A 69,149-nucleotide genomic window follows, 5' to 3' on the forward strand; every position below is an offset into this window, starting at 1 on the left:
AGCGCGGTTTCCGTCAACCAAAGGTGCCATTTGATCTGCACACTGCTGCCCTGTCTCCAATACCAAAGTCCTATCATGGGGCCTTGGTAGATCCAAATTGGAGGGCAGCTATGTCTGAGGAGTTCTCTGCTCTACTGGATAATAACACTTGGGACTTGGTTCCTCGTCCTTCTGGCACCAATATCGTGACTGAAAAATGGGTTTATCGTCACAAGCTTCGTCCAGATGGTTCACTCGAGCGATACAAGGCCCGTTGGGTTCTTCGTGGCTTCACACAACGTCCTAGGATTGATTTTGATGAGACCTTCAACCCGGTGGTTAAACCCACCACTATTCGCACGTTCATCAGCTCGATGTGAAGAATGAGTTCTTGCATGGCACTCTTGATGAGACCGTTTATTGTGTGCAGCCTGCTAGTTTGGTTGACAGTTCTCGCCCCGACCACGTATGTCGCCTGAACAAGTCTCTTTATGGTTTGAAGCAAGCCCCTCGTGCCTGTTACAGTCGCTTTGCCACTCATATTTTCTCTCTCGGTTTCGTGAGTGCCAAGTCCGACACATCACTATTCATATATCGGCGTGGCAGTGATACAGTCTACTTGCTCCTCTATGTTGATGATATTGTTCTGACAGCTTCCTCAGTGTCTCTTCTTCAGCGGGTTATTGCAGCACTACAGCATGAGTTTTCTATGAAGGATCTTGGTCCTCTGCACCATTTTTTAGGCCTCACCGTTACTCGTCAGGACGGTGGATTTCATCTTTCTCAGCGCCAGTATATTCTTGAGGTTCTTGAGCGCGCCGGTATGGCCAATTGCAAACCGTGCTCCACCCCTGTTGACACATGCAACAAGGTTTCTGGCACCGAGGGGAATCCCGTTGCTGATCCGACTCTGTCGGAGGATGAACTCATGTCGCAGGGATCCCGAGAGACCCCTTTTTAAAGATTCGGCCGGGGGGATGATCCTGAACGAGCTTGTCGAGGAAATAAATGGGAACGGAAATAAATGCAGCGGCTGGTGGTGGGGGATGATCGACCTAGTGCAAAAAAGATGGATGCACCGGGGTTTAGACAGGTTCGGGCCGCACGGGGGCGTAACACCATACTCCTGTGTGAGCGCTATATCTTTCCTTGAAGGGAATTCTTCAAGGATGTATCTGGTTACAAGGGTGTGCTGTCTACAGAGAGCTTGAGGCTCCCGTGTTCTAGCTCTGCTCGAGCTTGTCTGCGATGTTCTTGTTCTATCGTGTTCGTCGCGCTTCTTCTATGTCTCCTGTTTATGCTGTCTTGTCTGACCTGGACTGGCTTCTAATCTTGAATCATCGACTGGGGCTCTCTTTTTATGTGTTCTCCATCCTTTCCTTTTATAGGCGCGCCGACCTCGACTTATCCTGAATGGGAAAGAGGGGGCGTGAATGCCAAGGTGCCACGGAGAAAGGTACCATCATTCCGTTTTGGCGAAGTGACAGGGGCGGTGGAATAATGCGGCGTGCATCCGACCACCCGCCACTGTGGATGTCCTCCGGCGCCATTAAGAGGGCCCACCGGGCAGCCATAGAGGTGCCTGGTGCGCCCACCCTGTCTTGTTCTTCTGCCGGGGCAGGGTGGCAGGCGGAGCGCTTCGATTCTGGCAACGTTATCCCGAGGCACCCGGATGAAACGGGACGGGACCCGTGCATTTAATGGACCCACACCCCCCTGCCAAAGCATGGCAGGGTCTGACACTAGGGCGTGGGCATCTGAGAATGTCAGGATGTCAGGATGTCAGGCCGCGCGTGACTATTGAATGCGGTATTGGACCTTTGACTGGCTGACACCCCGCTGATGGGACCCTTCGGGTCGTCAGGCGATCTTGCGTGAACCTTCGGGGAACCAGACGCTCGGGGGCTGCCACGTGCAGCCCCGAGCACTTCGGTGAGACCTTCGGGGAACCGAGTCCTCGGGGGCTGCCACGTGCAGCCCCGAGCACCCTCTCCCGAGCACTCCGGTGAGACCTTCGGGGAACCGAGTCCTCGGGGGCTGCCACGTGCAGCCCCGGGCACTCTCTCCCGAGCACTTCGGTGAGACATTCGGGGAACCGAGTCCTCGGGGGCTGCCACGTGTAGCCCCGAGCACTCTCTCACAAGCACTTGGGTGAGACCTTCGGGGAACCGAGTCCTCGGGGGCTGCCACGTGCAGCCCCGAGCACTCTCTCCCGAGCACTTGGGTGAGACCTTCGGGGAACCGAGTCCTCGGGGGCTGCCACGTGCAGCCCCGAGCACTCTCTCCCGAGCACTTGGGTGAGACCTTCGGGGAACCGAGTCCTCGGGGGCTGCCACGTGCAGCCCCGAGCACTATCTCCTGAGCACTTTCTTCCCGGTCCTGGGACCCTGCGGGTCATCGGGGAACTGGGGTGCTCGGGAACCAGAGGTTGCGGCCCCGAGCGCCTTCTCCCGGAACTTTAGTTTCTTCTCATCCTGCAGGGTGGACCTCACGGGATGGTGACACGTGGCGGACGGCCGGCCTGGTCTCGGGACTCAGGGACCCCTGGTTCCTGATACACCGACAGACTCACTATCGCGGGCTGGCTGGTGCCTTACAGTACCTCACCTTCACTCGCCCAGATATTTCTTATGCTGTCCAACAGGTGTGTCTTCACATGCATGACCCCCGGGAGCCACACTATGCTCTCATCAAGCGCATTCTTCGCTATTTGCACGGCACATTGGATCATGGCTTGCAGCTTCGTCGCACAGATGTCTCCAATCTGGTTGCTTACTCTGATGCAGATTGGGTTGGTTGTCCTGACACTCGCCGCTCTACTTCTGGGTATGCAGTTTTTCTTGGTAATAATCTCGTCTCCTGGTCTTCGAAGCGCCAGCCTACTGTCTCTCATTCCAGTGCTGAGGCTGAGTATCGTGCGGTTGCTAATGCTGTTGCCGAGATGACTTGGTTACGCCAGCTTCTTCAGGAGTTGCATATTCCTCTCCAGCGCGCCACTATTGTTTTCTGCGACAATATCAGTGCTGTCTATTTCTCTACGAACCCGGTGCAGCATCAGCATACCAAACACATCGAGATTGATCTTCACTTTGTCCGAGAACGAGTAGCGGCTGGTGCGGTTCGAGTGTTGCATGTTCCTACCTCCTCCCAGTATGCTGACATCTTCACCAAGGGACTGCCGTTGTCGATATTCACTGAGTTCAGGTCCAGTCTGAACGTTCTCCCTTGTGGCTAATCACGCTCCGACTGCGGGGGGGGGGGGGGGGTGTTAGACTACTATTATTAGATGGATAGTTATCCTTGCTTTTAGCCATGCATGCTACTATTTCCGTGTACGTGCATGCTAATGTTTGGATAGTCCTGATCGGTTGGTCTCCTTCCTATTTTGCCGAACGCTGTTTCCATGAGTCGGTTTAGATACGGAAGGGAGGCTTGCCCTTATATGTACACGGTCAATCCTCCGATCAATATAACAACGATTATTATCGTTTATCACTCCGCGTTCCCTGCTGGCCTCCGAGCTGCAGCTACGCACCTCCGCGTCCACTACTGAGGGGAGCACTAACTGTCTCTCTAAGCCTTGCTATCAACTTCATCTCTTATCTCCACCACAAGAACTCCAGATGGTCCTACCTTTATCGAGTCGCGTCGCGTCCACCGCTGAGGCGGTCACATATTACCCATTCGGTCTCTTTGTAGATTCCATCTCTGCCCTCCGCCGTAAGACTGGACTATTTTACCACCGTTAAGCCTCACCACGTGTACCGCTAAAGAGTCACGAGCTGCTCCTCTTAGTCTCACCGTTGACTCCATCTTCGACATCCACCGTGAGACTCTGGACGGTCCCATCTCCATCGAGTCTCATCGCATTTACCAATAAGGGGGTCGTAGACTGTTTCGCTCAGCCTCGCCGTCGACTCTATCTCTAGCCTCCGTCACGAGAACTCTGGATGGTCCTTCCTCCATCAAGGTCGTCGTGTCCACCACTGAGGGGGTTGTGGACTGTCCCCTCAGTCTCATCATCGACTCTATCTTCAGCCTCTGTCATGAGACTCTAAACGATCTTACCTCTGTCGAGCCTCGTTGCGTCCACCGCTGAGGGGGTCGTGGATTATCCCCCTCAGTCTCACTGTCGACTTCATCTTCGGCCTCCGTCATGAGACTCCGGATGATCCTACCTCTGTCGAGCCTCACCTCATGTACCACTGAGAGGGTGGCAGACTACCCCTTCAGCCTCGTCGTCGACTATATCTCTAACCTCTGTCGCGAGACTCTGGATGCCCTACCTCTGTCGAGCCTCACCGTGTTGACTGCTAAGGGGGCCGCGGACTGCCCCTCTAAACCTTGTCGTGGACTCCATCTCTGGTCTCCGCCATGAGAACTCCGGACAATCCTATATTTGTTGAGCCTCACCGCATCCACCATCGAGAGGGTCACGGACTACCCTCTCAGCCTCGCCGTCGACTCCATCTTCAGCCTTCGTCGAGCCTTGACGCATGTACCACTGTAGGGGTGGCAAACTGCTCCCCTCAACCTCGCCATCGACTCCATCTTCGGCCTCCGCCGCGAGACTCCAGATGGTCTTACCTCCGTGGAGCCTCACCGTTTTCATCGCTAAGGGGGTCACAGACCGCCCCCTTAGCCTCATCGTCGACTCCATCTCTGACCTCCGCCACGATACTCTGGATGGTCTTACCTTCGTCGAGCCTCGTCGCATACACTGCTGAAGGGGTCGCAGACTACCCTCCTCAGCCTTGCCGTCAACTCGATCTGCAGCCTCCGTTGCGAGACTCCAAATGGTTCTGCCTCCATCGAGCCTCGTCATGGTTAGCGCTGAGAGGATCAAGGACGATCACCCTTAGCCTTGTCGTCTACTTCGCCTCTAGCCACCGTCTTAGCTTCTTGCAAACGATGTCCGCACTACAACAATAGGGAACTATTCAGGATGGTCTGACTTCAAAAGGACTAGAGCTAGTTTTATGTACATCCGCTCGCTATTTGAGACTTTAAAATTGGCGGATGGGGGTGCTATTGGGGAACACTCCAGTTTGAAGGTATTTAGACGATATACCATAGTATTACTATAGTGATTATATTATATTAGCCTTCACGTCATATATAAAGGAATGAAATAACTAAAATACATCTTTGTATATATGATTGTAACATAGTATCTTAGAAGCTAGAAGATAATTTCACTAGCCCCTCTTTTCCTATAAATAAGCCATCAAAGTTCTGGGTAGGGACTCATGGATTTTTTTCCACCATAACACAGACTTATCTCCACTCTCTCACGCTCCTTTTGGTTTACAGTTCATCTCTAATTTGAGCCTCTTCATTAGAAGGGAGCTCTCGTATTCTGTCTGATACAAGTTTTCATACCCAACAAGAGGACAAAGCTTTCCATGGTACGAGCGCGCTTTAGCTTAGCGCGCATGGTGTGGACGGCACTGGTGTCTGGTGCCGAGACGTCAACCTCGCGGCGTAGCCAACTAGCCATTTCCCTCGCGCCTGCCTAGACGACGTCCGTCGGAACGCGGCTTGCTGCCTGCTGCAGTTGAAACTTCAAACCTGGCAGTCCAGCTTGGCTTCTTCTTACTGCCCCTCGGGCTGCCAGAAAGTCCTAGCATTTTCCCTGTTGGATCCCTTGTGGACATGGACGCCAAAGCTCCAATCTTTGACGTCCAATTTTGCCCGAATTGCATGCATTAGAATGCAAATTTCTAATGCAACCATTTAAGCCGCTCTAACCCCCCTGAGCTGAGCTGGGCTGTCGAGCATCCTCCATCTTCCTCCTCCCGCGTCAACTCCCCAGTCAAACACTCAGATCTCCCTCCCAAACCTTTCCCCTCGCCGCGACCACTACTACAACCACACCATGCCGTCGCTCGCCGCCGCCTGGCCGTACCGGTCGCCGCGCTGCTGTTCCTCTTCACGGCGTCCGCCTCGGCCGCCAACTTCACCTGCGCTGCGAGGGCCGCCTGCCAGTCCGCCATCGGCTACGCGGTCCCCAACGCCACCACCTACGCCGAGCTCGTCTCCCGATTCAACACAACCACGCTCCGCGACCTCCTCGGCGCCAACGGGAAGTGCGCTCCTGTTAAACTTATACTACATATGCTTCAATTAACACATGCAAATCGTATTATGGCGCTTACAATCTTACGATTCCAAGTTTAGTTGAGGATGAAGCCTTTTACTCTTTTAGTAGGCTAGTGCCGAATTAAAATGCAGTTATGATTAGGAGGAGCCAAACTGATGAATTAGTTCTATAAGATGACTCTTTGAGTGGAAAGCAGAAATATGAGTTATTTTGCTTTCATAAATTTGTCCTAGGTATATTGTTTGGCACGCTTCCTAGATTTCATGGGTTCCTAGATTTCAGTCTATGGGTGTGAACATATGTGAACGCGTAAAAATAAGCTTGATTTCTTAGGAGATGAAGAACGGTGGTCGTCGGCGGGGGCTGGGAGCTTCTTTCGCCGTCGAGCTTAGAAGACCTCGTGAGGAAGGGAGGGCGGCTTAGCGGAGGAGGTGGATGCAGGGGCATCGCCAGCTATGGACGGTGGAGGATCACTGGATGGGCCGATGCCAGGGCGGGGGAGCTCCAAAACGGAGAGGTGGCCTAGCGGAGGAGGCGAGCGGTGGGCGAGGATCTGGCGACGGGGACACCGTCGAAGACGGAAGGAGGCAATGGAGCGTGTCGCGGAGAGATTGAAGATGACGTTTTGGCCATCCGATCGAGATCCTACTGCTAATATAGATCGACCGAAAAAAAAACGCTTGATTTGAGGCGACCGAAAAATAGCATCGCCCATTCTTTGGATTATAATAGTATATTGTTTGGACTTGGTGAGTATTAAAACTAAAGGTTCTTGCGTAGAGATTTCCACCGAAAAAAAAAAATCGTTAACCAACTTGAGGTTCTTGCTGCACATGCTTCAGCTGTTCAGACTTCAGAGACTAGAGACTGAGACCTCATGATCAGTCCTCCACTGTGAACGGCATGAAGCATTTAGACAAGTCGCTATTGGTTCATCCTTCGTGCCAGCACACGTCCCCGGTTTGAATATTCAAAAAACCACACCATAGAAAAAATTCGTTCAAAAATTAAGTTTTCTAAGTTGTTATATGTAGCTATCACCAGACGAACTGTCTGACTTTGTGGTCTGAAACCATGAATATTCTAGCAGTACAGAAAGCTAACTCTGACTGTTCACAAGTCATTACACATATATTTGTATTCATCCTTTTGACTTTGTTCGTTACGCTCCATGATAACGCTATGCATTTGAAATGAATTCCGTGACCTGGTCCTAACTGCTTGTGGAATTTCGGTACACTTAGTTTGCCATTCATCGATCAGCAGCACCTCAGCTGATCACAATCTGCTCGTCCCAAATGGCACTTACGCATTCACCGCACAAGACTGCATCCATTGCAGCTGCAGTACAAGCTACCAGTAAGCTCCCCTGCTTCCATCTCTCCTTTGTTATTCTTCCATCAATGACCACGACGCTTTACGTTTCTTTTCCATGCGACTGCCAGGCTAAACTGCACTGCGGTTCAAGGCAACGGGTGCCCGACAGTGCCGCCGTGCTACGGAGGACTGAAGCTTGGGCAGACGAACGGAACAGGTTGCGGGTCCGCGATGTGCGCGTACAGCGGTTATTCCAACATCACGCCACTCAGCATACAGACCACTCTTGTAGCTAACCAGACAGTGTGCCAGAGTATGTATAACTGCAAATCTGCAACCATGAACATTTTCTGAGCATATTGGGTACAGGAATGTGATAGATTTCTAATGGCTGATCTTGCAGGGGGAGGAGCTGCGAGGTCGGAGTTTGCCGGGTCCATGTGGCGGATGTCTGTTCTCTCCTTCCACATGGTGTTGATCCTGATCTGCTCTTCCTTTGATGTTAGAGGTTAGAGCTCAAGATGGTATGTGATGTGCGATGTGATTGCTGTTGTAACTTTGCCTGTCTGTTACGTCTGGTTTGTCCCAATTTTGTTGGCATTTGGTAGAGCTGTTTGAATAAAGCAAAGATAAGTTTGCATCTGGAAGTGGATACTTACTAGATTGGATGATCCAATAATGGATCTCACGAGTAATCAACTCTGGGAAAATCATTACATAATAGAAGTTTTACATTTCAGAAACATACTGCACCATGCTGATTGTTAAAATATAACCGGATGCCTGTCTATCTTGATAACACCATGCTTATAGAGCCTTTCATCAGCAGAAGTTGCAGACTTGGCCTAGCCAAACCATCAGCAGAGTCTCAGAATCACCTTTTATTTCTGGATGATTTCATTTAAGCGCTTTGCATCTGCTGCTCCATTGTGCATCACAGGAGTTTCAAGATATATAGATATTACCGATGTTACGGTGAACGATGGTGATATCATGTATGCAACCAAAGGGACGTTATATTGGGGATGTGTGGAATATGTGTATAAGAGTCTTTTATAAATAGTCTTAGATTTAAATTAGGTGGATAGAGATAGAGTTGTAGTCAAACTCTTATTTCTAAGTCTATAAATATTGAACACTACTATTTAACCCTAACAACGATAATATATGAATATGAAGAGGAGCGCTTGTAGTGGTACCCGAGTATGTCGGTCTAGGCCAACTACAGCTTGCTTCTGCCTAGCTTACTCAGGCTTCCCATGGCCCTGGCCTTCTCCCTTAGCAGATACTTCTGTGTCTTACCCGTCGCAGTCTTGGGTAGGTCGGCGAACACCACCGTTCTCGGCGCCATGTAACGCGGCAGCCGTGCTCTGCAGAACTCGGTGATGTCATCCGCGGTAGCTCTTGCTCCGTCCTTCAGCGTGACGAACGCGCACGGCGTCTCTCCCCAGTGATCGTCCGGCCTCGCGACCACCGCGGCGTCGAGCACCGCGGGGTGCCCAAACAGCACCGACTCCACCTCGATCGAGCTGATGTTCTCACCGCCAGATATAATGATGTCCTTGGACCGGTCCTTGAGCTGGAGGTACCCGTTCGGGTGCCGCACGCCGAGGTCACCCGTGCGCAGCCACCCGCCGCGCAGGGTCTCCTCCGTGGCGGCCGCGTCTTTGTAGTACCCGCTCATGACCGTGTTCCCGCGGAGCATGACCTCGCCGACGGTGCGCCCGTCGGAGGGCAAGGTCTCCATTGTCACGGGGTTTTTGATGACCATGTCCTGAAGCATGAGGTTGGGAACGCCCTGCAGCGTCCTGATCCGGGAGCGCTCGGCGAGCGGCAACGCGTCCCACTCGGGCTTCCACGCGCAGAGCGTCGCTGGCCCGCACGTCTCGGTGAGGCCGTACCCGTGCACGACGTCGAAACCGAGCTCCTCCATCTTGGCCAGGACCTGCGGAGGCGGCGGCGCGCCGCCCGTCGATATGCGGACCCTCCTCGGCAGCGGCTTCCGCTCCGACGCCGGCGCGTTCACGATCATGTTGAGCACCGTGGGCGCGCCGCCCATGTTGGTCACCCCGTGGCGCGCGATCTGCTCGAAGATGACCTTGGGCGCCACGCTCCCGATGCAGACGCTCGTGCCGCCCTGCGCCGCGGTGCCCCACACCTTGCACCACCCGTTGCAGTGGAACATGGGCACGGTCCAGAGGTAAACCGGCATGGTCGCCATGTCGTTGACGAGCACCGTGGCCAGCGTGTTCAGGTACGCGCTGCGGTGGCTATAGATGACGCCCTTCGGCCTCGACGTTGTCCCCGACGTGTAATTCAGCGATATGGGGTCACGCTCGTCGATCGGCCACCTGATGTCGAAGCCGCGCGGCGCATTCCGCAGAAGACCTTCGTACTCCATGACGCTGCCGTGGTTGTTGTCGTCGTCGGAGATTGTGATGAGGAGAGGAAGGTTCTCTTTGCCGTCGGCGAGGAGCCTCAGGGCGTCGTGGGCGACGGCGAGGAACTGCGACTCGACGAGGAAAACCTTGGCGTCCGAGTGTTTCAGCAGAACTGACACCATGGCCGCGTCGTGCCGGGTGTTCAGCGTGCAGAGAACACCGCCGGTCATCGGCACGCTGAAATGAAGCTCGTACATCGCCGGTATGTTCGAGGCGATGACCGCGACCTGATCGGCAGAGCACAGAGTAGTAGCTCAGCCGTTCATCTTCTTGGGGGTTGGGTTTGACGACGCAGAAAAAAGAAAACGAAACAGCTTGTCAAGCTCCAGTCATTTACCACGTCTCGGCGGCCGACGCCGCGGTGCGCGAGCGCGGACGCCCCGGCGAGGCACCGTTCTCGCGTCTCGCGCCACGAGTAACGCTTGTCGCCGCAGACGACGGCCGTGCGGCCACCGTACACGAGAGCGGCGCGCTCCAAGAAGCTGAGCGGCGTGAGCGGCACGTAGTTCGCAGCGCACCACTTGGATCCTTCCATGGCAGCGTGTATGCCAAATGGGATGGCTCTCGCTAGTCCCAGGTTAGCTTCTTCGACTAAGTACAAATGCGATCCAATTATCCGAAGTGTTTGTGGATAACAAAACAAACAAACGAAATGTTATCTTATATTAGTGGGAAAAATGTAAAAACCCTTCTAAAAGTCATTTGGATTTTGACTTTTTTCCTAAAAATTGTTTTGTTGAAAAAACCCTTAAAATTTGTCTTTGTTGCAAACCCTCCCCCAAATGCAAAAAAAAAAAAAAAAAAAAAATTTCTAAAAAAATAGAGACAATTCTAAGAACTTATGTTAACTTAAAAAAAAATAATATCCTTTGCATCATATTTCATGGAGAGGAAGTTAGAAAAAAAAAAGAAAAACGTGCGGCTCATTTATTAACTCATGTCATTTTAACTTTGTCGTGTATACCATTATTTTTTCTACAAAAATTATTGTTTAAGTAAACTAATAAAAATAGTTTCACTAATTTTGGGGGTGATATAGATTAGTTATGAATTAATCTATCTGCAACACATTTACTCAATCTTGCACGTTAATAACTATTTCAAGATTTCATGTATTTTTAGAAGATAGAGGATAATGTAAGAAGACTAAAAAATTGGTTTCATGATTTTTAGATTAGTAAATAATTAACTATGCATTTAACTCGAATTAATAAATGAGTTGTACGTTTTTTTTTTCAAACTTCCTCTCTATGAAATATGATGCAAAAGATATTATTTTTGAAAAAAAAATTCACGAAAGGTCTTAGAATTGTCTATAGTTTTTTTTAGAATTTTTTGTGATTTATTTAACATTTTTTTAATTTTTGGAGATGTTTTTGCAACAAAGCCGAATCTTTGGGGTTTTTTTTTGCAACAAAACAATTTTTAGGGGGAGTCAAAATCCAAGTGACTTTGGGGGGGGGAGGGGGGGTTGCATATTTTTCTGTACTAGTACTCCCTTTGATAATAAATACATGTCGAAAGGATTAGGTTAAACTTTCAAAACTTTAACTAACAACTAGCAAGGTGGCGGAGGTAGCTGGAGCAAGGTCAAGGTTGGAGAGGTGCTCACTGATGTAAGCAAAGACAAGATAGGCGTCGTGGGCTGCGGCCACATGCAGGTGGTCGCAGATGTTACAGCAAAGCTTCCGCTCGAGCATATCCGCTTCCTCGGAAGCCGCCAAGAGCCATTCAACATGACCAGTCACGTTGTCTCTAGGAGTAGAACGGATCTGAAGGCCTACAGCCTGGAGCAGCGAATCGAACGAAGTAAACATCCGGCTTAGGTGGTCATAGAAATACGCTTGCCACTGGTTATCCTCCCTCGTCATTCGCTCCAAGCCTCTCTGCGCCACAAGCGCTCCTCCTGACAAGCTGATCAATGAAACATATTGCAAATCGCTCAAGGGTGAGCTAGTCGAGTCTCACTTGGCTAGCCTAAGACCACACGCGACTAAGTGGTGCGTGGTGAGCTAGTCGAGTCTCACTTGGCTATCCTAAGACCACACACGACTAAGTGGTGGTAGGGCCATCGCACTTCAAAGATCGCTCTGCAGGATCTCTCGCTCGACCGTGAACCTAAGTTCACACTTAGCCACCGCTTCCTGAATGCGCTGGTCAATGGAGTCATCGACAGGCATGGTCGGGTTCTCGGAGTGAGAAGGGGGGGCGGTCATTTCAGGGACTCTACAACCACAGTGGCCACACAAGCTCATCAGAGAAATAAAAAACATCATTCAGGTACGATACAAGACTAAGTTACAGTTCAGGGTTTACTCTTTTTTTATGGTCTCCACCTGGAAAAGAGACTCTATGTAATCTATCGACCCTTGGCACTCTGCCTCCAGCCTCTCTGGGGCTACAGGACTGTTGGTCACAACTCCCTCCCTAACGAGTTTGAGGTTGAAGATGGGGTTGCGACAATGGTAGCACTGAAGAATGTATGCCGTTGCGGTTTTCACCACCTTCACCACGTCCATCGACCATTTCACGGACAGGATGCCTGGGAGCTGGGAAAACTTCTTTGTTAGGACGTGGATGGCATAGGCCCATCCTAGTGCAGTTCTTTCGTCCTTTAGGTCGATGACGTCCAGCTCGATGCTCCTTAGAGGCCTCTGAATCGCCTTAAAGGCTTCCTCAAGAACGCTGTTGAAGCTTGCATTCTCCTACTAAAGCAAGAGCCTTGCCTCCTTTTCTTTGACCACCAACCTTTCTAGTTTGGCGCACCTACTATTTGCCGCCTCCTTCTTGGTGATCAGTTTGCGGATAGAGGAGGGGAGACTGGCAACCAGGAGAAGCAGGTCGGGGGTTGGAACGGGCTTCACAACTGGCTCTGCAGGTCCAGGAGTCACAACCACTGCTCCCGGCGTTGTAGCTACTGTTGGCTGGGGGGCTGGAGCGCCTTGCTGAGGTGCTAGGGGAGTTATGACCAGGGCCATTGGTGGGCTAGAGGACCTGCAACAACAATAAATCGAGGAGTTAAGAAAGAGCTCGATGTATCTGCACTTAGCCGAAGAATTTATCGCGTCAGCATAGGGGTGAGCACAAGTCTTGTCCTCGTAAAGCCCCTGGGCTGGCTGTCAGGGCTGCTATCGCACCATCGGTGGTCGGTATCCCATGGGCGCGTTTGGATATTTCACGGAAGCAGAGTCCTCCGCAGGTCTCTTCCCCCTTTGCATGGACGCATGGCCAGTAGCATCTTGATCACCCCCGATCTGGTCGGGATGAGGCTGGTCGGAATGAGTCTGATCGTAGCGAGGCTGGTCGAAGCAAGGCTAGTCAGAACGAGGCTGGTTGACCCTTTACTAACCAGCGCTGCTCGTAGAACCTCCACCTGTGGTCAATACCCAGCTTTGAGCAGTCTGGTCACCGCCACGACTAGCTGGGTTGGTACCGTGACCAGATTGGCGGTCGATCGGGGCAATACTGGGCGACGGAGAGGGCATGCAGGTGCCAAGACATCGACTATCAGGCGCAAGATATCAACCTCAGAAAGACCCTGTAGCGACGCAAACTATGAAACCCTAATCCAGGAGAAGGCATGTAGGTAGAAAATTTGAGAAAATACCAAACATACCAGTTTGATTCGAGCCCTCTCCGACAAAGGGAGATCACACAACGGAGGAGCACCGCATGGAGGGCCATCTTTCCTTAGGGCGGCCGCCATTAGAATTTGACCCACGACTCGATGGCCTCATCAGGAAGATCTGGATAGTAGGGATACTTAAGATGTTGCACGATTAAGAACAAGTGCAAAGGAAACGATGTGATATTACTTGCGGAGCTATCTTGGGAGACGTCCCAGTGTACTTGTATGCTGGATGTGCTCTCCTCCATAAGAGGCACAACCGTCGCTTGATAAAGTCGTGGGCAATGTCTGATCCTGATAGCGTGACGTCCGCAAACATCTTGACCCGTGTAGCGAGGGTCAGTAGCTCCGGTGTTGTCGTGGGAGCGCTCCCCTAGTTCTTGTTGACTTGCACTGGTGTGCTTGGCATGTGGAGGTTATCCAAGGAATCTTTTGTCGTGAGGTAGAACCAGTCTTCCCTCCAGCCTGACTGTAACGCCCGTTTTTCCCCTCCATCTCCTCTCTCTACCACGCCGGCCCCACTCGTCATTGCCCTCCTCCCGCCTCTGTGCAATCGCCGCTGAGCAGCTGTCGAGCACGATCTTCGCGCCGCGCCCACATTGCCCGCTCCCTCTCCCCTCTATTTAGGCCGCAGACCCTTCGGTTCTGCACCCCATCCGCTGCCTCTTGCCCTCGCCGTTGCCTTCTTCTTCTTCACCTCTGACAGCCGAGCACCATCGCAGCCGTTTGCCGTTGCCGAGCGCGCGCCTCGCCCCATCTCTACCGAAGCCAAGTCCACTTGCGGTTTCCTCAATTCTGCGAGGTGCCAAGACGCCTCCTCTAGAACAAATCTGACCACCGCAATCCCACCACCATCACCCGCAGTGCGCCGCCGCCTGCCATCCTCGCCGGCAGGCACACCTCCGTTCGGCACTGCCAGGGGCGAGCCCATCCACGGCGCCAGGAGCCTATCTGCGCCACCACCTCGGACCTCCAGGCAATGAATCGCCGACGAAGCCGAAGGCCATCGCCGGCCGTCGCATGCTCCCCGTGCTCCCGGTTGGTATACGCCAAATTGCAGAAAACCCCCTCCTATCCTCTCTTTTTATTCCAATCTTTATTTCATGTCTAAGATGTTTTCAATCTAGCCCCTGTAGTCTAGGTATAATTCTGTTTCCAGCACATTCAATTCAAATACAAGTTATCTGTTAAAATCTTGTTCAGTAAACACAAATTCGTCTTGTGTCCAATTCAACGAATTTCATCCAAACTCTAATGCCACTTTGTAAATTCATTCGGCAAGTTTCCAACAAATCATCTTTGTTCATGTTCGATAATTATTTGATCACGTAGTGCTATATAATTCTAGATATTATTTTAATACCTGGATGCATATCAAATGACTTCGACATGTAGAGCTCACATGTCATTGTGCACATGGTATGAATTCAAATATTAAAATAATATTGATAAAATTGTATAGGATCTTACATACCAAATCCATTCAGATACTTTTTTTTGGTAAAACCCTAGATCCCGACACACCACCACCATATCATCGTCGCATGCACCAAGTCCTTCATTCTCTTCCCTGCCGATGTCATGCCATCGCCATAGTTAGGGTTTTCCTTGGGCAATAATGCCATAAAATCATCGAGGATATTGAAAGGACAATAATGTCACCGAGAGGGGGGGGGGGGTGAATAGGCGTTGTTACAAAAATTCGTCCCCTTTTACCGTTAGCCTAAACTTGCAGTAAAATATAAATTAACGGATTTTTCACAAGTGAAAACCTAAATATGCTAGGCTCAACTAGTGCACAATCTCCCTAAATAAATGTGAAAGTTACAATCCTAGGGTGACAAGAATTACTCAATATTAGCAAAAAAATATGCGAGAAAGCACTAATTAAAAAATGCTGAAAACACTATTCAGTAGTCTGAAAATACTGTTCACCGGATACTCCGAGTCAACACAGAGTCTCCGGGTTGTACAGTTCTGGAACCTCTGGGTAAATCCGGATTCTCCGGGATCTGTATAGAATTGAGCTCGAAACTAAATTTAAAGTACGCCTAAAGAGTTTTTGGTGAAACCAAGTGATGTCGTGTGTTCTAAGTGATGATTTCGAGTAGATCAACAGATAACCTACAATTAAATACACACAAACAAGTAGATCGAGCAAAATGCACAAATATTAAGCAAAACTCAAATGAAGGGGAACAAGTGAGGAGACACAAGATTTGTTTCCCGAAGTTCACATTCACCACCGCGAATCCTACGTCTCTGTTAAGAAAGATCCAAAGAGCCGGGTCTCTTTCAACCACTTTCCTCTCCAAGCTCGGTCACACTTGAGCTTAGCTTCCACTCTTGATTTCTTCCCTTGCAGAGGTGAAATCGAAGCCTTCACAAACTTTCTCGCGGCTCACCACAAGCACGGGAGTTCGCCGGGCAACACCTAACCAGCTAGGAGCTCAAAGCTCCAAGAGTAACAAATGCAATTGAACTTCTTGCCGATGAACTCAAGTGCTCAAGATTGGATTTAGCTCACTTGCACTCAATCTTCTAATCTCACAACCCAACTCACTTTTCTTCTCAAAGCACACACTAGATTGGAGTGAGAGAGAGTTCTTTTGGCTCTAGAGGATGTTTCTTTCGTGCCCTTGCAGCAACCCCAAAAGATGGGGGTGAGGGGCTATTTATAGCCCACTTCAAAAAACTAGTCGTTACTATGCTAGTTGACTTTTACCGGAGTATCCGGACTCACGCGGAGACTCCGGCCAGCACAGGAACTCGAGCACAGAACGTTGTCAAAAACTAGCCGTTACGGCGAAATTTGAACTGACCCAGAGACTCCGACTTGAAACATTTAAGCCCAAACAAAGAGGCTCTGGCGGAGTCTCACTCGGAAACTCCGGCTAAAACGTCAGACCCCGGAGTATCCGGCCCAACCCGAAGACTCCGGGTAGCACTTAGCGCCCCCACTAGAAACACTGCCCGGAGACTTGTTGGAGGCTCCGACAGCTCCAAACTCCGGAGTATCCAGTACCACCCGGAGACTCCGACCTGAAACATTTAAATACTAACCGAGACTCTCTGACGGAGTCTCACCCGAAGACTCCGGACAACTCGGATAATACGAGTCAACCCGGAGTATCCGGATTCAGCAGAACTGCCCACTGAAAAACAACGATAACTTTTGATCCCGAAGTCTGATTTCGACGATTTTGACGATTTTGGACTCTATGGAAAGCTTACTCAGAGGGATACACATCCCAACTAAATTCATTATCTAAAACATATTGGATCAAATTAGGAACACTTCGAAACCCAATTCAGACACTTCCACACTTTTCGCTTCAGATTTCTAAATAGAAACTCTCACATAGGTTTGGTTAGAAACTCTTGAGCATTGAGACACGCCAATTAGCTCACGTTGCATCCCTCTTAATAGTGCGGTATACCTATACTTAAATTCAAAGATAAAACTCATTTGAACCACTTTGAGCATTTGAATACTTTCAAGTACTACTTCTTTCATTCAAACCTTGAGGGTTGTCAACTTTCATATATTCTCCACTCCATATTTTCTTTATTCTTCACATGATTGACGCGAATCACTCATAGCTTCTATAGCCTCACACGGTCCATTGGCGTAAAGCCTTCACTCGCTCTTCACCACCACCTTGGTCCTTCGGCGTCAAGCCATTTGCTTGCCCTTCACCACAGATAGTCCATCGCATCCGAGTCTTGCTTGCCCTTCATCATCTTGCCATAGAAAACCACTTTGTATTCGACATCTTCAAGGGATTCATTTTATCAAATATGGAGTCCGCTCTTGTTCTTTACTCTTGGCATATATGGTTTCAATTCAGCTTATGCCTTCATATGAATCTTAACCCCCACTCACTCTTAAGCACATAGCACACGAGTTAGTCCATAAAACTCTATTGACAGTATCATACCTTTAGTTACTTGATCTCCACAAGTAACTTAGTCTTCAAGTTTATTGCCAATCTTTTTGAGCTTTTCTTTCTCTTTATGAGCATCACTAAGAGCTCATTGACAAAGATGCATTTCTTTTATTCTCATGGCATTTCTCAGTAAATCCATGATTCATCACTTATTCATCTCCTATGAAATAACCTAGAGCTTATTTATCTTGATGCATTTTTAATCTCTCCATTCACTTATAGCTCATGCATATTTCTCAATGTATTACCTATGGAACAATATACTAATAAACTCAACACCATTATTAGTCCATAGGTATTGTCATTAATTACCAAAACCACACATAAGGGCTAGATGCACTTTAAGATATTGCTAGGGAATATTCTATCTCCTTTTTCTTCAACCCTAATTTAATCTTCCGAGAACTTGTTCTCCTCCGTCTAAACTCTGATTTGAGCTGTTCTTGTGCCCAAATCATATCTTATCCAACCATAGTATTTTTATGATGTGTTGTCTCTGTTTTGGTGTATTATTTCTTAGTTGTTTTGTGCTTTCTCTTTTGCCGGTAGATCTTGTGAGCAGAATATGGAGTTTCTAGAGATTCGATGAGCTACAAGGTCGAGACTTCAAGATATGCCAGAACCGAGTTTACGAAGATAACTGAGCAGTAGTCAGACAAGTGTCCTTGCTCATTTTGAACCTATTTTAGGATTTATATGTTAGTTGTTTATCCTTCATGCATGCTTGTCTAAATTGGAAACCTATGATTAGGGTTACTAGATTTTGTATGATTATCCTTGACGTTGTTGATGAGTCATGGAAAATGAAGGGTAGTTATGCTAGTTGCTATCATGCTTGGGGTAAATATCAATCTTTACTAATGTTTATGCAACAAGAATTGGGTATGGTAATCTTGTAGTAACATGGTATAGGGATCCTAATTGGATGGTTGGTTGAGGTAGTGTTGTACAGCAGTTTTGTGGTTGTTCCTGTGTGGGATCCTAAGGACCGGTTTTTGGAGGATGTAACCAAGCTAAACCGCAACCATCCACGAGGCCTATATGGGTACGGCCTGGCCAATTAATTAGCCCCCTCTGGTTCTACGAGCACTGTTGGACGGTTGAGTGGCATAAGAGGGGGCTTCTGCAGTGATGTAATCGTCTGTTAGCGGTGAAACCTTAGTGGGTGATTGCAGGTCAGCGGCAGTTTTGTAAAGGCCTTATAGTGATCTCCTGGCGCACACCTCGGAAGTGTGTACGTGCTTGGACGGCACGGCAACATGGAGACTGTCACCTGGTAATGCGGGTGATGAAATCACGACCCGTGGGGAAAGATGGTCAAACTCTGCAGAGTATAAAACTGACCGATCAGCCGTGCTCACGGTCAAGAGCGGCTTGAACTTCTTCTTGATTAGTTGAGATCAGGGTTCTGGTATGGATGGTCGGGTAGCTAGGTAATGGGATTATCTGATGAGTTATGGTAGCTCGATATGGAATATCTGGTGAGTTTGGTAGTCGGATGAAATTCGAAGAGCTATTCTTCTTGTTTAAGTTGTGTCTTCACACTTAGTAAATAGGATGCCGGGAGTTATAGGTTAAGGTTGCTTAGTGCAGTAAATCGGTGTCTAACCCTTTCTTGACTTAAGCCCTATGTCATACTTTCCTACACTTGCGGAATACGATATGTACTCACACTTGTTGTTTCCAATAATAAATGCTGCTCAGTGGGAGAAGTCTATGTGGTGATCAAGGAAGCTGAATGCTATATGAAGACGGAGCATCCTGGGTCGCGTTGCCCCCCGTCGATTGCCTGTGGTGTGCCCAGAAGATCCATAGGAGTCCTCTTGTGTTCTTCCGTTGCTGTCTTGTAAACTCTGGTATTTATTTTAATAAAGTTATTTTGTTCGATATAGAATTGTATATCACTTATATGTCACCGCATGTATGATGAAACTGATCCTAGCATACATGTGGAATGCACTTGGTTATTCTTTTGAAAAACTAGGTGTGACACTAACCACGATGACTTGAGGCCCATCTCAAGGTAGGCACCCGTAATGCGTGGAGACGAAACCCGCAGTTTCCGGTGGTCGGCCCGGTTAGTAACCTGGCCGTATAGAAAAGCCTGAAGAGGTCGAGGCACGGCTTGACCCCGATAAAATTATCGCACATGTGAGAAAAGACGCTCATCATGATAATGGAATTGGGGTTGAGGTAGAGGTGGCATATGTCGTAGAAGGAGATAACGATGGTGAAGAATTCGGAGAAGGACGACACAAGGTCGGCCAAGAAGAAGGAGATGAACATCATGATCTCCCCCTGACAGGGAACATGCACGCTCTCCCCAGGGCGGTACCCTGAAGATTGGCGGTGAGGGAGCAGGTGGTTCTTGCGCATCTACTTCAGCTTTGCCGCATTGCACTTGGATTTAGGGAAGTCTGGCTCGTTGCTGGTGCGTAGTGCCATTGGAATGCGGCGGGAGTACAGACAGCGACAGAGGGCAAATGCTTTGTAGCGGGAGTACGGACGGTGACAGAGAGCAAAGGCTTGGAGGCTAAGGGAGATGATAAAAGGATCCGTGGGGAGCCATCAATGCTCCATTTATAGGACCGTTGTGGTATCTCAAACACCGTGAGGACCAGTCCATTTGAAATCTGAAAGGCCGCATTTGGGGAACTGAAAGTCCCTCAGGTCCGATAACAATCAATGTTTATCTCTCTCATGTTCTCTCTCTCTCTCTCTCTCTCTCTCTCTCTCTCTCTTTGGACTAGGGATGGCAATTTATCCCCATTACCCATTTAACCGTGGGTAAATACCCGAACATGGTAAGGTATGGGTAGCATTTGATACCCGTGTGTATGTTTATATGCGAAAAATACTATCTGATGCATATATGAGTACGGGTATGGGTAAGGCATACCCATACCCGTGATACTCGTTTACCCATAGAAATCTGTGATATGTGGGTCTTTTGCTTAAAACCCTACTCTCTTCACATACATATGTACAAATATGAGTATCTCACCCAACACCCCCTAGCTCGACTCACTCCGCCGCCAGGATGTTGTTGCCACACCCTACCCCGCCGCCAGGACGCCGCCGCCCCGCCCTGCACTCCCCGCCACCAGGACGCATCTCCCTGCCCTGCCGCCCCGTCCCACGCAGTCGCCCCACTACCAGGACTCCGCTGCCCTACCCCAGCTCACCCTGTCAGCCCGCACTACCCTGCTGTCCCGTCGCCACCCCACCCCTACTCGCATCGCGCCGCTGTTCCATGTTGCTAGGATGCCAATGCCCTGTCCCTGCTCACCTTGCGGCCAAGACTCTGCCGCCACACCCCATCTCGACCCATCGGCCAATGCCGCCCTGTCGACCCACCGCCACCCGGCCCCAGCTCGCCTCGCTCCGCCCCGCTGTTCCATGTAGCCCCCCCGGCCACCACATATGGGTAAAAAACTAGTGGGTACGGGTATGGGTGAGCACTACCTACACCCATCGTACCCGATTGTCGTCCCTACTCCCGACGTTTAACCTCATCTTGGGATGCAGTTTCTTGAACCGACCATGAAAGTGGATCGCATCGGCGAGCACTCCCTAGGTGAACTTATGTCCCCTTGGGGACCAAGTGGTGCGACCAGCCTAGACCATGACCATGTGGCAAACCACTCAGTCTCCCACATCCACGAAGGAGCTTGGGGGCTATTGTCGATGTAAAGAATAAGAGATGCCCTATTAGGAGAGTTCACACCGAAAAATGCCAGTTGATATTATCAAGACTGTGGCCCCATCGTGCGATCAGGTGGGGCTCACGTGACTAGTTCCTTGATCGCAGAAGGATACCCCTTACTGGTCCCAGGGCAGGTACTTACCTAACTAGTCTAATTTCATTTAGTGCTATCCACTCAAATATTTTTCTTCTCCAAGCATCTCCTCTTGGCAAGCAAAGTCATGGTCGGCGCAGAGGTGCAGTGCTCCATCCTGTAGCATTAAATACTACGAGATGGCCTTATAGGAAAACGTGGCACCATTCGACGAATGGGACAGGGCTTGCAGGACAGTCAGGAAAGTGGGGTGGTCCCACAGGCGAGCGTGCAACATGCAGTGACGGGACAACTTCACAGATGAGCGTGCGACGCCATGCTCGCCTGCAAGGCCATCTCATAGCATTTAATACTACGGGACGGGGCACTGCACCTCTGCCCGGCCACGACTTTGCTTGCCGAGAGGAGATTTCTAGGGAAGGAAAATACTTGAGTGAATGTCATTAAATGAGATTAGACTGATTAGATGAGTACCAGTCCCGCGACCAGTAAGGGTTGATCGCGGGGTTTCCTTCTGCGACCAAGGGTCTAGTCACGCGAGCCCTGCCTAGTCGCACGATGGGGCTACGGTCTTGATAATATCAACTGCCAGCTTGCATTTGCTAGTGTGAACCGCCCTAACAGGGCACCCCTTATTCTTTACATCGACAAGTCTTTTAACTTTTTACTAGGTTAGTGTCATTTAGTTATAAAACACATAAAATTAGAAGAACAGATAAAAATTATGTTAGTGGAAGAGAAAATTATTTATACACTAAACTTGTACTCGAATCATATATATGTATTAGTTCGATTCGTATACATTTTGATCAACTGCTAAAATCATACGTCAGATGTACGACCCAATTAAAATCAGAATAGGTTTGCGTTGCCTACGTGTTGTGTCTTGTATGCTGCTTGCTTGATGCGATAACATTGAGTTACACAGTACTTCTTAATCTATTATCTTAGTAAGAATTTTAAAAATTTTCATTATTTTTTATTATAAATTTTAGCTAATGATTAATTGTATTTTACCTAGACTCTTTATTATTTATTTTATTTTATTTGGACTACCTAATTTAGCTATTTATTAATCATATTTGATATGAAACTTTTAATTTAACCTAGATCGTTAGATGTTTATAACAGTATAAATGGTTTAGATTCTTTTCTGTTTTTATTAACGTGTTAATTTCATGACTTAAAAACAAACATGATGGCTCCTTTTAACACTCAAATAATAATATAATAGATAGATTTCAAAATATTTAATTTAAAATCCTTAAAATCGTATGTAAAGATTTATCTTAAAAACATTTTCATAATATTATAAATTTAATAAATATATTTTAAAAGAAAGTTAAAGTTATGTATTGAAAATCATATTTTATTTAAAATGACGTGTATTTACAACGATGAGGAGTACATGCATGCATTGTACCAGGGGAATCGAAGGAATCTATTCGATACTTGCTATTGGGAGCACCATGCCTGTGGAATCTATTCAATACTTGCTAAAATTTTCTCTGGGCTGGATACATTGAACAAGTCAGATTTTCTTTCTCGAGCACTCCAAGATTGTTTCCGAATGCAATCCTTATCTTTTTCTTTTGTTCTGGATGCAACTTGCAGGGGCCGTTGTCGTGATTCCACTTCCATTAGCACAAGCATTATGTGATTTGACTGGTACCTGATTGCAGCATTATGCAGCCGTTGATTTTTTCGATGGAAAGGGATTCCATTAACTAGAGGCCAAATCAACGGCCACGGGTTACATCAGTGATACTGACCGGAGGCGGTGCATCTAGAAAATTTTAGTGCTAACTATTCTATATTTACCATATATGCACCACAAATCCAGCAAGCCAAGCCTCCAGCCCGAGCAGACCAGAAATCAGTTAGCATGCGGCCCAGCCTGAAAGGGCTACGCGCAAGTGACGAAGCAGCTTATAGCCGAGTTTTTTTTATTTTTATATTTTTTCGAGTTTAAATTTAAATAAATAGATTCCCGGCGAAAAGATTTGCAAAAGTAGACGTCCACCGCCCTCTCAAAGGGCTGCAGCCCTCTCAGAGGGCGGGTACGGGTGCTAACCGCCCCCCGAGAGGGCGGTAGGCCTAACCGCCCCCTCAGAGGGCGGCAAGAGGGGCTAACCGCCCTCTCAGGGGGCGGTTAGTCCCTGGGGGGCGGTTACCCCCTAACCGCAAAATCAGTAATTAATAGTTGCAGCATTTTACGTGGGTATGGGGTGCGAACGAGGACAAACATAGTATTGAACACATGGTGAAAACATTACAATACACTGTAACTGCGACGACATGATGAGGAAACAAAGGTGGCATGTACGGTTCGCACTAAGACCTTATTAGTGCGCCGATCCTAATCATAACATGCCTTAGGGAAGGAAAGTATGTCGGGTTACATTAGGTACTCTCTACTGCGTGCATCTAGGATACTTTCCCTTTCGGAGGGCATCGGGACCTGCCGCCTTAACACGGCGGGCTCTCTCCCGCTTCCTTTCCCTCTCAGCCTCTCGAGCCTGAGCCACGGTACGATCGTGCGCTGCCTTCCTCATGCGCTCTTCTTCCTCCCGCTTGAGACGAAGTTCCTCTTGCTGTTGCTCGTACTCCCGACGTGCGTACGCTTCCCTTCTCCACCTCATGTTCATGTCGACCCACAGCTTCTGTGAGTCATTTTGCTCATTGTCGAGCCACTGAATAAAATCACAGAGCGGTGGAGGGGACTGAACAAATGGAACAAGATGAGCGGTTAGTAAAAGAGGGTGCGTAATCGGAAGAGATGAGGCGGACATTTGTTACCGTACCGGTCGATAACCAGTTGTTGCATTGCGAGGCTTGTCATACTCGTAGTTGGCACACATGAAGAAGCGTAGTCCATAGGTGTATGAGATGTCCTGCGACTCGCGGAGCTTACAAAGGTCACCACAGAAGCACATTGGTGGTTCGAGACCTTCAGGTACGGTAGTCCCCAAATGTTTCTTTGGTGGGCTCGATGGAGCTGAGGAAGACATTGCACTTGAGAGATATGAGAAATGAGCGATGCTTCTCCGTAAGGAGGTTTGGCTACTTATAGTTGGGGGAGGCAGGAGCATTGGATTCGCTCTTAAAGAAAGGAATTAGGGCATGGGCGTAGCTGGCGGGAGGAGCATCGGATTCCATCTTGAAGAATAGGACAGTTTTGTCGTTGCCCATGGTCAGAGATTCCACGTTTATTGGTACCCGTGTTGTCATTTACTGATTTGAAAAAGCTGGGTAGTGTTGTCACATTGTGTTGTCAAGTCATGGTTAAAGTTTAGTGGTGTGGTCACTTGTTCATTGAACGTGTCTAAATATGAAATGCATTTACGAAATGCTAAGTCGACCATACAAAGTGAACGTGTCTTAATACATATGAGCACATCACGAAGCGAATACGCATATGTTAGTTACAAAAAATGTAAAATGCTACTCATGCCTCCCTCGTTGCCGTCGTCCGTGCGCCCCATCGTGGTCCCAATGCCGCTGGTTAACCCTCACGTGACCCCTGGAGTAGGTGAGGGGGTCAGGTGGGCCGACGTGTCTGCTAGGCCTAGTAGGGACCACCGGTGTCGAGGGCTCGTCATGCGTGGGCTGGGTCCGAAGCGGTGCACTGGACACCTGGGACCGCTGAAGGACGTCGTAGTCAGGTGTGCCCCCGAAGAAGTCACGGACGATGTCGTATGCGGTGTCGGGGCCAGCCTCATCCTCCTGACTAGGGTAGGAGGACTGTGAAGGCTCGGCAGGCGTCCATGTGTACTGGCTAGAGGGGCCTGTGAACAAATAATCACGTTAGATACGAACAATATGGTATTGAAAGTAGTAGTAAAAAATGTATAATTGTACCTGCGTGGTACGACGGTGCAGCAGAAGAAGGCCACGCTGACGTGCCGTAGTACGTTGCGGGGGGGGGGGGGGGTAGGGTGTGGGGCCGCCGAAGACGGACCGGCCTCGTCACCGAAGTAACCTGAGCACAGTTCTAACTTATTTTGCTGAAAGTACTAGAAATTAGGAAGAAGGGTTCCCGGAGTACCTGACTGTGGACGTACAGGGCTCAATCTGCGAGGCTGCGTCGAGACTTGTGGAGACGGACCTAATGAATGTTTAATAACAATAAGTAAAGGATATTGATCAATAATTTTCAAAAGTATAATTCGTACCATGTTGTTCGGACCCTCCAAGACGTGATAGGAGGGGTCGTGTGGGTGCCGACACTGAAGAACGTCGGTGCACGTCTGACGGCCGAGATGACTCGGCGTGTGCACCACTCGTCCTGGGAGGCGGCCCTGCTGCATCTGTGGTAGATCGGCAGGAGGTGAGTTTCAGGGCGCGCGTCGTCTTATCGAAAACCCGTCTAATGAAGCTCGCAACATCCGACGCACTTAGGTGATGCCCTTACCGGACGCAGTCCATGGCAGCAGCTGCATCCCTATTTACATCATAAATGATATCTGTCTGCGGATACGAACAATAGTAAACAATTAAAGTATACGGTTATGTTCATTCAATATGTAGTACGGACTTCAGAAAATGACTTACTGCTAAAGCGGCGTCCTCGTCCCAATGCACCGGGTATGTCTCCGTCTGCACTTTTGGGACAATATTTGTAAGTGTGACCTACTTCATTGCACTGACTGCATCGCTGCATCCTAGGGCCAGCCTCGGATTCATCCATATCGTTACGAATCCACCGAGATTGTCTTCGGCCCGGTGCGTTCTTCATCTTTCCCAAATCAGGCACATATATTCTTGAAGGCCCTGGGTTACTTGTAAAAGTGTCAACAATGCCGTAACCATACAGCTCCTGGTTCCAGGTGTTCAGTACATGAAATATTGTGACACATATTGCCTTGGAAGCATATGGTGCTCCGCGCACGCAGCTATGACATGTGTACAAGGTTTGTGGAGTAATTGTGGCTTCTGACAACTACATATGCATGTCCCACTCCTTAGCACACACTCTTGAACATGCCGCTCACGTCTACCCCCGCTCCGACCCTTATCCCGACACAAGACACTGAACCTGTGCTCTGCTGTGCCCTCTTGATTTGCGCGATGCATGTGGACCTTCCTATTTGCCTTCTCCATGTACTCACATAGCATCCAGCCATAAAGCATACGATTGTCCTCCATTACAACCTTAGCAGCTGCAAACCGATCAATGAAGTACTTGCAGGTGCCATGCAAAATGCCTTCTACAATTCCAACTAGTGGTAGGGACCTCATTCCTCTCATGACCCAGTTATAAACCTCTGCAAGGTTTGTAGTCATCACTCCATACCTGGCACCACCACTGTCGTACAGCAGAGCCCATTTTTCATTGGGCTCATTGCGTATCCACTGTGAAAAGCTCCTAATAGATGAGCCAGATCTCCGTACAATCTGCGGAGTATCGGTTGGGAGCCGACCGAGAGCTATTGGTTCCTCACGGTTAGGTGCGGCCTCCGCAGTTTGTTTAAGAGTCAGTTCATCAAGTCTTGCCCATAATGCATTGAACTTACGTTGTTGGTTCTGACTGCATAACTTCTTGAAGAGCTTCATTAACTCTTTGTTTTTAAACTGTCTGTAGAAGTTCGCACCCATATGGCGCATGCACCACCTGCTTTTGAGATCTGGCCACTGTACTGGTACACCCCGTCGCACGCTACCGTGTTGCATATCCAGCAAAGCCTGCAACAATCCTGCATGTCTATCATGAATGAGACACACAGCTGGTCGGTCAAGAACAATTGCATGCTTCACCCGCTCTAGGAACCAATACCAGCTGTCCCCATTCTCACTCTCCACGAACGTAAACCCTAGTGGCAGCACTTGGTTGTTACCGTCGACCCCTATTGCAGACAATATCTGCCCTTTGTACTTCCCAGTTAGGAATATTCCATCTAGGCATATGATGGGTCGGCAATATCTAAATGCTTTGATAGTTGCACTGAATGCAAAGAAAGCACGCTGCAACACTCTTTTTCCATTGTACTCCACATCAGTAGAGGGGTAATGCTTGATATCATAGTAGCTGCCTGGATTTCTTGCACAAATTGTGGCTAATTGACGAGGTAGATTGTGATACGAATCTTCATATGTACCGAACCTAATCTCAATAGCCTTTTGTTTCGCCCTCCATGCCTTCGCATAATTTATTGTGTACTGGAACCTTTGCTCAATAGCACGGATTATTGATCGTGGCTCATACCTTAGGTTGTCCACAATCTCTCCGTACATAACATTTGCAATGAAAGCAGAAGACATGTTCCGATGAGCGAACTCTATTTCCTCAATATGACAATTATGTTCCTTAACTATTGAACATTGCCAGTAGTCTGCCAATTTCCCTCTAAATGCGTGCACCCGCCAAGGGCACTCAGGAACTAAGCACTTCACATCGTACTCTCTTTTACTTGATTTAACAACCTTGAATTGCCTACGAAGAGACAACGACCAGAATTTCACAGCATCAATAACTGCCTCTTTTATAGGGTACATAGCACCCTGTGACACCTCATTCTCATGGTATGGCCACGGTGTCTGGTCAGCCTCGCTAACCACCAACTTCGAAAATTCTTGATCCCGCCACTCCGCAGGAACTGCAGCATTACCCTCCTCATCAGAAGAATCCCCATCGGCAAGACCTTCCTCCAACTCTTTATCCTCCAAATCCATATCTTCAATGATGCTAGGGATGTGCTCCCCTTCATCAGCTACACCCATCGGCTCCAGGTCTGGAACATCACCAACCTCCTCTCTGGACCCTACATTAGCCGCCTCTGACTCATCTTCCACTGCCTCACTTGGTCCTGCTACTGCTTCTTCAGAGTTCACCTCATTTTGATCTTTCAGGTACGCCGCAGCTAATAAAACAAGCGGCATGCCACGTTCACAGCATATATCTACATACTGCCTCCGAGTTGATGTGGCTTCGATGGGAACAAGCTCACCAAAGTATCCATGACTAGCACGGCTCAGAACACCTTTCAACTTCAGCTCATATTGCTGCGGATCCAATTGGAAAAACCGCATGAGCCATTTGCACACCCCCACAATAGTCCTCTCATTAGCCTTACTAAGCCCCTTCATAACATGGTGAAATCCAGAGAGATCTACACCGTTTGGACCGTACATAATTTCACCCTCACCATAATATATCTGAAAAATTAATTTATCTCCCATTCCTGGAAACACCCGCAAACATAACACATGTTAAGACAACAAACTATATTTCTGATTATCGGATAAAATAGTTTTTAAATGCTACCCTAGGTTCGCAAATTATCATCTACTGTTGACTCATACGTCTGCATGTACAAGTAATATACTATAAACTATATACTACAAACAATATACTAAAAATAATATACTACAAATAATATACTACAGGTAACAAATTGAAAATAATGTACTAATTTTCTAACTAAATTTTACAATTTTCTAAACCCTAGATCTAACTATCTAAAATCTATATCATATACTACTACTGCACTAATTAACAACAATAAAAAGGATAAAAAGGTTGACCTGATTTTTTTTTCCAAATCCGCAGCCCAAATGCAGCAGGGCTTCGCCGATCTCTCTTCCTCCCCTCTCCTCTCCTCTCTTCTCCTCTCTCTTCTCAATTTTTCTTTTTTTCCGAATTTTCTGGTTCTTTCTCCAATTTTCGAGGTTTATATAGACTTAGCGCGCAGGGGGCCGGCGCCCTTACCGCCCTCTCAGGGGGCGGTAAGGACCTCTACCCGCCCCCTGAGGGGGCGGTTAGCTGTAGGGCCCGGGCGGCAAGGCCTACCGCCCTCTCAGGGGGCGGTTAGCACCCGTACCCGCCCTCTGAGAGGGCTGCAGCTCTCTGAGAGGGCGGTGGGCGCCTACTTTTATAAATCTTTTCACCGGAAATCTATTTATTTAAATTTAAAGTCGAAAAAATAAAAAAATAAAAAAAAACTCGCTCATAGCCCAGATGTGCGTGATGCGTGAGGCAATAAGGCCCGATGCCTGAGAAGGATACGTGCAAGTGACAAAGCGCTCGGCCCCTCCTACTCGCTACCCGTGCCGGCACCTTCATGTATCATCCGTCACTAGAGTTTCAGAGGACGCCTGACCGCTGCAGTTTTCAGGGAATAAGGAACAGGTGGCAAGTCTCCTAATTCTTTCAATTTATTTATTCTACATCTCACTTCTTTCAAGTAAAGAGAACAACGTTGTGCTCCAATGCTCCAATTTGATGAACTATTGTAGGGTTCAGTTAGATTTAGGGTTTCAAAATTGTTGAGGTCAAATTTTGTTTGGTAAATCACATCTTTTATGTTTACTATTGATAAAAATGCATGTTTAATGAGATGTGGCATGTGTCGTATTGGCATGTATACCGTTAATTTGCACGTATTGAGGTGTACGAGGAGCTGGAAAAAAATTATCTATGAGCTCATGGTTGGACCGTAATAACTTTAAATATGCAAGAAGTAAATTACCTATGAGCTCATGGTTGAACCGTAATAACTTTAAATATGCAAGAAGTCAATAAATATATAGTCTCATACCAAGGGAACTGACCCTAGGTCAGTTGGTAAAGCTCCAAAGATGGAGCTAGCCGGCCAGGATCGATCTTTGAGATGCTTACCCCTTTTTTTAAAAAAGATAACTTTATATCACCCAACTTTTCCCCTATTTATCCGTCCATATCGCGTAGAGGGGAACTATGATGCTAACACGGTACACCCTCTCGTTTCAGCTGTAGCTTCGCCCCTGCGCCAAAGTAACACACCCTCCGTCCCGAGACTCGCACCAACAGTAGCTAGCTTATGAGCCACGACAGCGGGGATTATGCATAGCCCGGACTTCAGTAAAATTAAGGGAAATAAGATACTTGATCTCTTGAAAAAGGACCCCGAGTGGTGCAGAATCAAAGTTGGAGCCGACAAGAGCCGTCTTCAGATTAATTGCATCTGTTTCCATTTGTACCCGTGTCATTCCTGCGTCCGCAGCAAAATTGAGAGCATGTAGACATGCCTCTGCTTCAGCCTGGAGAGCTTCAGTGACACACTGGAGGCGCCCTGTGTATCCGTTGGTATTGGCCGTTTGCAATTCGGCGTGCTGAACCGTTCTTGTGCTACCTGGAAACTAAAAGATCTCTTCTATGCAGCTGTGATAGACATTCAGCAACAATGGTAAGAACTTATTGGTTGTATCAGATTTTTTTTTTTTGAAACCACGCTGTATCAGAAATTTCAGAATATGCTTGCATTCCAAGGAGGGGCAGGGCAGTGAGTGGCCTTCATGTTTTTTAAAAAAACTTGTATTAATTGCAGAGATAAGAAATTGCAAGTACTTGCCTGCTTGGCCACCAGCTAAACATCATAGGACAACATCCAAGGCACAGTGTTTCGATCAGGCAAATAATATAATGCACAGTGTTTGAATCAGGCAAATAATCTTACAGTTTGCTATTGGCAGTCTTTGTCAGGCTGCCCATAGCCCGGGCCTTCTCCGGAAGAACAAACTTCTGCTCATAGCCCGCCCATATGCGTCACCTTGTGCCGCGCGATGCTGTCGAAGATGACCTTCGCCGTGAAGTGGCGGAGGCAGACGTTGGTGCCGCCCTGCATGGCGACGCCCCACGGCAGGTTCCAGCCGTTGCAGTGGAACATCGGCACGGTCCACAGGCACGTCGGCACGGTGGTGATGTCGTACGCGAGGACCGTGGCGATGGTGTTGAGGTACGCGCCGCGGTGGTTGTAGACCACGCCCTTGGGCCTCGACGTCGTGCCGGACGTGTAGTTCAGCGTAATCGGGTCCAGCTCGCTCACCAGCCACCGGATGTCGAACTGGGAAGCTGAGTTCTTGACGAGATTTTCGTAGTCGTCGGAGTCGGTGTCTGAGATGGTTAGAACCGGGAGGGTGGCGGTGTTGGACTCAGCGAAGCGTTTTACTTATCCTGACAGATCATATACTGGTACTACGTTCAGTTGCCTTTACAACATGCTCGCAACTTTACTTTACGTGCGTGAGTATTAATTCAACTTTAAGCACAATTTTGAGTTCCTTTGAATAAGAACTAGAAAATATTGTTTTTTTTTTTGCAATTATTGCTTCTCAAGCAACACATTACCTTTTATAATGAAAAAATGTTGGGATCAAAGATGATTTTGTAGTTATGAAAACTATGACATTATCACTCAAAAGCTCTAGCACGCACACTAGAACTAGCAGATTCTCTGCTGGCTCCAACTTGCATGGTACTTAATCCAACATAGAGATTTGAAACATTAGCCTCCAAAAGCTCGGCACAGCAACTCTGTTGACATGTTACTAAATGCTGGACAATAAGTCGTTCTTTGCCATAAAAAAATTTAACCAACCTTTGTGAGTTTACGATTTAGTAATACTGTTATTTAATTTGCTGTCTGACAAATCTTCACAACTTTACTCTGTGGCAGTGGTGGGAGAAAAGTGATTGGACTGGATATAAGGAACTAGGTATGCAATTATTCTTTTGTAATGGAGAGACTGATCACATATCTGTGCTTCAGAATTTGGGATGATATATAATTTTTGTTTCTTATATTTAGATTTTTATGTAAGAAAGTAAGGATTCAGTTAATGTGATCAGTCTCAAGATTCTTACGCACTAGCACACAAACTGCTTTCTCTAGGCTCTAGCTATGTTGAATGTCTTTGTTTCTTTTTCTTTCCAATGTATGCTTGTGGCTGTTACGGCTGACTTTCGGGAAAATACAACTATAAAACATCAGGTGCGGAGAAATCTGGGAAGAATGCTGAAGGTGACTCTTGGTGGGGAAAATGGAAAGAAGTTCTGTACCAAGATGAGTGGAGGTAAATTAACTAACTTGTAAATGCAAATATTTTAAGTATATCAGTCCTACTCTTTTGTAAGACGGAATCCAATCTCCATTGCAAACTTAACTGACTGACTACTTTTGTAACTAAGAGTTGCATACAGAGTTTCTTTTGCCTTTTTTCTTAAGGAAAACATATTTTCCAAATAATGTTAAATCTATAAATGCGCATGTGTGTAGAGAACTTGAAGGCGATGTTTAAGTGCAAGCTATTTGTTTCAATCTGTTTGGTTTTTGTAACACTGTGCGTGGCCATACATCCAAATTATTTCAGACCATGAGATGAGAAATTTAGTGCTATTCTTGCCAAAGACAAGATTATACGATCATGATTTGCAACACATTCTCCAATCAAATGATTGCATGCATCATTATTCCTGAATCCTGATCCCTATCTGGTTAGCCATCCCATTCATTGGTGTATATGTCAGTAAGTCATTATGTGTCAAACTGATCTTGCCCTATCTTAGCTTAAAGGAACCTTCCGTATGTGTCAGTTTCTGCCATGATGTCAAATTGTCAATTCATGTTTAGAACAATGACACCTGAGAAATACCGAGTTTAGCTCATCGTTGCAGATTGGAATGGATGTTAATCAAACTCTACCAAGCGATACTTGGTTACTATTCTGATCCACTTGTTTCCTGCTCACAAAGCCTTTAACTGACTAGTTAATTGATGTGAATATGACTTGCTGTCCACATTGTCATAATGTTTGAGACTTTCGAAAACAGTTGATCTGTATGTTGGATAAAGAACTATCACAGTACCATCTAAATGAAGATTACATATCAGCAATTACTAATGGTCTAATAAAAAAAATCAATTTGCAACATATAACATGGTTTACCTTGTCCAATACAGCAATCTTGCAAGAATAGAGAGAAGTGCTGAAAAGCAAGCAAAATCAGGAGCAGAGAATGCTGGGTGGTATGAGAAACGGTGAGAATTACATCATGCTTTTTGCTTGGTTTTAGTTGCAAGTGTTCTGCAAAGTTATTTTGAGCCGTCAATGCTCTCTGCCAAGTGGGAGAAATATGATGCCAAAGGTTGGACAGAAAAACGTGCTCAGAAATACGGGAGGTTAAACGAGCAATCCTGGTGGGAGAGGTGGGGTGAACATTATGATGGCCGTGGATTTGTTCTGAAATGGTGAGCCTCTTCAGCATAAGCTATGTGGATATAGAAGGAACACCTTTCTGGCTGTGTGTTTCTATATGGCTGATGTTGTGCTTAAGCCTTAATGTTTAGTGTCCAAATCTCCATTTCCATATTTACCCTTTATTTGTTACAACAGAGAATTTGTCGGTTTATTGTTATGTGCATTCACATATCAATTGGTTAATTAATTCTAGTAAATTACATTTACATTCAATCACTAGGCCGTTGGTGGTAATGATAATGGATTACTCCACCGGGGGACAAATTAATGTCTTGGTTTTACATTTTCTGTCCGCAGTTGTGCGCAATATTGGAAGGTTGTTTTGTTTTGAATATACTTTGTCTGCTTGACCAAGCATGATTGAAAGATACAATATTTTCTTACTCACCTCATCCAGTGGTAATTAATAACTGCTGCATTGCATGAATGTCGTACAGGACCGATAAGTGGGCAGAGACAGACTTAGGCACCAAATGGGGGGACAAGTGGGAAGAAAAGTTCTTCGCAGGAATTGGTTCAGAGGCTCATGACACAACCAGGGCTGCCTTCGTCATGGTCGCAGCCATATCCATGGCTCCGCGCAAGGACATTGTCGGCGTGCTCGCTGGGTGTGCCTCCGGCCCACACGAAGGGTGGCTTCAAGCATCTGGCTTTGGGCCGCCTCCGAAGGCCCCCTCTGCAATATGGTTGACTGAGGCTCCAAGCCGCCTCCATAGCAGAGGCCCCGCGTTGTTAGCCGCAAGACACCTCGCCTGGTACGTGCTCAATGGTGATAGCCACTAATTAAATACTTCCATGCTGCTGCTAGCTGATTGCCACGCAACAAAATATGTGTGGTGCTTGCCTCCGCGTAGATCGAGTTGCCGAAGCACTCGTCACTTAAACCTTCACCGCAGAGGCCGCATACGGCCCGCACGCGCCATATCAGTCTAGCCATTGCTAATACGACATTAGTCAAGCTAGAACATTTTGCAGCTACAACATATGTTTTCATGCAAAACACATCCGACCTTGAAAATATACATGGCTAACCTACGCTTCATATGTTTTCACGCAAAACACGCACTGCCTTGTACCTCAGCAAAATCCCATAACGATGAAAAAAATACTATCACAGTGGCACTAGCTCCGCACTCTCATAGGCTATAAGCCTCGGTCGCATGACACACTACCTCGACGGCCCCGTGCCTCAGCAAAAACCCACGATGATGGCAAAAACCTATCATAGTGGCACTAGCTTCACACCTCATAGGCTATAAGCCTCAATCGCGTGATGCACTGTCTCGATGGTCCCATGCATCGGCAAAAACCCACACCGGTGGCATAAGTAACCCCATCACCATGGTAACAATACCTCGACGGTCCTCGGCCTCGACAGACACCTTGATGGCTCCGACCTCGGTGTAAATATAATAATAAAAAGAAGCCCCAAACGGTGGCTTCTTAAAGCCCACCACCGTGGCAACACCTTGAAGGCTAAGAACCTCGGCCACGTCAAGATGAGACCCCGAGTGCCACATGCCTCAGTCCAACCCCTCCACGCCTCGAAGGCTACGAGCCTCGACCGTGTCAATATGAGACCTTGAGGGCCACAATGCCTCGGTCCCACCCCTCTGCACCTCGAAGGCTATGAGCCTCGTCCATGTCAAGATGAGACCCCGAGGGCCACATGCCTCAGTTCCACCCCTCCGAGCCTCAAAGGCTATGAGCCTCGGCCGCATCAAGATGAGACCCCGAAGGCCACTAGCCTCGGGTAGGCGTAAGACTCAGCCTCGAAGGCTATAAGCCTCGGCCCAAAAATTCAAAGTCGCGTGGGAGGCCATAAGCCTTGGTAGTTCAAGACTTGGCCTCGAGGGCAATAAGCATCGGTCTAAAAATCCTGCAAGTCGCTCTCTCAAAAGCATTAACTGCGAGGGGGTCGAGGGACAACGCTTCACCTTCTTGTGCTCAGTGAGGTATGCCACCTTAGATGTGCCCACCGCTCACTTGCAAGCATCGAGCACGAGGGGGTAGGGAGGGGGGTGGTAGGATGTCGGCAATAGAACATAGCACTGATAAATGAACACAATAGAAAAATAAGTGTCTCGGTCTCTTGCCAAGTTGCCACTGTTGCCACTGACTCTCACCAAAGGAGTCTGGATGGCCCGCCTCCATCGACGCTCGTTGTGCAATGCTAAATCGGTTTTTTGCGCTAAGCTAGACAAAAAATAGCTTGCCACCTTTTAATTATTGTAACAGTCAAAAGGCTTGGCTGATCCCGCACAAGTTGTAGGATTTCGCTAACTCTGTCAAAATGCATTATTTTCAAAGCAATTACAAGGCCAATGAAAGGGTTAAGATCCCAATAAACTTGAATCCCGGAGAGTCAATCTTCCCCATTCTAATGATTTGGGATGATATTTTTCCAAGTTGGACGGAAATCCTTCTCGGAGACTCACCAAAGTTTCAATTAAGGGAAAGCATCATAAGCATAGAAAAAGATGATCAAAAGGAGATGGCCATGGATTCATAAAAATCATCAAACCGATGGTTTTTACATCCAACAAACGCTTACGTGCATAGGTCGCCTCTTCGAGTTCCTAGCTTTCTGAACAACTTGGAGGAATAAAGCACAAAGAAAAATGACATTGAAAGTCCCTAATGGCGGCACCTACACTTTAGGTGTCTCCCACTGCCAGGGCCAAGGTAGAAGCTAGCCCTCGATCCACCATAGCCATCGGATGAAGATGAGCTAGGGGACTCTGTTGCCTTCCTTTTCTCTGCCTTGGTCTCCTCCTCCTCATTTTCCTTCTCCTCCTTGATCTCCTTCTTGAGGAGGTCCCAGTCAATTTCCCCTTCATCATCCGAGGAAACTTCGATGACTTTGATCGGGGAGCCCGATCGGGCCAGAGGAGGGGATGGGGCGGCTGGCAATGGCCCTTTCGTTGATGGTGGGTGCACAGCAGTTGGAATTGGCTCTAGCACTGGAACCAGCTCCAGCCTTGGATGCGGCCCCATTGGATCGCCTACCCCTGGTGGCACTACGGCTAGCGGAACTGGCGCCGGCATCAGAGGTGACCTAACCATATGACTCGTGCTTGGAGTGGGAGAAGATGACATGATCAACGAGCGAGGATTTCTCTCTCTTGCTCAGCAATAGATGGCTCGCAAGGTGAACCTCTATTTATAAAGCTCTGCTAGTCATAGGTGTGTGCCTTAAGAAGGAAATGGGGTCATCGTGATGCTAGTTCTGTGACTTTTCTGATTACTACTCGGGGCACGTGGCGACACCCCGATTAGCCTCACGACATTCCCAAGTTCCACTCGATACCCTGGTTTTTTGCGCGCATGTCCCTTCGCATTTAATGTTTGGATTCCTTTCAACGCGTGCGAGTGCAGTTGGCATATGACCCAAGGAGAACATGCTCATTACCCCATCAGACGCGTTGCCGTTACCTTGCATCGTCATGTACTTGCAATAGAAAAAGAGGAGAATATCTCACCACCACACGAAATCTCTGCTGTGATGGTTCAAATTCTGAAAGACTTGCCATCGGAGAGGCTGCTCGGACTGTCGTGCCACCGCAAGGCCGCTGAGGGGGTCACGACATCACATCGCCCCTCAGCTCCAACGTCGACTCCACCTTCAGCTCTGACGTTGAATCTGCCTCCGGTAAAAGCCACGGGGCTCCGGACCACACCAGCTCCGTCGAGCTTCACCTCCCTTTATCTCTAACGTCGACTCCGCCTCCGGCAACCGTTGTGGCTCTCCAAACCGTATCGGCTCTATCGAGCCTCGCTGCCCCTCGGCTCCGATGTCGACTCCGCCTCTGGCAACCACCGAAGGGGTCACGGTGCCAAGCCGCCTCTCAGCTCCAACATCGACTCCACCTCTAACCACCGTCATGGGGCTCCGAACCACTCTGGCTCTGTCGAGCCTCGTCGCCCCTTGATTCTGACGTCGACTTCGCCTCTGGCTCCGTCGAGCTTCATCGCCCTTTGGCCCAACATCAACTCCACCTCTGGCAACTTCCAAGGGGGTCACGGTGCCATGTTGCCCCTCGGCTCCAGCGTAGAATCCACCTTCGACCATCATCGTAGGGCTCCAGACCACAATAGCTCCGTCAAGCCTCATTACCCTCGGTTCCGACATCGACTCTGCCTACGACAAAAGCCACAGGCTTTGTACCACATCGGATCCATCGAGCGTCGCCGCCCTTCGGCTCCAACCTCGACTCCACCTTCGGCCAGAGCCGCGGGGCTACAGACCACACTGGCTCCATTGATCCTTGCCGTCCCTTGGTTTCGACGTCGACTTCGGCTTTGGCTCCATAGAGCTTTGCCGCCGTTTGTTTCCAATGTCAACTACACCTCCAGCAACCGCCGAGGGGGTCATGGCACTATGCCACCCCTTGACTCTGGCGTCGACTCCGCCTTCGGCCACCATCGGAGGGCTCGGACCACACTAGCTCCGTCGAGCCTCACCACCCCTTGGTTCTGACATAAACTTTGCCTCCGTCAAAAGCCATGGTCTCTAGACCACACCGGCTCCATCGAGCGTCGCCGCCCTTCAGCCCCAACATCAACTTCATCTCCAGTCACCACCGCGGGGCTCCAGACAAAACTAGCTCCGTCGAGCATCACCGGCCTTTTGTTCTGATGTTGACTCCGCCTCCGGTAACCGCTGAGGGGGTCACAGCGCCACACCTCACCCAGCTCTAACCTCGACTATGCCTCTTGGCAGAGCCGCAGGGCTTCAGGCCACACCGGCTTTGTTGAGCCTCACCACCCCTTGGTTCTGATGCTGACTCCGCCTCAGGTAATCACTGCGGGCCTTCGGACCACGCTAGCTCTTTCAGGCCTCGTCGTCGCTGCTTGCGTCCACCGTTGAGACGGTTTGCAAGGATGGGTAGCGGTTTGGGATATCCTGACCTTGAGGCAGGGATGGAGCTAGTTCTTTGTGCATCCATTTGCCCCTCAGGACCTTAGAGCCAGCGGATGAGGGGGTGTTGTTGGGGAAAATGCCCCAACCATGGAGACCCCAACGATGTACGACGGCATACTATGGCGACTATATTTTCCAAATTGATATAGCCATGCTAGAGAAGCAAATGACCAAAAATATCCCGTGTACATGACTGTAAGATTACCTTAGGGCCAGGATGGTAATTTTTTCTTCCCCTTCTCTCTATAAAATGAGCCGCCAAGGGGCGTGTAGGGAGGGGCGCGATTGATTCACTCATTTTTCAACAAACTCTCTCTCTCTCTCTCTCTTCCTTTCCTCTTGGCTCACTGGTCATCTCCAAGCTTGAGCCCCCTCCCATTGGGGGAGGCTCTCGCCACGCTCTGTCCAGGGCACGTTTCATGCCCCAACAATGCTAAACTTGACACACTTGCACATATAGGATGTGTACGGATTGTATTTTATTGCATGCGATTTGTTTATCTCTACTCGTCTTTGGTTATTGTTTTAAATAGGTGTTGAAGTTACTTAATTGATTCTTTATATGTGTACCTTGGTGTTTGATCGTTGGTAAGTTGTTGTTGTAGTTGTCTCTGTCTTAGTGGTGAGGATGTTGATAGGTTGAGTTGTTGGCGTGGCCTGTAGGACTTGATAGGCTTTAGAGGACTAGTAGCATGCATGTTGTGTGGCACTGCAGATGGGTTGAATGGAGGGCACTCATGATGCCTATTCTACACTAAGTGTTAGGTTTTCGATCCAACCATTTACATATTGATGCAGCGGTTAGAATGTGGCACCAATGGATCAAAATAAGAGGCACATAATCAAGACAGAAATCTAGATGGAATTGCAACTCACAAATTCCTTCTAGTATTCACCAATAGTAGAGGTAATTTTCATCCTCCCTCCCCTCAATACAAAGAGTTTTCACACACACACACAGAGAGAGAGAGATATACCTGAAGACACCAATAATCGAAGGCATTCAGATGAAGACGAAGACATTCAGATGAAGACGAAGACACCAATAAGTGAAGGCACTCAGGCAGAAGCAAACAAACGACATCTTCACGTGGGTTCACATGGAAACAAACGAAAGACACCTTCACGTGGGTTCACGTGGTTTTCACGCTCTGGCAGACGGCAGGCGAATATTTTCCAGGGCTATGTGATTCCTGGCTATCATCTAGGCAAATTTAAATAAGGAGGAAAGAGCCCCTCTTGCGGCTATAAAAGGCAGCTTCAGGCACCAGACACGACCACCAGCCTTCAAGCATCCTCCAGAGTAGAGCGAGAGAATCCATAGCACTCTCTCATTCCTAGTAATAGTCCACTTGTAAAATAGGCTATATTGAAGAAGAAAGTTGTGCTACCACCTCTGTAAGGTAATCCTCCGTCTGTAAGTAAGTTTTTGGGGTTCCCAAAAGGGAAAACCATTTGTAAGCTATGCTTATGAAAATGAAGTAGTGTTGTCTTTGAAAATCCCTTGATCTTCTAGTTTGTCTATATGAGATGAGTTTTATGCTATGTACCCTATAGGAGAAACCTCTTCGGTAGTTCTCAGGTAATCCCTGTATCTGGCATAGCCATAATAGGGGAAGGAGAACTCTATGTCCGTAGAGAAGTGTTCCCTTCGGGTGGAACTACCTGGGGTGACGATATAAACTTATCACATATATACATGACTAAAGATATCCAGGGAAAGCTTTGCTACTTCTGAAATAAGCTAGCAATAAGAATGGTGAGTACCGAGTAGGATTTTTACGACTATTTTGCAACCGGCTGATTTGTTGGTTTCGCCAACCTGCAAAGATCCTGAATAGCATCACTAAATACCATTGAATCAAAAGAGTTCGCTTTCAATTTTGAATATTTTATTATTATTATTACTATTTGAAATAGTATTTTAATAATAAAAAATCAACTCTTTACTGTTTACGCTGTGTGCAAACAGTGCTAAATAGTACCTAAATAGTATCTGAATAGTACCAAATAGTATCTGAATAGTACTTCTTGAATAAAGAATTGCACGCAGAATAGTATCTGAATAGTAATTCCAGAGGACGAGTTAATACTATATCCTTACACCGTCCCGCGCTTAAGATTATTAGTGAATAGTAACTCTAATTTGAATAGTAAAATAAAAAAATAATTTTTAGAAATCAATTTTTTTAGCTATATATATATATAAACCATGCAGTGCACTCTAGTAGCTGAAAAGGCTAAAAAAACTGAAGAAATTAACACACAAGACTCTTAGGCTTCTTAACCAAATAAATACAAAGAACATTACATGATGCCTATTTGCTTGCATCATCCTCCCTGGGCCGGAAAGAACTCAACCTCGAGTTCGAGTTATTATCTCCACATGGGTCTCCATGATATGGCATAAGATGTTTCACATTGAACACATCATAAGTGCGTAGATGGCTTGGCAACTGTAGTTGATATGCATTGTCATTTATCCATTTTAGCACCTTATAGGGTCCAATCTTTTGATGGCTTAACTTGGTGTATTGTCCAGCAGGAAAACGATCTTTAGTTAGGACATCCCACACATAATCACCAACTTCAAACACAAGGTAGCAATGATGTTGGTCAGCTGCAGCCTTGTATTTATCATTGCTTTCATGGATTCGTTGTTGAACCAACCTGTGAATCAAGCCCATCTCTGCAACCAGGTCATCAGCACGCTGGCTTTTCTTCCCAACAGAAGGTAAGTGGATCGAAGCCAAGCCTATTAGGAAAATCACTGATGCAACGGTGATTAAGTTCATATGAGGGTTGGTCGTGAGGTTTGGCAACCCAAACCGTATAATTATGGACAACGAGACTCAGTTCACCAGTAGCGCTTTCAAAGACTATTGCGAAGAGATTGGGACCAAAGTTTTCTATGTGTCGGTTACACACCCCTAAAGCAACAGACATGTCGAAAGGGCGAATGTGATGATACTACAAGGGGTCAAAACCCATGTCTTTGATCGGCTTAAGAGCCATTCAAGACACTGGGTGAACGAATTCCCTATAGTACTCTGGTCGGTGCGAATGACCCCTAGCAGGGCTACAGTTGAAACTCTCTTCTTTCTAGTTTTTGGTGCTGAGGCAATGCTCTCCTCTGAGATCGCCGTCCAATCTCCTCGAGTGACCAACTACTCGGACGACGACCAGGTGGGGCGACAAGAGGATGACATAAATCTGATCAAAGAGTTCCATGATCGTGCTATAATTCAAGTAGCCCGGTCCCAGTAGAGCCTCAGATGCTATCACAACTGCAAGGTGCAGGAGGGAATACTGGTCGTAGGCGACCTTATCCTTAGACAGATTCATAATAAGGTAGGTTGAAACAAGATCTCCCCCAAGTGAGAGGGGCCCTACAAAGTGGTCGATGTTATCCGACCTGATGCAGCCAAGTTAGCCATGGATGATGGCCGTGAATTACACAACTCCTCAAACATAGCCTAGTTGCGCAAGTTCTATGTATAAGGTTGTTCGAAAATGAGCCATTTTTTCTATTTTGCAGGATTCAGATGAGTGTGGAGTATCAATTGTAAGTTTTTCCGATCCAAAGATAAAATTCTCTATTTTGAAGGATCTCTCGGACAAGAACGGTCTCCTACTGGCTTGTAAGTTTTTTTCATTTTAACGGTCAGACCGCCTAGTCTGCAACTTGCTTATCGACCAGACGGTTGGGGGCTAGAACAATTTATGTTTTACTTTTTAGGTTTCCTTTTTATGTTATCACTTCATTTTGACTCATCGATCATGTGGTGGGTGCCAAATCAATTGGGAAGGAATGAAAATTGTCACTTACTTAGTATCAAGGGTACGGGCAGCTGAAGGATACCGACCATGAGGCCACAAGTCCAAACTTGAGTCGAGCGTTGGTCGCCACCGAAAGGCTTGTAGGGCTAAGGGTTGTCCTAGGCATCACGAACCTAGCTAGAGAGCGATATGGAAAGTCGGGATCCCCTCTGGAATTAATGACCAGCCGAGCCTGTCCACCGCACGAGCACAAAAAAATTTATATGAAAACAAGTCCTCGAGTACAAAAAAACCACTCGGATAGTGCCCGTGGCTTAGTTCTAATGATTTTCTTCAGTGTCCCTAGGATTCGAAGATGCGCCTCAGTGGGTCAAACTGGATGGTCCAAAGAAAGGAGCGAGCTGCAAATAGAAATGAGTCAGTGCACCTGAGCTTCACCGTGGTCCGCTGAACACCATCAAAACCTGCAGAGAGTGCTGGATCAAGGTCGAGGTCATGGAAGTGATTGCTAACGCAGGCAAGGGCAAGGAAGGTGCCGGAGACTCCGACCTCAAAGAGGTGGTCACCGATGGTCTCGCGAAGCCTCTACTCGAGGTCACCTGCCTCCTTGGAGGCCGCCAAAAACCAGTCGATATGACCGGCCACGGTATCCCTGGGGGTTGGGTGGACATGAAAGCTGGCTGCCCAGAGTAATGAGTCCAAGGGGTCGAACGCCCGACTAAGGCAATCGTAGAAGTATGCCCGCCGCTGGTTGTTCTCCCTCGACGTCCACTCCAAGTCCCTTTGCACCGCGAGTAGTTCCTTCTAATAAACTAGTCAAAAATAGGTCACAGAGCATGCAGAAGTCAGCTGGTCAGGTATTCCTCGGCCACCAGCCTCTCCAATTCGGCGCATCTATGGACTGCTACCTCCTTCTTAGAAATTAGCTAGCTAATGGAGGCGGCGAGGCTGGCGACTAGGGAGAGCAGGTCGGAGGCCGGAGCGGGGCCCCGTTAGGTTCTGATGGTGTGGGGGTCATGGTGAGCACTTTAGGTGGTGTCGGGACTGTAGTTGGCTCAGGGGTTGGAATGTCCAGTTGAGGCACCAAAGGAGGAGTTTCTTCTGGAGTCATTGACGGGGTGGAGGATCTGCAGCAACAACAAGTTGCAGAGTCAAGAAAAGAACTCGAAATGTCTATGCCTAACTGGGGGACTTACCGTGTGGTCAGACTAATGAGCACAACTTCAACCTCATGAAACCACTGAGTTGACCCGATGGGGAGGCCATATCCACCGTCATGCCACGGGAAGAAGGCATCCCACAGGCGTGTTTGGATGCTTCCACGGAAGCCAAATCCCCCGTCGACCTTTCCTCCCGTTGTACAAAGACTCGACGAGTAGACTGGTCGGACCCAGCTGGATCGAGGAGTGACTGATCACTCCCCTGGTCGTCGGCACCACTTGTTGTACCTTCGCCCATGGTCAACTTTTGACTACGAGCAGTCTGGTCCCTGGCTAGCTCAGAGTGAGGCTGGTCGCTCCTCTGCTGACCAGTACTACGTGCAAGATCTCCACACGTGGTCGACATCCAGCCCAGAGCTGTCTTACTTCCTCCACAACCAAATGTGTTAAAGGCGTGACCAGATCAATCAAGAGGAGGTAGGGTCGTGCCCTATTGGGAATTCGGGTGGAGATCACGATGAACTCCACTACATGAGGTGGCCTGACCGGAGGCCTCTAGGACCTCATCAATGACTGGACACAAAACGTTGACCTCAGGAAGACCCTGTAAATGATGTCAACTATGAAAATCCATGTCATAAGAAGGCTCGGGGGTGGGTATTTTGGAAATGCCAATCTTACCCTCTTGCATTGTGCTCTCTGGAGGGGTGAGATCACAAAGTGGAAGGGCACCAACCGGAGGACTGTCTTTCCTCGGGGAGCCCGGCATTAGGATTCGAACCCGTGAGTCAACGACGTTGTTGGTAAGATCTGAATAACAAAAGACGTGTGAGAGGTCACACACTTTTTAGAAGAAAGGGTAGTACCAGGGAATCGATGGTAGGGTAACCTGTGAAGCCCGACCGAGTCTCATCATTCAGCCCAGAGTACATAAACAGTGGGTGTTCTCACCTCTACATGGGACACAACTGGCGCTTGATGTAGTTGCGGGCGACGTCCAACCCTGTCAGCCCGACTTTTTGAAGCTAGCCAACCCGTTTGTCAAGGGTCAGTAGCTCTAGGGTGGTCGTGGGCGAATTCCCCAATTCTTCATGACCTACGCCGGCACGCTCGGCACAAGAAGATCGTCGAAGAAATTGTCAGTTGCGAGGTAGAACCAATCCTCCCTCCTGCCCGACCATGACGACTTGAGACCCACCTCGATGTAGGAGTCTGTGGCACCATCACGAAGGCAGAACCCGCAGCTCCTGGTGGCTAGCCTGGTCACCGAATGGGTTGTGTAAAAGAACCAAAAGAGGTCGAGGTATGACTCGACCCCGACGAAGTTCTCACACAAATGAGCAAAAATGCTTAGCATGAGAATAGAGTTGGGGTTGAGATGGAGGTGATAGATGTCATAGAAAGAGATAACGGTGGTGAAGATCTTGGAGAAGGGCGGCACAAGGCCCGCCAAGAAGAACGAGACAAAGATCACGATCTCCCCTTGGTGGAAGGGCATGCTATCCCTGACGTAGTACATTGTGGAAAGGCGACGAGTTAGTAGGCCGGCCTCGTGCAATGTCTTCAGCCTCGTTGTGTCGCACTTGGATCTGGAGAAGGCTAAATCGTTGCTAGTGCGCGCCATCGGATTGCAGTGAGAGATGCTGTGAGAGCATAGATAGAGACGGATGGCGGAGGAGACAAAGAGCTCTGAGCGCAAAGAGGCTTGGAGCGATGGAAGACGGCAAAAGGATCCGTGGGGAGCTGTGTGTACTCCAATTTAAAGGGTCGCGGGGTTAGATTGGCGCAAAATTCGAAAGGACGCGCATGGGGAATTAGAATTTTCTCGGGCCTGACGACAATTAATGTTTCTCTCTCCCACGTTTTTTTATCTCTCTCCCATGTTTCTCTCTCTCTCTAGACGTTTATCCTCCCCTTGGGATACAATTTCCTGAGTCGATCATTAATGTGGGCTACATCGACGACCACTTCCTAGGAAAACTTATGGTCACCTAGGGCCCAAGTGGTGTGACCAGACCCGACCACAACCACGTGGTATGCAGCAACCACAGACCCTCGCGGCGAACCACTCAGTCCACCATATCCATGAGGGAGCTTAGAGGCTACAGTCGGTGTAGTGGGTAAGGGGGTGCCCCACGTGGCGGGTCTCACACAGCTAAGTGTCAGTCAGAAACAGGTATTGTCAAGACCACGGCTGCATCGCGTAACCAGGGCGAGGCTCGTGCGACCAGCCCCCTAGTCGCAAAGCAAGATCCTACGACCAACGACCAGAGCACGTCCTTACCTAACCAGTCAAGTCTCATTTAATACTGTCTACTCGAGTGTTTTTTCCTTCCCCACGCATTTGCTTTTGGTGAGGCATGGTCGTGGGGCGGTGTGAAGTTGCAGTGACTCATCCCGCAGCATTTAATATCACGGGATGGTCTGATGGGTGAAAGTGACGGTGTTCGGTGATGGTACAGGATGCGCAGGATGACCAAAGTAGAGCAGGCATGCCTATCTGACGTCATGACAGGTTAGGGATAGTTGGCTTCGTTAGGGGTATGTCTGACGCATAGTTTGGCACGATCTATTTGTTTGTGCATCTTTGCTCCTGATATATAAACAGGTGAAGACTTTGTTTGTAAAGAGGAGAACATTCTATAACAAGTCTACCAAATTTATAAGACAATATACATAACATAGAGCTATTATCCTATAGGAGGCTCGAACCGGGATAAATTCTACTGTTCTTAAGCCTAGTTTAATATACACGTATAGAAAACACAGATCAATACATTTGTTGTCCGATATATTAGGATTATTATCAGGATTATCCCAACAAGGTTAGAGCTCAAGATGGTATATGACGTGCGATGTGATTGCTGTTGTTACTTTGCCTGTCTGTTACTTCTGGTTTGTCCCAATTTTGTTAGCATTTGGTAGAGCTGTTTGAATAAAACAAAGATAAGTTTGCATCCGGAAGTGGATACTTACTATATTGGATAATCCAATAATGGATCTCACGAGTAACCAACTCTGGGAAAATCATTACATAATAGAAGTTTTACATTTTAGAAACATATTGCACCAATGTGATTGTTAAAATATGACTAGATGCCTGTCTATCCTGATAGCACCATGCTGATAGAGCCTTTCATCAGCAGAAATTGCAGAGTTGACCTAGCCAAACCATCAGCAGAGTCAGGAATCACCATTTATTTCTGGATGATTTCATTTAAGCACTTTGCATCTGCTGCTCCATTGTGCATCACAGGAGTTTCAAGATACATAGATTCTACCAATGTTAAGGTGAACGATGGTGATATCATGTATGCAACCACATGGATTTTTATATTGGCTGTTGGGATGTGTGTAATATATGTACAAAAGTTGGTTACATATAGATTTGAGTCTAAATTAGGTGGATACAGATAAAATTGTAATCGGACTCCTATTGCTAGGTCTATAAATATTGGACACTACTTCCTCCATTTAAAAATAGTATACGTATTTTTTTTTAACTCGGTCTTTAAAGTTAGATTTTAACTAAAATTTTCTCACAAAATATATCATTTATAGCTACAAAATCTATATAGTGTGAAATTATTTTAAATTGTAAATCTAGTTGTATAATTTTTATACACTAAATATTTTTATAATTTGATAAAATGTAAATTAAAATATACAAAGTTTGACTTTTTTAAATAAAAATACGTCTACTGTTTTTAAACATATAACCACAATAGCGACAACATATGAATATGAGGATGAGCCCTCATATTCATATCTAGAGGATGTCGATCTAGGCCAACTACAGCTTGCTTCTGCCTTGCTTACTCAGGCTTCCCATGGCCCTTGCATTCTCCCTTAGCAGGTACTTCTGTGTCTTACCCGTCGCAGTCTTGGGTAGGTCGGCGAACACCACCGTTCTCGGCGCCATGTAATGCGGCAGCCGTGCTCTGCAGAACTCGGTGATGTCATCCGCGGTAACTCTGGCTCCGTCCTTCAGCGTGACGAACGCGCACGGCGTCTCTCCCCAGTGATCGTCCGGCCTCGCGACCACCGCGACGTCGAGGACCGCGGGGTGCCCAAACAGCACCGACTCTACCTCGATCGAGCTGATGTTCTCACCGCCCGATATAATGATGTCCTTGGACCGGTCCTTGACCTGGAGGTACCCGTCCGGGTGCCGCACGCCGAGGTCACCCGTGCGCAGCCACCCGCCTCGCATGGTCTCCTCCGTGGCGGCCGCGTCTTTGTAGTACCCACTCATGATCGTGTTCCCGCGGAGCATGACCTCGCCGACGGTGCGCCCGTCGGAGGGCAAGGTCTCCATGGTCACGGGGTCCTTGATGACCATGTCCTGAAGCATGAGGTGGGGAACGCCCTGCAGCGTCCTGATCCGGGAGCGCTCGGCGAGCGGCAACGCGTCCCACTCGGGCTTCCACGCGCAGAGCGTCGCCGGCCCGTACGTCTCGGTGAGGCCGTACCCATGAACGACGTCGAAACCGAGCTCCTCCATCTTGGCTAGGACCTGCGGAGGCGGCGGCGCGCCGCCCGTCCATATGCGGACCCTCCTCGGCAGCGGCTTCCGCTCTGACGCCGGCGCGTTCACGATCTTGTTGAGCACCGTGGGCGCGCCGCCCATGTTGGTCACCCCGTGGCGCGCAATCTGCTCGAAGATGACCTTGGGCGCCACGCTCCCGATGCAGACGCTCTTGCCGCCCTGCGCCGCGGTGCCCCACACCATGCACCACCCGTTGCAGTGGAACATGGGCACGGTCCAGAGGTAAACCGGCATGGTCGCCATGTCGTTGACGAGCACCGTGGCCAACGAGTTCAGGTACGCGCCGCGGTGGCTGTAGATGACGCCCTTCGGCCTCGACGTTGTCCCCGACGTGTAGTTCAGCGATATGGGGTCACGCTCGTCGGTCGGCCACCTGATGTCGAAGCCGCGCGGCGCACTCCGCAGAAGAGCTTCGTAATCCATGACGCTACCGTCGTTGTTGTCGTCGTCGGAGATTGTGATGAGGAGAGGAAGGTTGTCTTTGCCGTCGGCGAGGAGCCTCAGGGCGTCGTGGGCGACGGCAAGGAACTGCGACTCGACGAGGAAAACCTTGGCGTCCGAGTGTTTCAGCAGAATTGACACCATGGCAGCGTCGTGCCGGGTGTTCAGCGTGCAGAGAACACCGCCGGTCATCGGCACGCTGAAATGAAGCTCGTACATCGCCGGTATGTTCGAGGCGATGACCGCGACCTGATCGGCAGAGCACAGAGTAGTAGCTCAGCCGTTCATCTTCTTGGGGGTTGGGTTTGACAACGCAAAAAAAAGAAAACGGAACAGCTTGTCAAGCTCCAGTCACTTACCACGTCTCGGCGGCCGACGCCGCGGTGCGCGAGCGCGGACGCCCCGGCGAGGCACCGTTCTCGCGTTTCGCGCCACGAGTAACGCTTGTCGCCGCAGACGACGGCCGTGCGGCCACCGTACACGAGAGCGGCGCGCTCCAAGAAGCTGAGCGGCGTGAGCGGCACGTAGTTCGCAGCGCACCACTTGGATCCTTCCATGGCAGCGTGTATGCCAAATGGGATGACTTCCTCGACTAAGTACAAATGCGATCCAATTATCCAAAGTGTTTGTGGATAACAAAACAAACGAACGAAATGTTATCTTATACTCGGTCATAAATATATGTCCTTTGGGAATTTGCCCGGTGGCTCTATTACCAAGTGCAGTAAACAAGTCTGATTTCCTTTCTCGAGCACGCCAAAATTGTGTTCTGAATGCAATCTTTTTCTTTTCTGTTCCGGATGCAACTTGCAGTGGCCGTTGTCGTGATTCCACTTTCATTAGCACTAGCATTATATGATTTGACTGGTACCACATTGCAGCATATTATGTAGCCGTTGGTTTTTTTAGATGGAAAGGGATTCCATAAACTTGAGGCCAAATCAGCGGCCACTAAGTGGATTACATCAATGGTACTGACTGCGGCGGAGCCCAGTGGGCCGGAGGCAGTGCAGATGCACCCAGGCCTAGATAAGATTTTAGTGCTAACTATTCTATATTTACCACATATGAACCCCTCGGTCCAAAACCATGCAAGCCAAGCCTCAGCCGCCGAGCATGAAGCACGAGCAGACCAGAAACAAGTCAGCCCAGACGTGCGTGATGCGTCAGCCCATACGTGCGTGATGCGTCAGCCCAGACGTGCGTGATGCGTGAGGCAATGGCTCGACGTCGTCGCCGCTCGGCCCCTCTTGGCTCCTGCTCCCTACCCGCGCCGGCACCCTTCATCTATCACCCGTCACTAGAGTTCAAAGGACAGCTTGCCACGACTAGGGTCCCGGTGGTCCGGAGCAGCCGAGCCTACCATCGTTGCAGCCTTCAGGGAACATGGTACAAGCGGCAAGTTTCCTAATTCTTTCAATTTATTTGTTCTACATCTCGCTTCTTTCAAGGGAACAGCATTGTGCTCCAGTGTTCCAATTTGATGAACTATTGCAGGGTTCGTTTAGATTTAAGTTTCAAAATTGTTGAGGTCAAGTTTTGTTTGGTAAATTACCTCTTTTATGTTTACTATTGATAAAAATGCATGTTTAATGAGATGTGGCATGTGTCGTATTGGCATGTATACTGTTAGTTTGCACGTATTGAGGTGTATGAGGTGCTGGAAAAAAAATCATCTATGAGCTCGTGGCTAGACCATAACTTCAAATATGTAAGAGTCAATAAATATATAGTTTCATGCCAAAGTAATTTTATATCACCCTTGTTTTATTTTTGCACTTTCCCCTTATTTATCTGTATCACGTAGATGGGCACTGCCAATGCGGTGCCCCCACCTCGTTTCGGCCCTAGCTTTGCCCCTGCGCCAGGGTAACACACCGAGTCCCAAGACTCGCACCAACACTAGCTAGCTTATGAACCACAACATTACATGAGCGGGAATTATGCATAGCCCGGACTTCAGTAAAATTAAGGAAAATAAGATACTGATCTCTTGAAAAAGGGCCCCGATTGGTGCAGAATCAAAGTCGGAGCCCACAAGAGCCGTCTTCAGATTAATTGCATCTGTTTCCATTTGTACCCGTGTCATTCCTGCGTACGCAGCAAAATTGAGAGCATGTAGACATGCCTCTGCTTCAGCCTGGAGAACTTCAGTGAGACACTGGAGGCGCCCTGTGTATCCGTTGGTATTGGCCGTTTGCAATTCGGCGTTCTTGTGCTACCTGGAAGCTAAAAGATCTCGGCTATGCAGCTGTGCTAGACATTCAGCAACAATGGTAAGAACTTATTGGTTGTATCAGCTTTTTTTTTTTGAAACCATGCTGTATCAGAAATTTCAGAATATGCTTGAAGTCCAAGGAGGGGCAGGGCAATTGCCTTCATGTTTTTTTTTAATAAAAAAACTAGGGTTAATTGCAGAGAGAAGAAATTGCAAGTACTTGCTAGCTTGGCCACCATCTAAACATCATAGTACAACATCCAAGGTGTTAGACCCAGATCAGCAACTAAGAAGATGTTGAATAAATATCATATAAATTTCTTTTGAAATAGATGATCTTCTTCTATTTGCTCACCCAATGCACTCAAAACAAATAGCGAAAGAAAAATCGAAGAGAAAAAAATGTTGTAACCAAAAACATCAAAGAAGTCATGGCTCTCTTGGATATACATATATGGGAACATCAAGTGATGAGGGAGTGAGAGACGGAGGGACCGAGGGGGGGGGGGGGCGAGAGATGAGGGAGAGGGACGAGTAGACGACAGACGAGTGGGTGGAGTGGCTTTGTAGCTGGTATATCTTCAGATTTCAAATGGGCGGGTGGCCCTGCAGGTGAAAAATTAAACTTGAGCCCTAACTTGGTTCGGGTTGAAGCCCCAACCTGACAATCCCGCGGGACCCCTGCCGGGTTTGAAACCCGCGGGGATCCAACCCGGCGGAGCCAGCTGCCATCCCTACGCCCATGGAATGACTGGTGCTATTTGTGCTCCTATTTAGGGATACGAGTTTTGTATTTTTTTAATATTGAGGTAACTCAATTTTTTTTAAAAAAATAGACTAAAGATTTACTCCCATTTAATTAAGTGAGATAAAAAATGAACAAACAGTGATCCAAAACTACTGTCGCTTTTACTAGACGCAGCAATACTACTGTCGCTTTTACTAGACGCAGCAATTCACATGCTACAAAGTACGGAGCGTGCTGGACTGCTGGTCATATTCCACTCACCACATCACCGCGCACGACGCCGAAGCGGGTGGCGACCGCGCCGGCCACGCTGAGTCGCTGACGCACCGGTCCCGCGCTTCCCACCACGTCTGCCGCCTCTCCCCGTACACGGCCGCGCGCTCGATGAAGCTGAGCGGCGACAGCGGCGCGTAGCTGGCCGCGCACCGTGCCGGCTTCTGTGTCCAGCAGTATCTCTGCCCCCTTTTCTTCGGCCTCCTCTTGTGCATCACAGGAGTTTCAAGATACATAGATTTTACCGATGTCGAGGTGAACGATGGTGATATCATGTATGCAACCACAGGGGCGTTGTATTGGCAATAGGCCAACTACAACCTGCTTCTGCCTTGCTTAAGGCTTCCCATGGCCATGGCCTTCTCTCTTAGCAGATACTTCTGTGTCTTACCCGTCGCAGTCTTGGGTAGGTCGGCGAACACCACCGTTCTCGGCGCCATGTAACGCGGCAACCGTGCTCTGCAGAACTCGGTGATGTCATCCGCTGTAGTTCTTGCTCCGTCCTTCAGCGTGACGAACGCGCACGGCGTCTCTCCCCAGTGATCGTCCGGCCTCGCGACCACCGCGGCGTCGAGCACCGCAGGGTGCCCAAACAGCACAGACTCCACCTCGATCGAGCTGATGTTCTCACCGCCCGATATAATGATGTCCTTGGACCGGTCCTTCAGCTGGAGGTACCCGTCCGGGTGCCGCACGCCGAGGTCACCCGTGCGCAGCCACCCGCCGCGCATGGTCTCCTCCGTGGCGGCCGCGTCTTTGTAGTACCCGCTCATGACCGTGTTCCCGCGGAGCATGACCTCGCCGACGGTGCGCCCGTCGGAGGGCAAGGTCTCCATGGTCATGGGGTCCTTGATGACCATGTCCTGAAGCATGAGGTGGGGAACGCCCTGCAGCGTCCTGATCCGGGAGCGCTCGGCGAGCGGCAACGCGTCCCACTCGGGCTTCCACGCGCAGAGCGTAGCCGGCCCGTACGTCTCGGTGAGGCCGTACCCGTGCATGACGTCGAAGCCGAGCTCCTCCATCTTAGCCAGGACCTGCGGAGGCGCCGGCGCGCCGCCCGTCGATATACGGACCCTCCTCGGCAGTGGCTTCCGCTCCGAGGCCGGCGCGTTCACGATCATGTTGAGCACCGTGGGCGCGCCGCCCATGTTGGTCACCCCGTGGAGCGCGATCTGCTCGAAGATGACTTTGGGCGCCACACTCCCGACGCAGACGCTCGTGCCTCCCTGCGCCGCGGTGCCCCACACCATGCACCACCCGTTGCAGTGGAACATGGGCACGGTCCAGAGGTAAACCGGCATGGTCGCCATGTCGTTGAGGAGCACTGTGGCCAGCGAGTTCAGGTACGCGCCGCGGTGGCTGTAGATGACGCCCTTCGGCCTCGACGTTGTCCCCGACGTGTAGTTCAGGGATATGGGGTCACGCTCGTCGGTCGGCCACCTGATATCGAAGCCGCGTGGCGCACTCCGCAGAAGAGCTTCGTAATCCATGACGCTGCCGTCGTTGTCGTCGTCGTCGGAGATTGTGATGAGGAGAGGAAGGTTGTCTTTGCCGTCGGCGAGGAGCCTCAGGGCGTCGTGGGCGACGGCGAGGAACTGCGACTCGACGAGGAAAACCTTGGCGTCCGAGTGTTTCACCAGAACTGACACCATGGACGCGTCGTGCCGGGTGTTCAGCGTGCAGAGAACACCGCCGGTCATCGGCACGCTGAAATGAAGCTCGTACATCGCCGGTATGTTCGAGGCAATGACCGCGACCTGATCGGCAAAGCACAGAGTAGTAGCTCAGCTGTTCATCTTCTTGGGGGTTGGGTTTGACAACGCAAAAAAAAAAAGAAAACGGAACAGCTTGTCAAGCTCCAGTCACTTACCACGTCTCGGCGGCCGACGCCGCGGTGCGCGAGCGCGGACGCCCCGGCGAGGCACCGTTCTCGCGTCTCGCGCCACGAGTAACGCTTGTCGCCGCAGACGACGGCCGTGCGGCCACCGTACACGAGAGCGGCGCGCTCCAAGAAGCTGAGCGGCGTGAGCGGCACGTAGTTCGCAGCGCACCACTTGGATCCTTCCATGGCAGCAGCGTGTATGCGAAATGGGATGGCTCTCCCTAGTCCCTGTTAGCTTCTTCGACTAAGTACAAACCATCAAGATGGTCATGTTAATATTGTGTCTAATCTCACTAATAATATTTTATTATGATAATATTGATTAGTTGTATTTTATATGGACTATTTATTTAGATATTTAATTTTTTTCTAAGCATATATTTGGTATGGTTCCTTCTTCTTTTTTACAATAACCTCAAATTATTTTATTCAGACTTTTTATTTAAATATTTTGCTTTTCAAATCGTATGGAAATTAAACTGCTAATTGATTTATAGTTATTAATTTTAAATTTATCTATTTATTAATCATATTTGATATGTACTGTTTGGTTTAATCTAGACCATTAAAAATTCAAAACAACGAGTGGTCTAGATTTTTTTTTATCAACGTGGTAATTTCGTAACCTTAAGAAGGAACATGATGATTTCTTTTTCTTTCTCAAATATTAAGATAATAGATGCGATCCAATTATCCAAAGTGTTAGTGGGTAACAAAACAAACAAATGAAACGTTATCTTATACTAGTACTCCATCAAAATATGTATCGTTTTAAAAAAGTTCTGTCAAATTTTTAATACTTTGATAATAATACTTTTCAAAATATTTAGTTTGAAAACCTTAAAATTATATGTGTAGATTTATCTTTAAAAATATTTTTATGATATCGCAAATTTAATAAATTTTATAAATGTATTTTAATAGAAAAATTATGATCAAAACAATTCACTAGAGATAATGTTTTATTCAAAATGATATAAATTTATGATAAAAAAAAAGTACATGCATGCATCATGGCATCATGCCAGTGGAATCTATTCAATATTTGCTCTTGGAGTTGGCCCGGCGGCTCTATTACCAAGTGCATTGAACAAGTCTGATTTCCTTTCTCGAGCACGCCAAAATTGTGTTCTGAATGCAATCTTTTTCTTTTTCTGTTCTCCACTTTCATTAGCACTAGCATTATGTGATTTGACAGGTACCAGATTGCAGCATTATTTACCCGTTGTTTTTTGAGATGGAAAGGGACTCAGGCCAAATCAGCGGCCACTAATCGATGCACCCCTCGTTTCAGCTCTAACTTTGTCCTTGCACCCCCAGTCCCGTGACCCGCACCGACACTAGCTAGCTTGAGCCACAGCATTACATGAGCGGGGATTATGCATAGCCTGGACTTCAGTAAAATTAAGAAAAATAAGATATTTGATTTTTAAAAAAAAGATAAATCGTAAATAATTATATAATCTATAATATATTATCTATTGTGAGGATGTCATATGAGGTCGGATCTCATTACATAACAATGACATATAAAAAATATAGTAAATTATTCAGTAGTAAATAGTAGAATCTCTCATTAAAAAAAAAAGACCGGATTGGCGTGGAACCTAAGTTGGAGCTGACAAGAGCCGTCTTCAGATTAATTGCACCCGTTTCAATTTGTACCAATTTGTACCCATGTCATTCCTGCCTCGGCAGAAAAATTGAGAGCATGTAGACATGCATCTGTTTCAGCCAGGAGACATACTGGAGGCGCCCTGTAATTGCATCCGTTTCAATTTGTTCCAATCTGTACCCATGTCATTCCTGCCTCCGCAGCAAAATTGAGAGCATGTAGACACGCCTCTGCTTCAGCCTGGAGAGCTTAGTGACATATTGGAGGCGCCCTGTGTATCCGTTGGTATTGGCCGTTTGCAATTCGGCGTGCTGAATCGTTCTTGTGCTACCAGGAAGCTAAAAGATCTCGGCTATGCAGCTGTGCTAGACATTCAGCGACAATGGTAAGAACTTATTGGTTGTATCAGCTTTTTTTTTAAACCATGCTGTATCAGAAATTTCAGAATATGCTTGCAGTCCAAGGAGGGGCAGGGCAATGGCCTTCATGTTTTTTTTTTCAAAAAAAATTTGGATTAATTGCAGAGATAAGAAATTGCAAGTACTTGCCTGCTTGGCCACCAGCTAAACATCATAGGACAACATCCAAGGCAGTGTTTCGATCAGGCAAATAATATAATGCACAGTGTTTGAATCAGGCAAATAATCTTACAGTTAGCTATTGGCAGTCTTTGTCAGGCTGCCCATAGCCCGGGCCTTCTCCCGAAGAACAAACTTCTGCGTCTTCCCCGTCGATGTCTTGGGCAAATCCTCAAACACCACCGTCTTCGGTGCCATGTAATGGGGCAGCCTCTCCCGGCAAAAACTTATGATCTGGGCTTCCGTGGCGCTGGCGCTGTCCTTCAGCTTGACAAACGCGCAAGGCGTCTCACCCCAGTAGTCATCTGGCCTGGCCACGACCGCCGCCTCGAGCACCGCGGGGTGGCTGAAGATCACCGACTCCACCTCGATCGAGCTGATGTTCTCGCCGCCGGAAATGATGATGTCCTTGCCCCGGTCCTTGAGCTGAATGTACCCGTCCGGGTGCCGCACGGCGAGGTCACCGGTGTGCAGCCACCCACCGGCCATTGATTCTTTCGTCGCGTTGATGTCCTTGTAATACCCGCTCATCACGGTGTTGCCTCGAAACATCACCTCGCCCACCATCTGGCCGTCGTACGGAACGCTCTTCATCGTGTCCGGGTTCTTGACGTCGACATCCTGCATCGCGATGTGGTGGAACCCCTGGCGCGCCTTCAGCTGCGCGCGCTCCTCCGCCGGCAACGCGTCCCACTCCGGCATCCACGTGCAGACCGTCGCCGGTCCGTACGTCTCGGTGAGGCCGTACATGTGGTATACCACAAACCCGTGCTCCTCCATCGCGAACAAGACACGCGGCGGCGGCGGCGCTCCGCCCGTCATGACGCGCACCGGCCCCGGCAGCGGCTTGCGGTCTGCGGCCGGCGCGTTCACGATCATGTTGAGAACCGTGGGCGCGCCGCCCATGTGCGTGACCTTGTGCCGTGCGATGCTGTCGAAGATGACCTTCGCCGTGAAGCGGCGGAGGCAGACGTTAGTGCCGCCCTGCATGGCGACGCCCCACGGAAGGTTCCAGCCGTTGCTGTGGAACATCGGCACGGTCCACAGGTACGTCGGCATGGTGGTGATGTCGTACGCGAGGACCGAGGCGATGGTGTTGAGGTACGCGCCGCGGTGGTTGTAGACCACGCCCTTGGGCCTCGACGTCGTGCCGGACGTGTAGTTCAGCGTAATCGGGTCCAGCTCGCTCACCGGCCACCGGATGTCGAACTGGGAAGCTGCGTTCTTGACGAGATTTTCGTAGTCGTCGGAGTCGGTGTCTGAGATGGTTAGAAGAACAGGAAGGGTGGCGGTGTTGGACTCAGCGAGGCGCTTCAGCGCGGCTCTCCCGACGTCGAGGAGTTCCGACTCGACGAAGAACACCTTGGCGCCAGAGTGCTTCAGTAGAGCGGACACCATTGCTGCGTCATGCCGCGTGTTGAACGTGCAGAGGACTGCCCCGGCCATGGGCACGGCGAAGTGCAGCTCGTACATAGCCGGCACGTTTGGGCTGAGGACAGCGACCTGAATATTGATGGCATGGTTAGCGATTTTTCAGAATTGCACGATCGAGCTTCAGATGTCTTGTAGATGAAACAATACGAAAAACAGTTACGTCTTCTAGATATAACAATAGGATTTTGCTTTGCAAGGAAATGACATTTTCGAGCTATGAACACGTCTCTTTCCATGTGTGTCGTATCCTCATAGTTCATATCTGAAAAAGCAGATATAGCTAACTCTAACGCCCAGGGAACGAGTAGTGCTATTTGTGCTCCCGTCGTTTTCACTAGACGCAGGCAATTCACATGCTACACAGTACGGAGCTTGCTGGCGGCTGGTCATATTCCACTCACCACATCACCACGCACGACGCCGACGCTGAGTCGCTGACGCACCGGTCCGGCGCTTCTCTCCACGTGTGCTGCCTCTCCCCGTACACCACGGCGGCGCGGCCCCCATACACGGCCGCGGCAAGCTCGATGAAGCTGAGCGGCGACAGCAGCGCGCAGTTGGCTGCGCACCGCACCGTGCCGGCCTCTGTGTCCAGCAGTATCTCTGCCCCCTTCTCTTCGGTCTCCTCTTCACCTCCCGCGAGGAAGGAGAGTAAAGATGCGAGAGCAGGAGAACAAAGAACCGGGCCGGTGGCATTCCCGTGGAGTACGAATAAGGCTTGAAAGTCTTCCTTCGTATTGATGGTGAGAAAGCAAACGCGCGCGCGCCCGGGGTGGGTGGGGTGGGTGGGGCAGTGGAGGCTAGAAGAATAGCGGGGCTGATGCTGGTGTCATCCGATGCTGCTGCTGATGTCCTTTCTCATCCTAAAAAATGGGCCCTATTTATCCGGAATGGGATCCCCTGACGTTACGTTAGAGAGCAGTCCAATCAATTTTGGACGTCCGATCTGGAACCGACGGATCAGATGGTCTGCTACAGTACCACGGTAAACAGTAGAAGATATACAGTACCATGTGAACAGTAGCAAAAAATATTGTTTGTCACTGTAGCTACGTCAGAGAACTGTATCAACAGACACAAATTACTGTGCTCCTCTGACGTAAAACGAGCTACGTCAGAGGAACCTTTTCCCTATTTATCCCTTGAAGTCACGACGGCGTGTTTTCCCTATAAGAACTATCCAATCTTTAATCGACATCCAAGATTGAATCTCAATTTTATTAGGCAATAACGCTTTTCAATTTTTTTGCAACATTTTTCTGTCACATATTGATAATTTTCCTACAAAGTTTCCAATAACTAGTTTAACGTTTTTCCAATTAATTATGCAATATTTTCCGACTCTACCCTTATTTCAGGGGCTGGATCTCGATCCAGCACTAACAATCTCAATCCAGCACTAACAATCATGGAGCTAAAGGTTCCCAAACAGTGCCACTACTGACATGATAATATGCAAAGAAAACAAAAGTATAGAGAAAGCAGCAAGGCAGCAAATGCCGGCCACGAGACAAGAGCGATGCCAGTTTCCACTCACCACATCACCACGCGCGACGCCGAAGCGGGTGGCGAGCGCGGCCGCCACGCGGACGCACCGGTCCCGCACCTCCCTCCACGTGCGCCGCCGCTCCCCGTACACCACGGCGGCGCGGTCCCCGTACACGGCCGCGGCGCGCTCGATGAAGCTGATCGGCGACAGCGGCGCGTAGTTGGCCGCGCACCGCACCGTGCCGGCCTCCATGTCCAGCACCTCTCCATCTTCCTCGTCCACCTCCCCTCCTCCTCCAGCGAGGCTTAAAGATCCGAGATCCGCCGGAGGGGACGACCCGCGCGGGTGGCATGATGGCGATAAAGTAAACGCGCGCGGGCGCGCGAGGTGATTAGGATAATCCAACTGTGGAATAGAATAATAGCGGGGCTGATGCTGTAGGTTTGATCTGATACTACCGCTGATGCTGCTGCGCTGGTGAAATACTCTATGGAACGCAAAGGCCGCGGCTATCCTCATGGCTTGCGACACCGCTTTCTGCTGCTGCTGCTAATGCTCAGCGTGTGACTCTCAGGTTGGTCTGGGCATGTAAGGTTTTGGGGTGAGAAGCTGGGGGGGGGGGGGGTCTTTGGAGAGGGATAGACAGCTACACGCTTCCTGGGCTCGTGGTTATTGTATAGGGATATAAGTTTTGTATTTTTTAATTATTGAGTTGATTAAAACTTAGAAAAAATGAATTAGAGATTTAATCTCGTCTAATTAAGTTAAAAAAAACTAAGTAGCGATCAGAACTAATCTTGAGTACTCACTTACATTCCTAGTATTAAAGAACAATTGAGACAGTAGAGTCAGAGAGAGATTAAGAATGAAATCGACGATTCTTTTCATTACTCTTATGTTTGTTGGGGAGACATCTACCGGTTCGTATCAGTGGGAAGTAGTAGGAAGCAGCTCGTGTAGAACTGTTGATACAGCTTTGCTATGGAAGCTGGCGTTAACGCAGATCAATTCGGAAATGGATTGGAAATGAACAGTCTGTCTGTCTGCTATGCTCAGCTTGTGAACTGCTATGGAAGCTCGTGTAGTCCTTTTTTTTCCTTTCTTTTTTCTTTTCTTGCCGAATGTCACTCCTCCGGTCCTCCATTAATTTCCTTGCATCGTCAAATCGTTTCGCAAGATACATGTTGAACAAACGCTTATTTAATTAAAAACAAGGAACACATAAGGTCAGCTTCAGCAGTGTAGGTATCTAGTGCTACAGTACACCACAAATCACTGGAAATTCATCTCCAGCGAATCCACTATCCGTGCTACAGTGGTGCGGAGGGGGTATGGTGCTGTAATTTTGCTGGCTGCTGTAGTAGTACGGACACTGTAGCAACACTGTTCACAAGGCTGGCAAATAGATCCGGAGGGAGGAAAGCACTGTAGCAATACTGTTCACAAATCTGGCAGCAGATCCGGAGAAAGGAAAACACTGTAAAAAACTGTGTCGATACTGTACCAGTACTGTTTATAGAGGCTGCTAGTGGATTCAGAGGAGGAAAAGAATAATAGAAGGTAAGAAATAAAGTAGTTGTTGAAGATAAAAAAAATAAAAGATGTTGTAATAGTGATAAAGAATGCTGTAATATTATTTTTAAGAATGAAAATTTAAAATAGCTGCTGAAGATGGTGGAGATGGCATAAGACACTTTAATTCCCACAAGAATTGTTGAAAATTCCAACGTTCAACACTAACTGAAGCAGTCTAAAGAACACTTGTTCAACACTAACTGCTTTCCTTTCGAGATTCGTAAACTTTCTTGGAAGGGCGAGCACTGAAGCAGGCGTCTCTGATGGACTTACATAAATAATCCTACCTGTTTCTACTATACCACTACATATAACTCTGGTTCATGAAAGTAGCTCATCATAGGTTTAGGCTGCAGTATATGCTTGCTCTTGGAGATCTCTGCAGTATAAATAAACCATTCTACCAAGTTTGTCAACAATGCTGACGTTATTACAGCAGACTACGGAGACAAAAGTATAACTGGCTTTCCATCTTCTTCAGTAGCTTGCCTGAGCAAAAGGAGAAGCACTTGAGCTCATCAAATATATCCATCCTTGTGCCCGTGAAGAAATGTCCAGAATGGCACTTGTTTGTTTCAAGTTTGTCGAACTTTTTACTTCACAACACTTCCTGCAAATAAGACATGGATTCACTCAGGGCAGCAGCAACCTTAGATACTTAGACCGTGCAGCAAGCATTTCTTTACAAGGGCATTTAGTTATGCTACCTATGAATTGGGGACCAAACTGCCTAATAATGGATTGTTCTAGGAACATAGGTACTATGGGCATATGCTGTCTTTGTAAAACAGCATGTTAAAATGGAAAGCTCATCACAGGCAAATGGAAGACTCACCGTTAGCTGTATCATCTGAATATCTGATGGCAACATGCTCAAAATAATCTCTTCTTGCATCTGCATTCAGTCAGAAAAGTGGTAAAATAAAGTACGCAACCTAGCGTGTAGCTAACGTATAATAGAAAAATTAGCTCATAAAAATCTCTGCGCATGCTTACCATGTTTCATAGTTAAAGAAGGATCTTCTTTCTCTGTATACCCAACTACCTTTGCAGGATTACCTACAGCCATACTTTGAAATAAAAGAAAAACAGTGGTGTCAAAAATCAATTATCAACATAAAGCACATAACATAACATAACATACACGGATCAGGACCAAACATAATAGAAATGATGACAAAATGTTAAGTAATTAGATGCTGCACTAACATAAATGCATATTAATGTGATCATAGGCCGCAGAAAGGCATACGGGCTCAACTTGATGTATGTTTTAGTGGATGTACTTATAAAAGGCACAAATATCCATTTTAACACTCCACTAAGACCATCTCCAACGGTTTCCCTTCAGGGATCAAAATCCCTTCATGACGGGATTTTCGTTCCCTTCAGCGCTCCAACGGTTTCCCTTCACGGTTCCCGTCACGACGGGATTCCCAGGGTCACTTCCTTCAGGACGGGATTCTCTCTCCTTTCAATTCGCGATTCCCCTCGAGGGGAAGCTGTTGAAGATGAGAGGAAATAAAGGGAATGAGAACGGGGAAGGGAATCGAAAAAGGAACGAAATGAAGGGAATATAGTTGGAGATGGTCTAAGGACACTTTTATACATAAAACCATTAAAGAATCTTTTAAGTCTTTAATTGAGGGGGGGGGGGGGATTTATCCAAGTCTATACTAGCCTGATTTCCACCAGCATGCACAATTTACTAACAGTAGTAGATTAGTCAATGGAAATATTGGAGTGTTGAAAGATCAAGTACTTAATTTTTTTGCAAAGCGTGCAGTTGGCTATTGTGGCCATCATTAAGGTTCAACAACCAAGATGATTGAATCCCCAAAAATCCACGAGAGACCAACATATCGCATAATTAGTAAGACTTGATCCACGGCCCTTAGCCACATGACACAGGCGTCATACTGTTGGACTAGCCATTGCTTGGCAATCTAATACAATTAAGTTTCTAACCTAAAACTGAGCCCTAGGTTTTCAACCCAAGTTATAAAGATCATTTTCAACATTGCAAGGAGTGTGTAAGGTGTAACATCAAACAGCTTAGCTAGTGAACAGATGCAACTATTTACGTCATGTATTCGTCTTGTTCTTTGCTTTCTTTACAAGGATGTCACATTGCAGGAACGAAAAAGGTCCAAATCTAAAACTGCCCCTGACTAAATTTTCACTGCAGTGTCATTATTTCAGATTATAAATAGTAGTCGGTTCAAACCTGTGGGGAGGTACATCCTTTAAAACAAGGGAGCCAGCAGCAATCATGGCACCTTCACCTACATTTATATTGCCGAGGATAGTAGCACCAGCTCCAATAAGAGCTCCCTGACCGATCTTGGGGTGCCTATCTCCATGTTCCTTGCCAGTACCTCCAAGTGTAACACCCTGTAGTAAAGGTCTGACTCATAAGCTGGTGAACTTCCATTCTTGATACAGCTTTCCCTAAAGAACAGTTACGAGTCTTCCAGAATTGAACTTTTGATGAAAAAGGAACCAGGATGAAAACATGCAGAAATAGGGCGACCAGGCATATTTATAGGGTACAGATGTGGTTCTAGACAAGTAAGGACTAAATTCATCTTTAAAGATTTTTCAAAAATTGAAGGGAAAACAGTAACACAATACTGCAAAGCAAGCATATAATGTTCCTTATGTTTTCCACTTTTCCTATCTTTTCCTCTTCCACTATTCTTGCATATGCACACATCAAAAGGTTTCTCATGCCTCTAGACTAAAATGCAAAATCTTCTGGTCTTAATTACACAAAAACGTAATATTCATCAAATGAATATAAATGGTGTTCATAGAAACATTAGTCTAACTGAGTTAGATCATCCATTGAACATAACAAAAATGAAACAAATGGAAAAACATATACTTTAACAAGTGGTTCGAATCAGTAGTGATATACACCTATATTGCCATGTTTAGTCTGTACTTATCATCAAAGAATAATATTGCATTTACTTGCCAAACTTTCCTTTTAAAAATACAATCCTAGGCACATGGCTGTCATAATAATTATCAAAGGATGATTGACTGTTTCAGTTGGTGGAAACCTGGACATTTTGATACAACCCTGCTGCCTTGCTTGGACTCTGATAACTGATTAGATGTGAAGTTTTCAAGTTGCTATATTTAAAGGAACAACGAATGAATGGAGCATAGAAAGATACCAGCTTGGCTATACATAGAAAGATGCTAAAAGAAACAACCGATTTATGTAAATACACATGCCTATCATGCTTCACATCCAAGTGAACAGATTATGATTGTAAATATATTATTGCAAGTTCCTTATCTTCCCTTTTTTTAGTACGAACAAGAAAGTAACAACCAAAAAGGATCTTGGAACAGAGCTAACAACCATAGTCCAACAAAATTATTCAGTATTCAAGAAGGACTTCAAGAACTAAATAATTTCTCTCAAGCAAGAAAGCAACACGTTGAATTGTGGAGTTAAAAATTCTACTGCAAAGCAGTTCACTGTTTAAAAAGAAAGAAAAAGAATGTGATTAATGCAGGCACCTGCATTAATGAAACCCAATTTCCAACCACAGCAGTTTCGCCAATAACTAGGCCTGTTCCATGATCCAACAATATTCCCTCGCCAATCTTGGCAGCTGCAAGTCAAGAAATAAAGAATGTTAAGGAAGAAACACTAAAGTACCAAAGTATACTACATAATAAAATAAATTACCAGTGATCGGAATTTCACAGTAGAAAACTCAAAAGGTGTAAGCACCCCTTACAGAGTTCTGACACTTTTTTTCTAGCCTTAAGAAAAAATCCACAAAGCACTTACAAGACGACAATAGATTTAAGAATTAAGTACACAACATTATGATGACCTGGAACTTTTATTAAGATGAACCAGCCCAGCCCAACTTATAAGAATGGTAATCCAGTTTACTAAGTAAACTGATCTCTATGCCCACACCTTATTTACTTCTAGTGAGTTCTAGTGTTCTGTAGCATGACCTTAGCAAATTTCTGCAATATTTTTCAGTCAACGATAATCCCACATGTACTGAACAATCATGTAAATTTGATATTAGATATCTAAGAATTTAGTACTTGTAAATCAATAGATGAATACCTGGGTGTATATCCACTGCAAAGACCTGCAAGCAATATGATAGCAAATGTTACTCAAAAAGGGAAGTTATGCCAACCATATAATTCTGCTGCTTAAGAAATCAAGGTTCACCTCACTAATACGACTTTGCAGTGCCAATGCCAAAACTCTACGTCCCTGATTCCATAAAACATGAGCTATCCTATAGGATTGCAAGGCTTGATAACCCTGAAAGCAGCGCACAAACAACATGAGAATCTTAACAGGGTACAAGACTTGAAGTGCTAAAGAAGATACGAAAGAAGACACTAGTCATCAAGGTTGTATATGTCTGTAAGAATATTAGATGGTATACCAATGTCAAAGGAAAACTAATAACATGGTATGGAAGGGTGCCATCACAATTGGGGAAATTCGATCCTACTCACTAAAACGAACAACCAATTTCTCATTACCCCAGACAGTCTCCTGGAATGAATATCATAAATACACAATACACACCTTTAGGTATAACAATGCCCAGCTATATTGTGCACAAGCTGGATCTCTGTCTTTGAAGGCCTGAATTGGAAAAGCAGTTCCCATAGTTGTCAATAGATCATTAACAGGATGATATAGAAGAATCAACATGTAAACACAAAAACAAAATGCTTAGCAGAATGTTAGTGACTCACCTGAGCATCAAGGCGAATGGAACGGCATATATCTTTGTTATTCATCATAACATCATTAAAAATGTCAATTGGCTGGGTAGCAAGCAGTGTTGGATCTTCAAGCCTGTTTGCAAGGGTAAAGCTCAACGCTCGCTCCAGACAGTCATGAGACAACACACTGGCGTACAGGAAGCTACTCAAAATAGGCTCCTTTTCTGCCTGTGAAATGTGAACATTGCACTGTCAGCCATCAGGTAACCAACAATAACAGTAAAATGATGCCAAATGTGACAATACAGATAGGAGGGACACTAGGACAGTGTTATTGTATAAGAGTCAAACAATCAAAACCAAACCTTTTTTTTTTCAAGAATTAAGTAAATATAAAGCTTGGAGAAGGACCTGCACATGGTATTCATTGACTTGGAGAAGGCTTACGATAAAATACCGAGAAATATCATGTGGTGGGCTGTGGAGAAACACAAAGTCCCAATAAAGTACATTACCCTCATCAAGGATATGTGCGATAACGTTGTGACAAGTGTTCGGACAAGTGAAGGTGTCACTGATGACTTTTCGTTTAAAATAGGACTGCATCAAGGGTCAGCTTTGAGCCCTTATTTATTAGCTTTGGTGATGGATGAGGTCGCAAGGGACATTCAGGGAGATATGCCTTGGTGTATACTCTTTGCTGACGATATGGTGCTAGTTGACGAGAGTAGGATAAGAGTTAATAGGAAATTAGAGTTGTAAAGATATACTTTAGAATCGAAAGGTCTTAGACATAGTAGGACCAAAACCGAGTATACGAAGTGTGATTTCAGTGCTAGTAGGCATGAGGGAGAAGATGTTAGTCTCGATGGAGAGGTGGTTCCCCAGAAGGATGTCTTTCGATATTTGGAATCGATGCTACAGAGGGATGGTAATATTGATAAAGATGTTAGTCATAAAATCAAAGCTAGATCGATGAAATGGCACCAAGCTTTTGACATCATCTGTGACAAGAGGGTGTCACAAAAGCTGAAAGGTAAGTTCTATAGGACGACGATTCGACCCGTAATGCTGTATGACGCCGAATGTTGGTCAAATAAAAGGCGGCATATCCAACAGTTAAGTGTAGCAGAGATGTGTATGTTGCGATGGATTTGTGGCCATATAAGAAAGGATAGGATCCTAAATAATGATATACGTGATAGCGTAGGGTAGCACCAATTGAAGAAAATTTTATCTAACATCAGTTGAGATGGTTTGGTTATATCCAACGGAGGCCTCTAAAGTCCAGAGTCACCTGTGCATAGCGAGATACTGATGCACACTGATAATGTGAAGAGAGGAAGTGGTTGACCAAACCCCTGTAAAAAGAGGCTTGAATGAATGGAATATCCCCAAAGAACTATCCACAGATAGAAGCGCGTGAAAGTTAGTAATCCACATGCTAGAATGTTAGGATACCAAATGTGATGATCCTAAGATCATACGAGGGTAATCATCCATTAGGAGGATAGTCGGGCAGCATCAACTTCTAGGTGAGGGATTAGACCATAGATTATGAAGACAAAAAGGAGGAGACTAGCTTAATTCTTCTTTTTCTCCCTTACAATGATGCACAACTGCCCTTTTATATAGAGGGGGAATTACAATCCAAATCCTAACTTACCTAATTTATCTCTAGTTGAATTAAAAACTAATCAAACTATATCTCCTAATCCAAATCAAATCCAACTTCTACCAACTATATCTCCTAATTATATGGCAAGTCTTGATCTCCTGCCCATGACATCTCCACCTCTCCTTTCGAAACAACTCGTCCTCGAGCTGTGGTGGCGGCCACGGTGATATCATTTAGCAATCATGTTGACTGTGTGTAGCCTCGCGCCCAGACGCCCAAAAGTGGCTTCCGCTGAGCCACGTCACTTCTCTGCACACGCGCACGATGGCCGAACGTCGTCGCACGCCGACCCCATCTGCATCCGTGACCGAACGTGCAAACCCACTCCACACGACGTCGTTGCTGAATTTGCAGGTTCAGCGTCCAGACAAACCATGTATAGCCAATGACCCTGTCCTGAAGCCAAATGGACTCCACCTCCGCACCGGCCAAGAAGTTGAGCACCATCGACCTCCTTTCGCTCCAAACCGCCACGTGCTTTTGCCACCACCGCAGGAGGTTGAGGTAACGCTGCAGCACACTTTGTTTCTTTCTTCTCCTCGGCCACGATCATCTTCTCCTTGGCCAGTTCGCCCAAGGAGATGGCGCATAGGGGTGGCCCGAACCGAGGACGGTTTGTAGCATGGTCGTCCATGCGCGGCCCGCCGGTGAGGCCGCTGGAGTACTCGTCAGCGTGTGGGTCAAGTAACAGATCGTCGCCAACTGGCACGGGTGTGGATGAAGATGAATCGTGTTGTGCCTCCAAGCACTTGATGGCGAGGTGGTGTGCCCGTTGCTGAAGTTCGGTGTCGATGACGCACCGGTAGGTCTCCGCGAGTCGACGGTCCATGCATTCGATGGAGGTGCAGAGCACCTGTTGGCCGGCCAGGAGGTCGCAAAGCATGTTCGATTGATTGGGGCTCGTTGGAGGTGGACATGGCACATGGAAGGGTGGAGGAATCTGGTTTCTGTTACCAAATGTTATGATCCTATGATCATACGGAGATAAACATCCATCGGGAGGTACTTAGACGATATATCGTGATATTACTATAGTGATCATATTATCTTAGGCTCAACATCATATATAAATGGATGAAATAACTAAAATACCTCTCTATATATAATTATAATATAATATTTTAGAGGCTAGGAGATAATTTTACTAGCCCCTCTTTCCTGTAAATAAGCCGTCAACGTTCCGGGTAGAAACTCCTGGATTTTTTTCCCACTATAACACAGACTCTATCTCAACTCTCTCTGGCTTCTTTCGGCTTACCGTTCATCTCTAATTTGAGCCTCTTCATTAGAAGGAGACTCTCGTCATATTTTAGCTGGTACAAGTTTTCATACCCAACTAGAGGACAAAGCTTTCCATGGTACGAGCGCGCTTTAGCTTGGCGCGCATGGTGTGGACGGCACTGGTGTCTGGTGCCGAGACGTCAACCTTGCGGCGTAGCCAACTAGCCATTTTCCTCGTGCCTGCCTAGACGACGTCCTTCGGGACGAGGCCTGCTGCCTGCTGCAGTTGAAACTTCAAACCTAGCAGTCCAGCTTGGCTTCTTCTTACTGCCACTCGGGCTGCCAGAAAGTCCTAGCATTTTCCCTGTTTGATCCCTTTGGACATGGACGTCAAGCTCCAATCTTTACCGTCCAATTTTGCTCGAATTGCATGCATTAGAATGCAAATTTTTCCGAATTTGATGTCCATAACATATCAAGGTTAATACTCCACACTGCAACCATTTAAACCGCTCTTACCACCCTGAGCTGAGCTGAGCTGAGCTGCCGGGCATCCTCCATCTTCCTCCCCCCGCGTCAACTCCCCAGTCAAACACTCAGACCTCCCTCCCAAACCTTTCCCCTCGCTGCGACCACTACTACAACCACACCATGCCGTCGCTCGCCGCCGCCTGGCCGTACCGGTCGCCGCGCTGCTGTTCCTCTTCACGGCGTCCGCCTCGGCCGCCAACTTCACCTACGCTGCGAGGGCCGCCTGCCAGTCTGCCATCGGCTACGCGGTCCCCCAACGCCACCACCTACGCCGAGCTCGTCTCCCGATTCAACACAACCACGCTCCGCGACCTCCTCAGCGCCAACGGCCTCCCGCCCACCACCTCCCCTAGCACGCCCATCCCGGCCAAGACCACCGTCCGCATCCCTTTCCGCTGCCTCTGCGCGGGCAACAGCGTGCGGCCGCAGGACGGGCTTGACGCCATCGCGCGCGGCGTGTTCGATGCCTTCGTCACCTACCAGGAGATCACCGCCGCCAACAACATCCCCAACGTCAACCTGATAACCGTCGGCCAAAGGTTGTGGATCCCGCTACCCTGCAACTGCGACCAGGTGGACGGCGCCGACGTGATGCACTTCGCTCCCATTGAGCCACCGCAGCGTGGGCTCAGAGACCCCGAACGTGGGCTCTGACCCCAAGAGCTTGCTCAAGAGGTAGATTCTTGATGTCCCGCTCCCTGAAGTGTGCTCCTCTTAAACTTATACTACATATGCTTCAATTAACACATGCAAATCATATTTTGCTGTACATGGAGTGCGCGATGGTTAAACTGTTTGTAATTTTGTTGCTTTGCGGTAATAAAATTTGGGAATGCCCCGTTCAGAAAAAATGACGATGAAGCCTTTTACTCTTTTAGTAGGCTAGTGCCGAATTAAAATGCAGATATGCTTAGGCTGGCCCCAACGACTTCCCTTCGGGGATTAAAATTTCGTTGGGAAGAGATTTTTGTTCTTTTCAGCGCTCCAACGGTTTCCCTTTACAACGGAATTCTCAGAGTCATTCCCTTCAGGACGGGATTCTCTCTCCTTTCCCTTCGCGATTCCCCTCGAAGGGAAGCTGTTGGAGAT

The 69,149-nt window shown here is 47.8% G+C and overlaps 7 protein-coding genes and 1 pseudogene across 11 annotated transcripts; 2 read left to right on the forward strand and 6 right to left on the reverse strand.

The window, feature by feature from the left end:
* The first annotated feature begins 2,635 nt into the window (after positions 1 to 2,635).
* LOC133912813 (uncharacterized) lies at positions 2,636 to 8,087 on the forward strand. Its single transcript, XM_062355731.1, has 5 exons — positions 2,636 to 3,183; positions 5,721 to 6,158; positions 7,277 to 7,441; positions 7,528 to 7,712; positions 7,803 to 8,087. The coding sequence occupies exons 1-5, from the start codon at positions 2,636 to 2,638 to the stop codon at positions 7,910 to 7,912; spliced, it is 1,446 nt and encodes a 481-aa protein (XP_062211715.1). The 3' UTR covers positions 7,913 to 8,087.
* LOC133911519 (butanoate--CoA ligase AAE1-like) lies at positions 8,088 to 10,453 on the reverse strand. Of its 3 annotated transcripts, XM_062353786.1 has the most exons (3): positions 10,178 to 10,453; positions 8,599 to 10,067; positions 8,088 to 8,244 (listed from the first exon to the last, which is right to left on the reverse strand). In XM_062353786.1, the coding sequence occupies exons 1-2, from the start codon at positions 10,373 to 10,375 to the stop codon at positions 8,622 to 8,624; spliced, it is 1,644 nt and encodes a 547-aa protein (XP_062209770.1). In that variant the 5' UTR covers positions 10,376 to 10,453; the 3' UTR covers positions 8,088 to 8,244; positions 8,599 to 8,621. The 3 variants fall into 3 exon arrangements, with proteins under 3 accessions (XP_062209770.1, XP_062209768.1, XP_062209771.1); XM_062353784.1 differs by lacking the exon at positions 8,088 to 8,244 and having other exon boundaries at positions 8,485 to 10,067; XM_062353787.1 differs by lacking the exon at positions 8,088 to 8,244 and having other exon boundaries at positions 8,485 to 10,093; positions 10,129 to 10,453.
* Positions 10,454 to 30,721: 20,268 nt separating this feature from the next.
* On the reverse strand, positions 30,722 to 31,449 carry LOC133912844 (isovalerate--CoA ligase AAE2-like). The gene is made up of 2 exons (XM_062355777.1): positions 31,411 to 31,449; positions 30,722 to 31,126 (listed from the first exon to the last, which is right to left on the reverse strand). Exons 1-2 carry the CDS (start codon positions 31,447 to 31,449, stop codon positions 30,722 to 30,724), a joined length of 444 nt encoding a protein of 147 aa, XP_062211761.1.
* Positions 31,450 to 46,835: 15,386 nt separating this feature from the next.
* Positions 46,836 to 48,952, reverse strand: LOC133911521 (butanoate--CoA ligase AAE1-like). Of its 2 annotated transcripts, none has more exons than XM_062353793.1 (2): positions 48,398 to 48,952; positions 46,836 to 48,362 (listed from the first exon to the last, which is right to left on the reverse strand). In XM_062353793.1, the coding sequence occupies exons 1-2, from the start codon at positions 48,642 to 48,644 to the stop codon at positions 46,891 to 46,893; spliced, it is 1,719 nt and encodes a 572-aa protein (XP_062209777.1). In that variant the 5' UTR covers positions 48,645 to 48,952; the 3' UTR covers positions 46,836 to 46,890. The 2 variants fall into 2 exon arrangements, with proteins under 2 accessions (XP_062209777.1, XP_062209776.1); XM_062353792.1 differs by having other exon boundaries at positions 46,836 to 48,336; positions 48,447 to 48,941.
* A 2,038-nt stretch (positions 48,953 to 50,990) lies between these two features.
* On the reverse strand, positions 50,991 to 53,470 carry LOC133911522 (butanoate--CoA ligase AAE1-like). Its single transcript, XM_062353795.1, has 2 exons — positions 53,197 to 53,470; positions 50,991 to 53,083 (listed from the first exon to the last, which is right to left on the reverse strand). The coding sequence occupies exons 1-2, from the start codon at positions 53,392 to 53,394 to the stop codon at positions 51,641 to 51,643; spliced, it is 1,641 nt and encodes a 546-aa protein (XP_062209779.1). The 5' UTR covers positions 53,395 to 53,470; the 3' UTR covers positions 50,991 to 51,640.
* A 1,963-nt stretch (positions 53,471 to 55,433) lies between these two features.
* On the reverse strand, positions 55,434 to 58,929 carry LOC133911524 (butanoate--CoA ligase AAE1-like). 2 transcript variants are annotated; one of them, XM_062353796.1, is made up of 2 exons: positions 58,373 to 58,929; positions 55,434 to 56,904 (listed from the first exon to the last, which is right to left on the reverse strand). In XM_062353796.1, the coding sequence occupies exons 1-2, from the start codon at positions 58,841 to 58,843 to the stop codon at positions 55,477 to 55,479; spliced, it is 1,899 nt and encodes a 632-aa protein (XP_062209780.1). In that variant the 5' UTR covers positions 58,844 to 58,929; the 3' UTR covers positions 55,434 to 55,476. The 2 variants fall into 2 exon arrangements, with proteins under 2 accessions (XP_062209780.1, XP_062209781.1); XM_062353797.1 differs by lacking the exon at positions 58,373 to 58,929 and adding an exon at positions 57,237 to 57,712.
* Positions 58,930 to 60,005: 1,076 nt separating this feature from the next.
* Positions 60,006 to 67,191, reverse strand: LOC133912888 (probable serine acetyltransferase 2). The gene is made up of 10 exons (XM_062355848.1): positions 66,682 to 67,191; positions 64,661 to 64,858; positions 64,488 to 64,547; positions 64,119 to 64,214; positions 64,008 to 64,032; positions 63,437 to 63,531; positions 62,127 to 62,293; positions 60,896 to 60,969; positions 60,735 to 60,794; positions 60,006 to 60,509 (listed from the first exon to the last, which is right to left on the reverse strand). Exons 1-10 carry the CDS (start codon positions 67,189 to 67,191, stop codon positions 60,493 to 60,495), a joined length of 1,302 nt encoding a protein of 433 aa, XP_062211832.1. The 3' UTR covers positions 60,006 to 60,492.
* Positions 67,192 to 67,223: 32 nt separating this feature from the next.
* Positions 67,224 to 68,778, forward strand: LOC133912922 (chitin elicitor-binding protein-like; annotated as a pseudogene).
* The last annotated feature ends 371 nt before the right edge of the window (positions 68,779 to 69,149 follow it).

The sequence above is a fragment of the Phragmites australis genome, chromosome 3 (genome assembly GCF_958298935.1).
Source record: "Phragmites australis chromosome 3, lpPhrAust1.1, whole genome shotgun sequence".
Taxonomy (NCBI): Eukaryota; Viridiplantae; Streptophyta; class Magnoliopsida; order Poales; family Poaceae; genus Phragmites; species Phragmites australis.

Excerpts from the sequence above, each read along its gene's own strand:
- LOC133912813 (XM_062355731.1), top strand. The coding sequence starts at position 2,636 with ATGCATGACCCCCGGGAGCCACACTATGCTCTCATCAAGCGCATTCTT. Across the intron at positions 7,442-7,527 it reads AGCTGCAGTACAAGCTACCA|GCTAAACTGCACTGCGGTTC; the intron begins GTAAGCTCCCCT and ends TGCGACTGCCAG. Across the intron at positions 7,713-7,802 it reads TAACCAGACAGTGTGCCAGA|GGGGAGGAGCTGCGAGGTCG; the intron begins GTATGTATAACT and ends CTGATCTTGCAG.
- LOC133911519 (XM_062353787.1), bottom strand. The coding sequence starts at position 10,375 with ATGGAAGGATCCAAGTGGTGCGCTGCGAACTACGTGCCGCTCACGCCG. Across the intron at positions 10,094-10,128 it reads CGTTTTCTTTTTTCTGCGTC|CTACTACTCTGTGCTCTGCC; the intron begins GTCAAACCCAAC and ends TGAACGGCTGAG.
- LOC133911522 (XM_062353795.1), bottom strand. The coding sequence starts at position 53,394 with ATGGAAGGATCCAAGTGGTGCGCTGCGAACTACGTGCCGCTCACGCCG. Across the intron at positions 53,084-53,196 it reads GCGTCGGCCGCCGAGACGTG|GTCGCGGTCATTGCCTCGAA; the intron begins GTAAGTGACTGG and ends TTTGCCGATCAG.
- LOC133912888 (XM_062355848.1), bottom strand. The coding sequence starts at position 67,191 with ATGCTTTGCGACCTCCTGGCCGGCCAACAGGTGCTCTGCACCTCCATC. Across the intron at positions 64,859-66,681 it reads AGGGTCATTGGCTATACATG|GCAGAAAAGGAGCCTATTTT; the intron begins GTTTGTCTGGAC and ends CACATTTCACAG. Across the intron at positions 64,215-64,487 it reads GGGCATTGTTATACCTAAAG|GGTTATCAAGCCTTGCAATC; the intron begins GTGTGTATTGTG and ends CGCTGCTTTCAG.
- LOC133912844 (XM_062355777.1), bottom strand. The coding sequence starts at position 31,449 with ATGCAAGTTGGAGCCAGCAGAGAATCTGCTAGTTCTAGT. Across the intron at positions 31,127-31,410 it reads GAGAATCTGCTAGTTCTAGT|TCCAACACCGCCACCCTCCC; the intron begins GTGCGTGCTAGA and ends CGCTTCGCTGAG.
- LOC133911524 (XM_062353796.1), bottom strand. The coding sequence starts at position 58,843 with ATGAGGATAGCCGCGGCCTTTGCGTTCCATAGAGTATTTCACCAGCGC. Across the intron at positions 56,905-58,372 it reads GCGTCGCGCGTGGTGATGTG|GTCGCTGTCCTCAGCCCAAA; the intron begins GTGAGTGGAAAC and ends ATCAATATTCAG.
- LOC133911521 (XM_062353793.1), bottom strand. The coding sequence starts at position 48,644 with ATGGAAGGATCCAAGTGGTGCGCTGCGAACTACGTGCCGCTCACGCCG. Across the intron at positions 48,363-48,397 it reads CGTTTTCTTTTTTTTGCGTT|CTACTACTCTGTGCTCTGCC; the intron begins GTCAAACCCAAC and ends TGAACGGCTGAG.